This window comes from Mustela nigripes, chromosome 7 (assembly GCF_022355385.1).
Source record: "Mustela nigripes isolate SB6536 chromosome 7, MUSNIG.SB6536, whole genome shotgun sequence".
Classification (NCBI taxonomy): Eukaryota; Metazoa; Chordata; class Mammalia; order Carnivora; family Mustelidae; genus Mustela; species Mustela nigripes.
In genome coordinates this window covers 21,755,254-21,823,397 of record NC_081563.1, presented here as the reverse complement: position 1 = coordinate 21,823,397, position 68,144 = coordinate 21,755,254, and the positions used below count along the sequence as shown (strand labels likewise).

The following is a 68,144-nucleotide window of genomic DNA, read 5'->3' as shown; positions in this document are numbered from 1 at the left end:
TCCACTCCCGGTTCGGGTTCTCCAGCTGTACCCTGCAGGTTGAGCGGTACCAGCCCGAGATGGCCCAGTGCCTGCGCTGCCAGGAGCCCCCCCAAGCCTGAGCCGAGGCCCCGCCCTCGCCCCACTGCCAGGCCCTGGCTCAGGCCCGGACTCTCAGTACCTGCCTCCCTTCTCTCGCAGAAGGGACAGAGCCGGGCGTCCCCCTTCCTCTTCCTCCTTCCACCTGCCCACTCCCTAGCCCCCAGCCCCGGTGGGCAAGACCAAAGTGTGTGGGGGATGGGCAGGGGGCGGGCTGAACGGGAATCAATCCGTGGGGGTTTGTAGAAGTCCCTTGGTCCCCCCTCCCTATGGTTTGGGGAGCACAAGCGTCCTTTCCATGCAGTTCATTTGTCTGTGTGGCCGGCTGGCTGTCTGGCTGGGGGCATCTGCCTGTCTGTGTGCTGTTGGTGTGCCTATGCCTGGGGGAGGTCAGCAGGGGCCCCCTCCCCACGTGGCCCTCGCTCTGTCTATGCAGGAGCCCCAAAGCCCGCACTTTGTCTGTGTGTTCTAGCTCTGTGGTTTTGTCTCAGTGTGTGTGTGTGTGTGTGTTTCTTGGTGCTGTGGCCTGTGTGTCTCTGTGCCTATGTGGCTGTGCTATAGTCTCTCTGAGTCTGCACCATCCATGTGTCCTTTTGGGGGGGTCTATCTGTCCATCCCTCTGTTGGTGCTGTGCCCTCGGCTAGAGAGGGAGGACTCCGCCGCAGCTCCACCAATAAACTTGTGTTCACGGCAGCTTTCAGTCCCTGTACTGACTCGTCAGGAACGGGAAGGAGGGTCATGCAACCAGAGTGACCTTCCACAGCCCTCCTACCTCCTACCCAGCCCCTCCACCCTCTCTACCCTCAAATATCCATGCCCATGTGAGCCAAACTCCACCAGTCCCTTTATTACCTTCCCCTACTCCACAGCCTGGGTCTCTGGCTCAGGGAGAGCCCCCACGTGCTCTGGGCTTGGTTGCAGGAGAAAGTTGGAAGGCAAGGAGCCAAGGGATCCTGGAGAGTCATTCCTAAAGACTCCTGCAGGCCATCGTGGCCTCGGGCTTAGTCCCGTTGGGGGAGAGTGCTTGTACCACATGCTGATGTGGGCCTGGTTCCCAAGCTGTGTCAGGTGTCAGGGGGAGCCCCCCCCCACCACCCTGGCTGACAGCAGCAACCCCAAGGCCAGTTTTGGGCTGTGGACACCAAGGACCTCTTTTGCCACATTATTCCCCCCTTTGCCTTTAAGAATCATATATTTTGACAGATTTAGTCTTTATAAGCCAGACGTAAGGGATTATTGTTATTATTCAGGAATCCCTTAAACTTAAGGAATTGTAGATTTTCTCTTTCAAAAAATCAGACTCTTTTTGATTTTAGAGCTAGTACTTTGGGTCAGCCGAGTTCATGGGCCTTACCATCCTAGACGGATATAATTCCAGACCGAGCAAAGACACTGAGCATGTTCACTAGTCCGTGCATACTGCTACAGGGCTTTCCTCTGCACGACGGAAGAATCGTTACCATAAGATGATCTTTTAAAAATTATTATAAAAGCAATCTATGCTTGCTTTAAGAGTCCAACAAAAAGAAAAGTATATAAAGTAGAAAGTGAGTGTTTTCCCTATTCTACTGCTCCCAGAGGTAACTGCTATTCACAGTTTGGAATCTCTCTGCCCATATTTTTATGTATGTACACACAGTTCTGTGTAACATAAATGGGATCGCTTTATAGGTTGAGATCATGTAACCTGCTTTTAGGATTCAAGCATGCATGCTGGATGCAGCTTCCCAGGTCAATTACACATAGATTTCATGGCTCTGTGTAAGGTGAAGCTGAAAATAGGTCTCCCTACTCTGGTCTCCAGCTGGTCTTCCTCACTCTGGTCTCCCCCTCCCCCCAAGGCTGGGTGAGTCTCACTGGCTGGCTGGCTGGCTGGCCAGCCGGGCCTGAGTCAGGCGTGGGAGGCTGGGCTGAGGTGAAGGGCTGGCAGTCCATCACAGTCGGTGCCGGTGCTGCTGAGGCTGCCCCAGCTGCTCTCCACGCTTTGCTAGTTCCTGATACTTTCTCATTTTACGACTCATTGATTATAGGCCCCAAGCGAGGACCAGTTGGGGGTTGGGAAGAGGGAGGAGAGGGAGGGTGGGGAAAATGAGGATGAGATTTCTCACCCTATGACCAGCCTGAAGCTGCAGCCCCCGCTCTTTATGGCAGTGCTGGCTCCCTTTGCAGGGGAGGGGAAAACGGGGTTCAGGGGGGAATGAGACTTCACAAAGGATGCCGTCCATCTCGGCCCCACACCCTGGCAAGATGAGGAAGCGGAAGCTAAAGTTCAGAGAAGGAAAAGGACTTTCCCAAGGTCACCCAGCAAGGGACAGGGGCAGGAGCAGAGCCACAGTTCTTACTCCCACTCAGGCCTCTTGGAAGCTCCTGCCCGGTTGAATTTCTCAGTAAACCTTTGCTCGGCTTTTTCAGCAACCTCGTCACTGGCATGGCAGGACCTGGGGCTCTGGACTCAGGCTTCTTGGTTCTGCCGTGGCCTTCTATTAATACACTGGTCACTTTAACCTTTCTGCCTTCCTGTTTTCCTAATTATAAAAAGAAGAATTACATAGCACTGTGAGCGTGAATGTGCCTGCTACATAGAGGGCATGCAGGAATAGGTTCTCTTGGGCAGAATCCAGGACGCAGGGCAGAGCTTTCAGGGGAACAGGGTGACCCAGCACCCAGCAGGGACAGGGGTTCACATTTACTGAGCTTACACTGGTGCAAGGCGCCCTAGACGGTTTTACCTGCACTTTACAGATGAAGAAACTGAGGCATGCCCAAGGTCATGCAGCTAATCACCGTCAGGGTTGAGATGGAGCCTCCATTCTGGCTGCTCAAAACCCCCAGCCCGTGTACACACCAACCCCTCTTCCACCCATCTCGCGCCTTCAGGCTTTGCTCAGTCAGGGACTGGGGAGGACCGACGGATCAGGAGCATTCTCCCTCATTCACAGAGCGCTCTCCCGGGAGTTCAGGAAATCCTTATCTGCTGGAGCGGCCGCTCCGGCCCCCCCCCCCCTTATCGCCCCAACCCACCACCACTCGCTTATCCAGAAGGTCCTTTCCTCTCGGTGCCCTTCCCTGATGATAAAATATGTGTGGAAGGTGAAATGAGGAAAAAGGACTGGCGGGGAGGGGACGGAAGGGAAGGCCAGAGCTGAGAGCAAAGCAGGGGACGGGTCCATCCATCAGCCCAGTCCTGGCAGCTCTTTACACAGCTGGTTAACCAGGGGATGGGAGGGGAGAGGGCCGCCTGTGAGGCAGACAGGGACCTTTAGAGAAAGATGGGGTGGACAGGGGGGAGGAGGGGACAGGCCGGTCACGCGGAGAGGGCAGTCGTCGGAGTGTTCGAGGGAGACGCGAGACAGGGCGCAGACGGAAAAGCCAGAAGCGGGGAGTGTGGCTGCGGGGAGGGGGCGTGGGGACATCCGGGCCGACGGGCAGGCCCCGCCCCGCCTCGCTGCGGGCTCCCCTGAGGCCAGCCGGCCGGGGCGGGGCTGCACCTCCGGGTCCAGGCGCGAGACTAGAAGGTCCTGCGGACTGGGGGAACAGCCTGTCTGGGGCCGGGAGGAAGCGTGATAAATGGGTGTCTTCCTCCCTCTGGTGACCCTGCTGACTTCTCAGGAACTTCAGTGGGCTGGGAGCCGGGCCCCGCCGGCGCATCCGAGGGAGAGCAGCGCCCCCCTGAGGCCCACGCCGCGATAGCAGCATCCTCCGGAGGCTCCGGAGGATGGCTCAGGACCGAGGCGTCCGATGAGAAGAGCCCTGGCCCTGTTCCAGACAAATTCCAACAGCCCTGAGGAGAGCTGCATTTAGGGAGTTCCCTTTGTACCTGAAGGACTCTTTGTCCCCAACTTGGGCGTTCCCAGGGCCTCTCCGTCCCTGCTTTGAGCACCAGGGTCATCCATTCCCCACCTGGCCAGCACATTCCAAGGGGTGCTGGGCAGTGGGGCAGGGTCTGAGGCGCTCACAAATGGTCCTACCAAGTGGGCCCTGTTGCTAGGTCCAGGGAGAGAAAGTGGGCGGTGAGAAGGCGCAGGAAGAGGGGGCCCAGGGTGGCCAGAGCCTATGCCCCTCTCTCTCTCATCCCCCAACTCCCTGCCCTCTCTCTGCCCCAGCCCCCCTCCCTGTTCTCTGGCTGCGGCATCCTGCAGCCCCAGGAAGCAGCCCTCTCTGGGCCTGAAGAAGCTCACTCAGAGAACGGGTCTCCTCCTTGTCAGGGCTCCTTGCCACCATGGTGGCACCCCAGGAAGGGCACATCTCAGGGCCACTCATGGGCTATTCCCCTCCTCCCCTCCTGCGCCAGAACTTCCACTCCCTGTGGGAGACTTTCTAGTCAGTTCCCAAGTGGGTGCCTCCGGATGGGAGAGAAGGAAAGTGCAGCCATCAGCGCCATCTCCCACCCTAGCTTTGTATTATGCTTCTAGGGGGAGCTGAGCTGTAGGTTCCTTGTACAGGACAGTTTCCATTCTTAAAGGGAAACAAAAGTTTCCCAGACTAGAGCAGGAAAGCACTGTGTAGGGGACCTCCAGGGGCACCCCTTCTGAGTTCTGCTCTCTGGTCTGCTGCTGTGCACCTGGTCCCAGGGATTACTGTTTGACTTTCTGACCCGAACAGTCTGAACATTCAATTCCACTCCCTTGTTCTCTTTGGCTCAATCAAGACAGACTATAAATTTTAAGAGGACTGGAGCCAAATACCTAAGGAGAAACAAAATGGAACCAAACCCAGGAACGAAAAGACAGAGCTCACCAAAACAAGCAGGTTTCAGGCCCTATACTAGCAAACTTGCTTTTCCTTGGCTCAGAGATTGCCTCCCTGTTCCCTTCTGCCCTGCCCACCTGCTGCACGGGAGAAGAGTTCGGTTCAGGACTTGGTCACACAGGACTTCTGGGAAGCACAGGGATGGGGTGAGATTGCTCTGCAAATCACATGCTCCTAGAGGGAAGAAAGCACTGCTTTCCTCATGTTTGCCTGGTACTTAGTAGATGCTCAGTAATGACTATTGGTGAAGGAAAGAATGGATGAAAAGAGGGTAAAAGAATGGGAGTGAGGTCAAAGCCTATAAAGTATCATTTTTTTAAAAGATTTTATTTATTTATTTATTTGTCAGAGAGAGCGAGCACAGGCAGGGGAGGCAGCAGGCAGAGGGAGAAGCAGGCTCCCCACAGAGCAAGGAGGCTGAAATGAGACTGGATCCCAGGACCCTGGGATCATCACCTGAGCTGAATGAAGGCAGATACCCAACTGAGTGAGCCACCCAGGCTTCCCAAGTGCCATCTTTGTCTTTGCGATTTTAAGTGATCTCTACACCCAACATGGGGCTCAAACTTACAGTCCCGAGATCAAGAGTCACATGCTCTACCAACTGAGCCAGCCAGGCACCCGAGTAAGGTGTTATCTTGGTCCCCAGGCTCCCACCCGTAGGCCAAGGAGCCAGTGCTTCACAAGCTGAGTCTGCAGGGCAAATCTGCAGCAGCATTTTGTGGTAACTAACCAGGTGCTTCTCTAGGAGGAAGTAATTGATATTGCCAGAGTCCCGCCTGAAGGGTGACACGCCTATGCGCCTATCCGCCTATCCCCTGGTCCTGCCCCAGGCATTGTTTGCCCATCCCTACCACAAGATGTTGTCTAGTTCCCTGTAGAGCCCCACTCGGTGACGGTGACGCTTTTATTATTCCCCTGAGGATTCCTCGCAGCTTTCCCAGCCTTTTCAGGACTCTCTCTGGTCTTAATGCCACACCCAATTTTTTCCTTGCCTCTTGGCAAATGACCTCAGCTTCTAGGCCACCAGCCCCTCACAAAGCCCATGAAATGTGGTGTCCACCTTATAGCCACAAAGCATCAGAGTAACTCCCGTGACCAAGTCCCCGCCTCAGACTTCATTCTCTTTGACCTGCTGCAGGATCTCAGCTGCCGACACCTTGCCCCAGACCTCACACACCTACAACTCCGGGACCCCGGATGTCTTTCTTGGGAGTTCTCCTCTCCCGCCTTTCTGAGATTCTGCTCATTTCTCGTTGCTCTCATTCTCTTGGTGAACTGGTACAGAGGGACATGTTTGAAGAGTTTTGATTATTTATTTTTCATTGTTTTATTTATTATCTGTGAGAGCAAGGGAGAGAGAGCTCATGAGAGCACAAGAGCAGGGAGGAGGGGCAGAGAAGCAGACTCCCCGCTGAGCAGGATCTGGGCTCCGGACCCAAGCCAAAGGCAGACACTTAACCAACAGGACCACCCAGGCACCCCCTTCAATTACTTGATGTTAATGATTCAGTTAACAAATGTTTACTGAGCCCCAGCTATGGGCTCGCTCATGTTCTTGGTGCTTGGGATGTATTAGTGAATAATGTCCCTTACGTAATCACATATTTATCTCGCCCCATGTTACCCCAACTCCCTAGCTCCATTATCTACATGACATCTCCATATATGTCCCCCAGCAGCTAAAAAGTATCATGCCCAAACACAAGTCGTCCTTCCCTGTCCCAGACGGATTCTCCCATCTTCCTCAGCCCTCATTCTCCCAAACTCAAAGTGCCATGCCATGGAGTCTTTTTTTTTTTTTTTAGACTTTCGTATTCTTAGTATTTTCCCATTTCCCAACATCCCTTCCTGCCTCTTTCATCCATCATCTGCATTTAGTACAGCAGTGTCCTAATTGGCTTCCCTGATGGTGCGATGGCTCCCACCCCCATCTCTGCCAGAGGCTGCTGTGCCATTAGGCTTCCCCTGCCCCCTGCACTCCCGTCTCCTGGCATAGGTTGTCTGCTCCACACCACCCCCAACTAAGGGATGTCCTTACAGAGTTACAGACGCCTACCAGTGTTGCACCGGGAACTCCCAATTCCACCCTTTCAGCTAAAGCCCGAAGCTGCCAGCTCATTACTGGTAACAGGTGGGAATGAATAGGATGCAAGTAGCCGGGCGCCAAGGGGAATGCCTATTTTGAGATTTTCTTCTTCACAAGTGTAGACAGTGAAGAGTTGGGGAAAATGACTTTGCAATGGTAATAAGGGAACACATTAGGTCACACTTTTTTTCTTTTTTTTTTTTTTACAGAGGGTTTTATCTAAAAGGTTCATCCAAAAGTAAAAGTAAAAAAGAATGTTTGTATTTGTAAAGTGCTAGAACAGGGCTTGGCACATACTTAGAGCAATGTGAACTTAAAAAAAAAAAAATAGATCAAATTGCTTAAGTATCTCAGGAGGGAAGAATACCAGAAAACTTTTTTTTTTTTTAACTTTTTATAGTTAATGACATGCATATGGAGCCTATGAGATGGTTTCTCTCGATGGATGTGGAACCTTAGACAGGGACATTGGGTTTAAAGTGCTGATAGCTTCATTTATTTCCCGAGGTACTAAGATCTCATTTCTGGTTGTAGGGGAAAGAAGTTTATTCAACTTAAGGCTGTGTTATGATTAGGAGAGCCAAAGAAAGGAACACGGCAGAACACCACCCACCACTTAGCAACTGAGTAGAATTGTGTGTGCTGCTTGGCAGCAGACCCCACTTCTACTTGAGACCAGGCTCTCGGGAGTTCTGTGGGAATCTGTGTGCGACAGACTCCCAGGTACTTGGGAAAATAATCTCTCGACTTGTTTCAAAACCTTGAAAGGGTAAGTGAAGCTCTAGAAAGGGGAAGTGTTCTGTAGGTCTCTCTTATCCAACCAACAAAGTTCTCTGGGCTCCTGAGGGAGGACTTGTCAGGGGCCGGGGCCGGGAAGCCTGGAAGGGTGAACATTAGCAGGGCAGGATCCAGGAGCAGATAGAGTCGTACCTGGTCCCACCCTGCTTCCAATGGTGCCTGCGGCTGTGAATTCGTTTCTGTTGGAACGGGCGCCCAAACCTCTTGATCTGGTCTGTCCCTCTCAGCCCCAACAGTACAAGGCAGGAGTGCTCTGCTGGGTCTGGGTGTGGAGCCCCCCAGTGCTGCAGACACAGGATTCCCCACTCCTGGGTTCCAGCGGTGCTGGCAGGAAGCCTCTCCTCCCACCCGGCCGGCCTGAGCCTGCCCCTTCCTCAGGCAACAGCCCACACCCCGTTCTGGGGACAGGAGTCCAGGTCGGTGCTGTTCTCTCTTCTGAAAACTGGCTCGCCGGACACCTCAGACTTGTACTCTGCTTGTCCAGACTGGTGTGGCTTTCCTCTCATCCTTGTTCTGGATGCCCCTTAAAGCCTGAAATGACGTTTTCCTTTTTGTTTTACTACAAAGATGGGTTTGAAGTCAAACGGTCCTGTATATGAACCTTAGCTAATGTGACTTTGGGTAAGCCACCCAGTGACTTTTCCGAGCCAGTGTCTGCATCTGTAAAATGGTTAGAAAGCGGATAGAATACGTGGAAGTTTGTGCTCACATTGTTCTTCAGAAAATGAGTTTCCTTCTTTCCCATCCCCACAGCTCTGTGCACAGAGCGGCTTCTTCCCGAACGACGCTGGTGGGGTCTGGACCGTCCTGAGCCGGCATGTGGCTGTCCAATCTGTAGAAGTGACCAGACGCCTTACCAGTAAGAGGCCTCAGATGATCTTGTTCATTCTTGTGCTCCCAGTACACATGGTGCTCTGTACTGGGGGCTTGGGGGTGGTAAGGAAAGTCTGCTGATCAAGACATTTCTTTAATGCTAATAAAGTTCACGGGACGGAATGGAATAGCTCACATACTTTGTATGATCCACGGGGACCCTGACCTGCAAAGACACACGAGCCACTCCACCCGTCTCCAATCCCAGGGTTGCCAAGCCAAGTGCTCTTCTAAAGTCCAGTGTCAGCCAGAGGCTCCCAGGGACAGTAGGTGGGAGGAGCTCCTAACAGTGATGGCCGCTGAACTCCAAGGCCAGGTTTTGAGGACACAGTGGCCCCCTCAACCACTGAAGGAAGAGGGGAGAAGAGTAAAGGGCCCCTGTCCCTCACATCAGAATTTTGAGTGCAAACTGAGGAAAGGCGGCTGCACAGGGATCAGGGCAGCGCAGGACCCAGAGAGCACCCACACAACAGCACCCCCCCCACCCCGGGCCTCAAAGAGCCCCGGCTCTGAATATGCAGCCAGGGCGAGAGCCTGCCCAGCAAGCAAGGCTGCTCTTGGATATGGGAAACTGTCCTCAATTTCCAGAAGAAAGCTGTGCCCGTGACACTTAGCATCCTATGCCGAAGCCGGGGTACGTGCAAGGAAGCAGGCCCTTACAAGCAGCTCAGCTGTTTATTTAGTCAGTAGAAAAATGACTTTACAGGTGTGCGGCGCGTAAAGGGAGATGGGGCCCCACCCCCACGCTAGAGCACTCCAGTGCAGTCCAGTGCCTGGCGCCTGGTCTGCAGGGGTGCCCGTGAGCACGTGAGCTATCTGGACGCCCCAGAGCATCTCCTAAGTGTGCTGCCCCCGTGGGGGGCACCGATTTCGTGCCCAGCAGCTGGGCCTGACAAGAAGGGTCTGAGGAGCCAAGTCCTAGAAGCGGCCCAGCACGGTGGCTAAGAGAGCCATGCGTATGTACATGCCGTTCTCGGCCTGGCGGAAGTAGGCTGCTCGGGGGTCCGAGTCCACCTCCACGCTGCAAGAGAAGGAAAAGGGTTGGCACACAGCCCACGGTGGCCCATTCGGGACCAGGCGCCCTCCCCCAGCCAGCCGCCATTCTGAAGCCGCGTCACCTTATCTCATTGACTCGGGGCATGGGGTGCATCACCACCATCTTCTTCTTGGCCCGTGTCATGATGTGGGGGGTGAGGATGAACTGGCCGAAGCACTGTGAGTGAGACAGGGGCCCTGTCAGCGCCTCAGGGCTGGGCTGGCCGTGCGGCCACGAGCCTGCGATACTCCAGGTCCCCTCCACTCCAGCCCTTAGTTCTCAGGACCGAGGGGCCCCGTCAAGCTCCCGGGGCCCTGCCTTCCCCACCACCAGTCTGGACGTGGCACAGCGCCGGGCCTCGCCCGACCGTGGCACTCACAGCTTCATACTCCTGGCTGGAGTCGAAGCGTTCTTTCTGGATTCGAGTCATGTAGAGCACGTCGGTGTCGGGCAGGGCTTCCTCAATGCTCTCGAACTCCTCCTGGAGGGCGAGGCCGAGCCAGAGTGAATGCAGCGCCGGGCTCTCGCTGCCCAGCCCGCGCGCCCCACGGCCTCCCGGGGCCTCACCTGCTTGGTGCCGCGGGCCGCCACAAAGGCCCGCACATTGGCTGGCATGCGCAGGCTTGGGGGGGCCACGTAGCGCAGGCTGACGCGGTACTGGGTGAGCAGACAGGCCAGAGAGTGCACGGTGCGCCCATGCTTCAGGTCCCCCACCATCGTGATCTAGGGGGAGGGGTCTAATCACCAGGAGGGCCCCTGGACCGAGCACCAGCACCTCCGTTTTCCAGCTTTTGCTCTCAGGACCAGGACGGAGGCCTCCCTGCCGCAGCATGGCCTGGTGCAGAGAAGGTCCTTCCCACCAACAGACCCCGCTCCGGAGCTTCCCTAGGCGGGCCCCCAAGCTGTGCCACGACACTCACTGTCATGCCGTTGACAGTCCCAAGCTCCTCCCGGATGGTGAAGATGTCCAGCAGAGCCTGGGTGGGATGCTCTCCGACCCCATCTCCTGCGTTGATCACTGGCCTCCGGCAGTGCTTGGCTGCCAGCTGGGAACACGGGAACAAAGAAAGGAGAGCCTTGGCTTCTGCATCTCGGTGGCTCCCACTCCCGGCCGAGTCCCACTCCCTGTCTGGCCCAAGCAGAGCCTCACAGTCAAGTCCCTGGACCCATCCTACCCGACCCTGTCCCAGTGTGCAGAGTGCCTCACCTCCACCGCTCCGGGCTGCGGATGCCGAAGCACGACCACGTCAGCGTAGCAGCTCATGGTCTGCACAGAGTCGGCCAGGGACTCGCCCTTCTGGACCGAAGATGTGGCTTCCGAGAAGCTGAGCACAGCACCCCCCAGCCGGGCCATGGCTGCGGCAAAGGAGCTGCTGGTCCGCGTGCTCACCTCGTAGAACATGGAGGCCATCACCTTCCCCTGGCGGGAGTGCAATATTCAATGTAAACATGGCTGCTCATCATGGAGAAAGCACGGGCTGTGGCCTGCTTCCCCCACTGACACGGGAGGGGCCCTGAGAGAACCCCTCCCTGCAAACCTCCTCATGACCTGTCCTGACCTTGACATTCCCGTGAGTGTCATACTGAGCTAAAGGCTCCGCTTCCGAAAAAACCATTGCTAAGTATCTGAACGAGATACTCGTTGTCTGGGGGAGAAGGAAATACCTCAGTTCTATCCCATGAACCTGTCTGCATAGACCAAGTGACCAGATTAGTAGGCTCATACACTGGTGCTCAGGACCCTGTCAGTCAGCTAAGTACTGGTCAGAGGAGGGCAAATGTGGGGGTCTGGGGGTCTGGGGGCCTGGGGCAGCCAGAACTTCCAGAGCAGAGAAGGCTGAGTAACTCCTGGTGGAGGGTTTAGACTCACAGGAAGGGACCTATGGCAGGAGAGGGGGATCCTTCTAATCACCGCATAGCCCTGCTGACAGGGTCCTGGACCCACAGCCCTGACCCTGACCTTGAGTATGTCGAGGCTCCGCTCCTTCTGTACCATCATACGCAGCGTGTGTGCCACATTGAACAGGTGAGACATCTAAGAAAGACCCCCACGTCAGCTGGAAAGGCAGTGGTCCCCAGAGGTCCTAGCCCCAACTTCCCAGAGTCTCAAAGCTCTGGATGTCCCCATCCTCCCTCCCCCAGGCACCTGATCCTTGGTGAACTGCTGGACAGACAGGATATGTTGACCCACTAATGAGTGCAGCAGGGGTGAGGTCTGGGGGTGCAGCAGGCCAGGGGTCCCCAGGTTCTGGGGTGACGCCTGTCTAGGTACTGGTGGTGGTGGGTAGCAGGTGCCATCAAGAGTTCCCATCAGCTCTGCAGTGAGGGACGGGGCAGAAGAGGGGGGTCAGAGGGCTCCTCCTATACAGGCCACTGAGACAGGTCCCCGAGGTGAGCGTGTGTTCCGGGGGCATCTCACCTGGCTCAGCTGCCTTCCGGGAGGACTTCTCCTTTGGCTCCTCAGCTACAAACAGGGCAAGAGGACAGATGTAAGCCTGCAACTAGGGTTTGTGAAGATCCCCCATTTCCCCCGCACTCTGGACCACAGTGTCTGTGTTAAACCAACTCACACAACAGCAGCTGTAGCAGGTTAGGGGACAACAAGAAGGACCGGCAGCCCGTGGGACACACAAGTGACTCCCCACGGGGGCTGCTGTGTGTGAGCAGTGGTGCCCTCCCAGGGCCCTCCCAGGCGGCGGCGAAGGGATCCTAGGCAAGGGGCACGGCCAGGCTCACACCAACCAACAACCTGGATTTACCCCATGTTCTGCTGCCCCGTGGGATCCCAGCTCCCGGGCGGAGGAACACAGCTGCCCACAACAAGAAAGGGCCGTGAGAAGCTGCGGGGTGCCTACCTCATGCTGGGGAGACCGATTCAGGCAGGAGGGTGGGTACAGCAAGTCAGACTAGCATGAAGGGACGGCCAAAGGGACAGGGTAAGTGTCCACCAGGGACACTGTGGGGAAGAGGAGCCTGTCCCTCCACATCTCTAAGTCCAGGTGGCCCCATCCTCCACATCACAGGACCTCCCTCTTACCTGGCAGACCTGGATCGGAGGCTCGGTGGATTCGGGGTGGCAGGTGGAAGCGGCCATCGGGAAGCCCTGGGACGGCCCGGCGGGGCCTCTCAGGTGTCTGGAGAGAGACAGGCGTTTTGCAAAGTACTGACCCAACTCCTCAAGTTCATTCCTCAAGGAAAGCCAAACCACTCACTGTCCACCGCGAGAATGGAATGGATCCCATTCTCTATCACCTCCCCTCAGATCCGTCTTTCTGCTATGCTGTGCTGGCCAGAAAGAGACAGACTAGCCTTTTAGAGGCGTGTGCTAGCCCCATGACAGGCCCCCAGATAAACCTCCTGCTGGGTTAATAAGAGGCTTATCTTTCCCCTAGGTAGGTAACCTCCTAAACAGAGAGTTGATTCCATCTTCTATAGTAAACAAAGAGGTAGGTGGTGGAAACCTTAAGTGTCGAGTACAGAGCCTTCTACCCCCGAACCACCCGTCAAAACACCTGTGTTGTTCACCCTGTCCCTGGCTGCACCCCCCAACACACCCCCCAACCCCCAGATACCGTGGTTATCTCACTGGTGGCAGGGGCTGGAGGCGCGAGCTGGGGAACAGCCCCCTGAGGCCACTTGCGTACATCCTGTCCGTAGCCAGGGGGCACCAGGACCTGCGGACAGAAGGCAGCAGTGGGCGAATAAGCTGGGGGCAGAACTGGACTGAGACCCTAAAAGAATGGAAGCTGGCAAAAAGAAAAATCATCTCAGGGGACCTGTGCCCACCCCTGTCCACGGCAGCTCAGGGAGGTGGTGGCACCACAGAGAGGTGCTGGGCGGGAGGACAGTGGGACGAAGTCACTACTGAGGATGGGGCTTGGGCCATATGCGTACCTGCCCATCGATATAGGCCACCTCTCCTCGCAGGACCACACGGCGGACGGTGCCCTTCACCTTCTGCCCTTCGAAGGGCGTCCAGTGAGCCTTAGAGAAGGGCATGTGGCTGGGGATGGTCCACTCGTGCTCCAGATCCACCTGCCCAGAGTCACGGGTCAAGCGAGAGGCGCGCGCTGCAGAGCCCCCCACCCCCACCCCGCCCGCCGGGCCTGCGCGCCCGCACCTCCACGTAGGTGTCCTCCTGGGGGGGCAGGTGGAAGATGCGGCGGGGGTTGTGGTGCAGGCGCTGCAGCAGGTCGTCCAGACTGAGCCGGCCCTCGCTGACGGCCGTCAGCAGCAGGGGCAGCATGGTCTCCAGCCCCGGGAAGCCGGGGGGAGGCTGGGGCGCACACTTCTCCTCCAGTGTATGGGGGGCTGGGAGGGAAGAGAGCAGCACTGTCAGGCCCGACCACCTCCCCGTCTGGGGAGTCACACAGGCCACCGGGACGGCACTGCTGCCCTAGCCCCGACGCTTGTTTCTTCGGGTTGGTTATGTGGGAAACAAGTACACGGGCGGCTGCCACCCTGGGGGACCGCACCTTCCGCCCTCCTTCCCGTATTTACAAGTTTGCTCATTTGCTCATCTGTTCCTTCAGGGAGGATTTATGGAGCACCTGTCACAGCCCAGGTGCTCTGCTACACGGGTCAAGGCCCAGTCCTCGCGGAGCCTAGAGGCCCTGAGCTGGGGCCCGAGCCCTGCTGGGCAGCAAGTCTGCTGTGGGGCCTCTCACCATGGTCTGAGGCGAAGCAGTCGATGACAGCCATGTTCTCCCACAGGGCCTCCACGTCCTGGCGGGAGCCCAGCTCGGGCCGGACCTCCCCCTTCCCCGAGCCCAGGCGCTGCAGGTCATCGCGGCTCAGGAACAGATGGTGGGGGGCCACCTCACAGGTGACTGGCAGCCCCCGCGCCTTGGCAGCTTTAATCAGTAGGATCTGGGTGGGGGGAGAGTGGGGAGATCCAGCGGAGGCCTCCCTCATGCCCTGCCCAGCAAGGTCTCTGCTTCCAAATTCCCCTCTAGGAAAGGGACAGGGCAGACAGGCCGAGTGGTGGCTCCACGCTCCCTGCGCCCCCTGACCCCCAGCAGGAAGGGCCCCGGGACCTCCGGTGGTCTCTCACCTCCTCCTTCCGGGCCACGTGACATATGTGCACCGAGCGCTGGGTAAGCTGGGCAACCATGAGGACGGCGGCCACACTCTGCCGCTCCGCGTGGGCCACAATGGGGAGGTGGGAGGGCCACGTCTCAAAGTGCTGGGGACAGAAAGAATGTAGCAAGGAGTGTGCAGAGCCTTTCCTGGTCTGAGCTCATTAGAGCCCAGAGGCCTCCTAGAGCTCTAGACACTTTACTGCTGTTAGCTCACTCTGTGGGGTCCTCCTCCCACGGGCCCACTCCCTACCTCCATCCACTGGGCCACACTGTCCAGCCGAAGCTCAGAAAAGGTCTCGTTGAGATAGAGCTTCAGCCCAGCGGCAGACCCGGCTACAGCACCCAGGGTTCCTGCATTTTCTGACGAGGCTCCGAGAAATAAGGCAAAGTCACAGCGGGCGCCAGCCTCTGCCAGCTGGAGAGGATACACAGGAGATAAGGCCTATTGGCATCCGTGCCAGCCTGGGCTAGGCCCCTAGGCTTCTGCGAGGGGCAGAGAGAAGAGGGATCCGGGAGGCAGGCAGGGACATCCGGGACACCAGGAAACAGGAGTGCCAGGGCTCACCTTCTGGGCCAGGGCGAGGGCCGGGGCATCAATGATGGGGGGCCGGGTATTAGGCATGGCGCACACCATGGTGACACCCCCAGCCAGGGCAGCAGCGGTGCCTGAGGCAAAGTCCTCCTTGTGCGTTCCCCCCGGCTCCCGCAGGTGCACATGGATGTCAATCAATCCTGGGAGAACACGGACATGACAAGATTAGACGGCAGTTCAGAGACCCGAAGGACATCAAACATGTGAACTGGGGTGGCAGGAAAAGCAACAGCAACTGATCCGAGCGAGAGGTGGCAAGCTTCCATCAGCGGCACAGCGGGTCGTGGGAGCAAAGCGCTCAGAGAGGGCTAAGCTGGCCCCCACGCTCTGTGCCGTCCAGACAGGGTCCGTACCGGCTGCTACCAGTGTGCAGAAGCCAGGTTCTGCCAAAAGATGCACTCACCAGGAAGCCGCACAAGCTTTTGGGAAGTCATACAGTCAACGTGCACCTTCAAAGGAGGGGCGGGCCCAATCTGACCCAGGGCCTGCAGGTGAAAACCACAGTCAGCTCCGATTTCAGGGGATCCCGGGAGTTGTAGGTAGGGACTGGGTTTCCCCCATAAACCAGGTTCTACTCCCCCTCTCTACCCACCTTCTCTCTCTCTGCAGCTGCAAAGGCTGGTTATTGGCCTACTTCATACTGAGATCTCCCAACCCCTCACTTCTCCCTCCGGCCCCATTAACACTGACAGTTGCCCTCCCAGCACCCAGGCCCCAGTCACCTCCACAAACAGTTTAGTGCACTTGATATCAATGATGAGGGGCACGGAGAAGTCAGCAGCCAGGCGCCGGGTGCGGTAGCCCTTAGTGACAAAGGAAGAGAGACGCCGGCCCCCGGCCCCGCGCATTGACAGGTTAATCACGAGCTCGAAGTGATTCTCAGCCAGCTGCTCCAAGATGCTTCGCTGCGGCGGGCACTCCCCATCCACTGCCTCCTCAAAGTGCCAGTCCACAGCTGTTACCTGCAGCCCAGAGACAAGGTAAGGGCTAACCTGAGCCTGGCGGGAGTCAGAAAGGACAGCCTGAAGGGAGGGAGGCGGCCTAGGAACCCATGGGGAGACTGGGGACCCACAGGGTGGAGGCCGGGGCTGCTCTATTTGCTACTGGCAAAGTATGTTTCTTGACAGGAAAAACATCTACTCTAGGGTTACCAAGGCCCGTGTGGTATGAGCCCACACCTACAGGTACAGAAATAATATTCTGGAAGAAAATAGACCAAAACGGTTAATAGGGCCAAAGAAACTGTAAGAAGCCTTTTTCCTTGCTTTTCTGCATATTCTATTTGCTCTACGTGGAATACACAGGACTTGTACAATGACAGAAAAAGCAGGGGAAAAGAGAGAATTCTCTGGTACGTGGGGTAGGCTGCGGGAGCTCCTGTACCTTGACACCATGCTCAGTGTAGAAATCGGCGGTGCCCAGACTGGCATAGAGGCTGTAGCCCAGGCTCTCTAGTAGCCGTACTGTCGGAAGCAGCTCACTTTTGTTCTGCACCAAGCAGAAGGAGGAAGAGGTTGCGGCTTTCCCATCTTCTACTTCAAGTCAGCCCAGGCCCAGAAAGCTAAGGCCATCTGCCCCAACCTCTCTGGGCAGTGCCCCCAGCCCAGGGTCTGTACCTTATAGCTGCCAATGGTCAGCAAGATGTTCTTCTTGGGGATCTTAAAGCCAGTGCTTAGCATGGCCTTGAGGTAGGCCTCGCAGCGGCTCTCCCCAAAGCCAGCCACCTCCCCAGTGCTGGTCATCTCCACGCCCAACACCACGTCGGCACCCGCCAGGCGTGAGAACGAGAACTGAGGGACCTGAGGGAGCAGAACGCAAGATGCCAAGGCAGAAGGGGCCCAACTCTCCTCACCAGGAGCGGCAGCCACGGCCCCTTCTCCTTGGCCTCATCCAAAAGGCAAGGTTAGCCTTCCCCACTGCTGCTCTGCCTGTCAGTCCCCTGCTTCCCAAACACACTCCAGCTCTTCCCTCAGTTTCCACTCTGCTGGTCCTTTCTTTCTTTTATTTATTTATTTTTTTAAATTTTTAAATTTTTTTCTAATAAACATATAATGTATTTTTATCCCAGGGGTACAGGTCTGTGAATTGCCAGGTTTACACATTTCACAGCACTCACCATTCTGCTAGTCCTTTCTACAAGGCCTATTCCTTGGCCTGGGAACACTTCATCAATAAGCTCAGCAAATCAAACTTCCGGACTGTCCTTCAAGACCCAATTCAGATACCAACTCTCCTCCTAGGCCTTCCCAGGTCGCCCCTTTTGGAAGCGGCATCTCTTTTCTGAAAATTCCTCTGGCATCTTATTCTTATCTCTGCTATGTAGGTTATCATAGACTGTAACAGAAGCAGGTTTTCGGACCCAACTTCCCTTGCCTCCCGTCACTTGAATGTGAGCTCCTAAGGGACAGACACCACCCTATCACCCTTACGGCCCAGGGGTGCCGTGCCCACAACAGCTGCTCGGGTTTACGTGCGGACTGACCTACCATGGGTGCGGTCAATGACCACTCTCCCACTATGTGCCTCCTTGTTTCTGACTTCTGACTTCTAACCTCAAGGCTTTAATGCTCCATACCTTTACACCCACGACTCCGGTGCCGGTCATGAGCCCCACAGGTTCCACTTCTTCCCCCATGATGACCCGTGTGGCCAATGCTACTAGGTCCACACCTAGTGTCTTGGAGACGAAAGGGAAGGAGCGAGAGACACGCACGTTGCATTCGATGACTTTCAGCTGGTCGTCCTGGGGCAGAGAGGGGACGGATCAGGCCTGCTGCACGCTGGGCTTGCTGATGCTACTCCACTGACCTTGACTCTCCCCCTGACTTACCACTCTGTGGGGAACCAGTCTGGAATAACTAACTGTCACAAAGCCCTCCCTCCAGCCCCTGAGCCTACTCAGATAAAGGCAGAAGACAGTGAGCCTTGCTGGCCCTGCGGCTCCACAGAACGAGGGGGTGCTAGTCCCTTCCCTCAGTCCGCAATTACTACCTTGGCAATGAGCTGCAGATTGAAGGGTCCCGTGACCTGCAGCTCCTGGCCCACAGCATGCACAATGGCTTTAATCCGCTCTAGGGTTTTGGCAGTGATGTCCTGTGGTGGGGTCACCAGCGTGGCGTCACCCGAATGCACACCCGCATTCTCCACGTGCTCAGAGATGGCAATGGCTGCCACCACACCATCACGGGCCACAGCGTCCACGTCGATCTCCTAGTGGGGAGGCGAGGGCAAGGCAATATAGGGCAGTGGGCCATTTTCTTCTCCCACTTGCCTTAGGAGGCTCCCTTCCTTTAACAACCCTCCTTCCCGGTCCACCGTGACTACAAAGTGTTGCAGGACCAGAGACGGGAGTTTCCACCAAAGGCCGGGGAACCCACCCTTATAGACTTCTTTGTCTGTGGCCCTACCTTGGCCTCCTGGATGAACTTGGAGATGACCACAGGGTGCTCCTTGGAGACAGCTGCTGCGCTGCTCAGGAATCGTTCCAGGTCTCCGTCAGTGTAGGCCACGTTCATAGCAGCGCCGCTCAACACGTAGGAGGGGCGCACCACGCAGGGGTACCCCACTGTCTGGCAGAACTGGCGAGCAGACTAAGGGTACAGCTGGGTTGGTCACGCTCACCCCTGACCTCCTCCCGCTTCCAGCCCCCCACCACGCCCCAGCCCACCTCTAGGTCACTGAGCTCCCTCCACTGAGGCTGGCTGATACCGATGGTGTCGAGGAGCCGGGAGAACTTGAAACGGTTCTCAGCTGAGTCGATGGCTTCAGGGGATGTGCCCAGGACTCGGCACTGCTGCCGATGCAACGCCATGGCCATGTTGTTGGGCAGCTGCCCGCCCATGGAGAGGATCACGCCTTCGGGGTTCTCTAGCTCATAGATGTCCATCACCACCTTGGTGTAAGAGGAGAAGCGAGTGGAGGCAGCCGGTGGTCAGGGATCTGGGCCTCCCTGGTCACTGCTCCTCACCCTCTACCCACTTCCCCTCACACCCCACAAGTTCCAAGGAATCTTGGGTCAGCCAGCCACTTCCATGTGACCCTGGCCCCGCAGGCTAATAAGCGGTCTTCATTCCTCTCACCTCAAAAGAGATCTCATCAAAGTACAGTCGGTCACACATGTCATAGTCTGTGCTGACAGTCTCTGGGTTGTAGTTCACCATGATGGTCTTATAGCCCATCTGTGACAGAGAGGGAAATGAGATTTAGCTAGGAAGTGGGAGGAAGAACAGAGAAAAACTAGGGCAAAACCCCCTTCTTCTTTTTTCTTTTTTTAAAGATTTTATTTATTTGACACAGAGATCAAGTAGGCAGAGAGGCAGGCGCGGGTGGGGGGGGGGGGCGGGAAGCAGGCTTCCTGCTAAGTGGAGGGAGAGTCTGATGCGGGGCTCAATCCCAGGACCCTGAGATCATGACCTGAGCTGAAGACAGAGGCTTAACCCACTGAGCCACCCAGGCGCCACAAAACCCCCTACTTCTAATGGCTGTGAGGGACACCTGCCTTGGGAGGGAAGCAGGGCCAGCACTGGAGGTATCAGAGAAGTATGCACGTGTTGGAGAAAAGACACATGCCCTGCGAGGCCAAAGACGGCCTAAGGGGAGGGCTCCCTCTCATACCTAACCCCACTCCTCCCAAAGCCCTAAGACAGATGGAAGTGTAGCAGTTAACAGAAAGTGCCAGGGTCAAGTGTGGGCAGAAGGCGACTGCTGGACCTGAATGGAGCAGTAAAGGGAACAGTATGAAAGACTAGCTCTCGGACCTTTCGGAGCTGCCGAATGCAGCCCACGGCACACCAGTCAAACTCAACGCTGGAGCCGATCCGGTAGACGCCAGAGCCAAGGACCAGGACATGAGGCGTTCGGAAGGTGAGGTCATGGGTGGTGCCCCAGTAGGTCAGGTACAAATAGTTGGTCTGGGCTGGCCACTCGGCCGCAACCGTGTCGATCTGTTTCACCGCCGGGCAGATCCTCTGTTCCTGCCGCAGCTTGCGAATGGCCAGCTCTGTGCTGAAGGAGAAGAAGGGTCAGAAACAGAGCCCTGGGGGGTGCAGCAGGGTGGACTATGTAGACGAGTGAGGTCCTGGGGCAGGGAACGGAGAGGAAGACAGCCCAGGGACGAAGGTCAGAGGCCTCCAAAGCTCCGAGGGCCATGCACTAGTACAAAGGCCCCACATCCTCCGCCCCATGCCCTCACCACCACCTCTGACCTCAGAACGGCAAGGGCAATCTGCTTGTCCGAGAAGCCAAGGCGCTTGGCCTGCTGCAGCAGGTCTGGGGGCAGAGGCCGTCCACGATGCTGTTCTAGCAGCTGCGTGTGCGCCACAATCCGCTTCATCCCGTGCAGGAACCAGCGGTCAATGCGTGTGAGCTCGTACAGCCGCTCCACCGAGTAGCCGGCCCACAGAGCTGCCGCCACCACGAAGATGCGCTTGTCGGTTGGCGTCTCCAGTTCCTAACGGGGAGGCAGACAGATGGATACGGCAGGACTGCGGAGAGGGACGTGTCCAAATGTTACACCTAACAGTCCCAATCCATTTGCAGCACCTCAGAAAGCCTGAAAGCAGCAGCGCCACTGTTTTAGGAGAGGAAGCTGCAGAAAAGGAACAAGAGCCAAAGCTCTGTGATGGCAAAAACCTGTAGGCAAATCTTGGCTCTGTCTCCTTCTGGCTGAGCAGCCAGCGTTATCAGCAAACTCCGCGAGCTCTCTAGGCCTGTCTCACTGTCCCTGGAAACGAGCTTAAGAATACATCCTCATGTAACTATAGAAGGGATGAACCGTGAAATTCTCAGCCATGTGGAAACACGGCAACACAGTAGCGACTGCTGCTCTTAGCCGTAACAAGCCCATGGGCTGAGGGCAGAGGGGGTCCACTTCAGGGGTGCTGCCAGGGGAAGGGAGCCACTTACCATATCACTGACCGGTTTTACCGTGTGATCAAAGCCCACACAGTTCTCATCTACCATCCGAAGAGCTTTCTGGAAGGCCTCCTCAAAAGAACGCCCAATGCCCATGACTTCACCTGGAGGAACAGGATGTAAGGACTGAGGGCCTGGAGGCAGGAGGTGCTGCTGCCCAGAATTTCCATGATTTAGTCAGGTCTCTTGGGACAAGTCCTACGGTGGTAATATGTACGGTGTCTCATTGTTGAGGAATCTTCCACAGAAGTTCCTTTCCTTAGCATTTTCATGACCTGTGTTTCTTAGTGACCCCGGAATCAAAATGTCTAAAATGGACATAGGGATACTGGGACATATCACAGTTTATCACAGTGACCCAACCCCCGACCGTTATCCACTTAACTTGCTTTATTCCAATGGTGATGACACTGTCTGAGATCTGTCTCATCCTTTCAAACTTCTCGACAGTCTGGATAACAGGAAGATGACCCACTACTTTTTGGATCCATCCAGATAATCACGTTTACAACACTTACTTTGAAGTATTTCTTCCTGGACTTTTTTTTCAAATAGGTTTTATATATGGTTATAGAACATGTACAATTTCTAACCTGCTTTTTCTCTCATAAGCTTGTTCCCACATTGCTGTGTGATCTTATTACCAAACGTTTAATTCCTTTATAATTTACCGTAACTGAACTGCTCACTTCTGGAAGGACACCTAGCTCTGAAGTGTTTATCCTTCTAAGTGAGGCTGTGATGTTTTTAGGGCTTTGGATTATCTCCTTAGGATATATTTTCAGAAGTGCAGGGGCAATAGATAAGGCCCTTAATAAATATTACTCGCCTCACAGAAGCTTGGGTTTCCTAATACAGACTTAAGTCTAACCACCTTCTAAGAAATATGTAGAATTATTTTAAACAATCTTTGCTCATAAACGAAAATGTTACCTCATTTTAAATAAATTTGTATTTACTAATAAAAGGGAACTCCTGTCTCTACAAACCTTCCAGGTTTGCTTATTAATCTCCTCTTTCATTAAGTTTTTTAACGTCCTCTGACAATTTACCCTAGGTCTTCAAGTATTTCTTAACAATGATATTTTTCTAATTACAATCCTAATTGTTTCTTTAAAAGAATTTTAAAACACTAAAATGCTAATAGTAGTATTAGGGAAGTGGATGATAAAGTGATTTTACTCAACTGCTTTGTAATATGCTTATATTATAAAAGTGTTGATTTGGGGAAAAAGAGAAACCCTCCACATTCATACGTGCATGTCTACGAAGACTCTGGAATCACTCACATATATACATATATACACATCTATCTCCAAATTAATCTGTGTGTGACATGATTATAGACGACTAGTCTTCTGTGGTTCAACTACTTTGCTAATCTCTCAATGTTCATATATCTTACTTAAATAATAAATGTTATAAAAAGTTACCAGGATCACATTCTAAGGACACTTCAACAGACATAAAACACTTAAAAGTCTCATCTGGGAATCAATCTTTTTCCTATTTTCAATCCACTTCTCTTTACCAACAACTTAATTATGGCTTCAATCCCATGTTTATTATAATTTTCATGTAACAGAAAATTCATCTCCAGAAGGAACAACTTGGCAGTCTTGTATGATTTCTAAAAATTCCAAAATAATATCTGAGCTTTCTTCGACTTGCCTGTTTAAAGGCTACTATTGCTCTTAATGGAAATTTGGAACATAATGAAATGCTCTTATCTTTAGCTGAAGCACTGTGGTATGTGAAATGCTTGCTTTGGTTGAAATGTTTCAGAACAGTCTGGAGTGACTTAAAGGGACACCAAAGGGAAGCATGGTGACTCAATTCCAACACATTCGACCACTGCTTGGATGTTGACTATTATACCCAGTCGTTCGCTGCTACGTTTCCTCGTTTTTATGAAAAATTTCTCAGATGTCCTACTCTGATCTCAAACGTTGTGTTAAAGCAAAAACAAAAACAAAAACAACGTAGTGACCATGGCAGAAAGCACCTGGAGGAGGAGATGGGCGGACACCAGCTGCCACGGCAGTTCTCAGAACAGCAGGCCTCACTTCCCCGAAGCATCAGTACTCAAATTCGCATAGAGAACAAACTGTCACTGGTATTAAAAGCCTATGATGAGGCCGTGGGCAAAATGCAACGCAAGGCCGTGGGTAGAGTTTCACAAAGCCGCTCTCGCGGCCAACAGGAAACAAGAGTGTGACAGAGGTGCGTGTAACTAGCAACTGGATCTAGCTTTCCATTCTTGGCTCTACCCTCTCCTCAGCCACGTCACCTTCCTTCCGCGGGCACCTCAGTTTACTCATTTGTCAAGCAGGAGAGAGGAGCTAGTCTGATGGCTAACACACCCTCCCAGAGATTCTGACATGCCCGCCATCCGGGGAGCAGAGGTGGCATGTATTTTCTGGCACAGAATTCCAGATGCCTCCGAGTTCCATTCTTGACGAGGACTATCAAGTTTGAAACGTCCCTGTGAGCTCTCAGAAACCATGTTCTCAAGCTGCTGCTAACACTGGATCTGAAAGGCTATGCCAGGGAACTAACTCTATGACATTCTAAATTCTTAGGGATGCTGGGACGCCAAAGGGTGACCTGAGGAAGGGTTTCCTGGGGTATGTCTCTCTCACCAACGCTCTTCATGCAGCTCCCGATCTTTGTGCTGACGCGGAGGAACTTGCTGAGGTCCCACCGAGGGATCTTGACCACACAGTAATCCAGGCTGGGTTCAAAGGCTGCTGTTCCCCCTGTCACGGAGTTCCTGGGAGCCACCAGGTGAAGGTGCCAGGACAGAGCGGGAGATGTAAACAGTGAGCTGCCCGAAAGCTTGCTCTGTCCGCACACATTCAGACCAATGTCCTTTCCATAATCCCTGTCCCATGAATGTTTTCTTCAGCTCCCCTCCCCGTCTGATCTTTCCCCACCCTCGTACCTGAGCTCCGGCAGAGGGATGCCCAAAGCTAGTTTGGCTGCCACATAGGCCAGTGGATAGCCCGTGGCCTTACTGGCCAGGGCAGAGCTGCGAGACAGCCTGGCATTTACTTCGATGATGTAATACTGCAAAAAGAGAGAGAGAGAGAGAGTGTCACCAGATAACTGGCCCAGAAGGCCTACCTAAGAGAGCTATCAGGAAGGCCAGAAAACAAAGCCCTCTCTGAAGAGAGAGATAGCAAAACCACCACCCCCAACCCAGTCCAACCCTATCAGGCAATCCTGACTTCTACTCCAAGGTCTGCAGGGTCAAAAGTCCTCAAAATTATGGACGGGGGTCTACCAGCTAGAACATCACCTCCAGGGCCTAGAGTCTCACCTGCTCAGACTCGGGATTCAAGGCGTACTGCACATTGCATTCCCCAACAATTCCAAGGTGCTGGGTCACCTTGATGGCTGTCTGCCGTAGTAGCTGGTATTCCCGGTCATTCAGCGTCTGGCTTGGAGCCACCACAATGGACTCACCAGTATGGATGCCCAGTGGGTCCAAATTCTCCATGTTACACACCTGTAAAAGAAGGTCCCATGGAAGGTCTCAAGAGAGACAGGAGACTGTGTCCCACGGCCTGTTGCTTCTGGTGAGAGCCCACTGTGGGTCTCAGGGACACTGAATCCTCACAGATCTGAGCGGCTGGCACTGCTCCTACCAGACCTCAGACTGCCTGACAGTACCCCCACCCCACCGTTACTCACCGTGACACAGTTGCCATAGGCGTCTCTCACCACCTCGTACTCAATCTCCTTCCATCCCTTCAGGGACTTATCGACCAGCACTTGGCTTGTATGGGCAAAAGCTGGGGCCACAAGGGCAAACAGCTCCTCCCTGTTGGAGGCAAAGCCAGAGCCCAGGCCACCGAGGGCAAAGGCAGCGCGCACCAGCACGGGATACCCCAGCCGCTCGGCAGCAGCCTGGGCCTGTAAAGAGCGGAAGAGATAAACAAACAGATCAGGCCTTGACTGCTGGCTGCACAGAGGGTGCCTGGCCCCAGAGAAAATAAGAAACAAGGACAATGACATCTTCCACCGTCCTACAGCCAGCCTCGAACCTGTTCGAGAGAATTTGCCGCCTCACTGGGGGCCACGTGCTCGCCAATCTCTGCCATCCTGGAGGCAAAGGCACGCCGGTCTTCCGTCAGTTCAATGGTCTCCACGGGTGTGCCCAGGACACGGACCCCATACCGAGCTAACACTCCGGCCTTTGTCAGCTCCACGCCACAGTTCAGAGCTGTCTGGCCCCCAAAAGTCAGTAAGATGCCATCTGGGCGCTCATTACGGATCACCTGAAGGAGAGGAATAATAAGCATTAGGACCTTGGGGGTCCAGAGGAGAGGAGCAAAGGAGTTTAGGACCCAAAAAGACCACAGGATCCCCCTACCCAGACCAGCCTTACCCCAGTCATACCTGCGTTACGTAGTGAGGTGTTATGGGAAGGAAATAGACCTTGTCAGCCAGCCCCTGGGAAGTCTGCACTGTGGCGATGTTGGGGTTGATCAGCAAAGTCTGGATGTTTTCTTCCTTCAGGGCCTTAATCGCCTAAAGGGACAAAAATGGCCTATCAGCCTTGCCCGCAAAAACAAGACTATCAACGGTCTTAGACCCCCAGCGTGTCTCTTCTCTCCCTCCCTGTGCTCTCAGTCCCTAATAACCAATTCCTTTTCCTCAGCACCTCACCTTTCCACACGTTCCCCAAATCTCCTGGTTCATTCCCTCCCTACAACCAACGTTCACGCCTCAGCCCTCTCAAGACTACCTGTTCCTGAGGGTCACACACCCAGAGGGACAGGGACGGACACACTTTACCTGAGAGCCTGAGTAGTCAAACTCTCCAGCTTGGCCAATGGAGAGGCCCCCAGAGCCCAGGATCAGAACCTTCCGTGGTGGTGGAAGCCCAGAGCTTGGGCTGGGAATTCCAGGTGGACAGAGGCGCTCAACCAGCCGCTCTCGAACTGTGGAGGCCAAGAAAGTCATAGAACGTTCGAGCTGAATGAGAGCTGAGAGAGCATCTACATCAACCCCCTCACTTTACAGCAGAATTCAGAGTAAGTCATCCCTCTAATGAGTAGCAGAGGCAGGACAAGAACCTAGGACTCAAGACCCTGGAGCTCGTTTTCCCGGAAGAGGCATAAATAACCGTCGTGGCTTGGCTGCTTTCCCACCTCATCCCCTTCACCTACCAAGCACATCTCCCTTTCCTGCGGGCATGTCCATCTTATTATGCCCATCCCAGAGCCAACCCTGTTCTTCGTTCTCCACAACCTGGATCTACTCAGGTGCTTACCTGTCTGGCCCCCAGGGTTCCCGGCTGTGGCTTCTTTCACAGTTTCCAGAAAGATATCAAAAAGTAACTCCATGTCTGAAGGACCAGCTTGGTGCTCTGGGTGAAACTGAACACTGTCGAAGAGAGAACATGTGTCGAAGAGATGGGGTCATGGAACCCGCCATCATCCCTGGCTTGGAATTGGCAGTCTCGGGGGCAGGTAACAGGAGAGATGATGGGGCCCACTGCTGTGCTTTACTTTTTTCTCTTCCAGACCCTGGGGCTTCCACGCTGTAGAGAGTCAGTCACCCTGATGGAATCGCCCAGACTCACCTGAAGAACGGCAGGCTGTCGTGTACGATGCCTTCATTGGAACGATCGTTGGCGTTGGTAAAGAGAGGAAGCCAGCCTGCTGGCAGTGAGTCTGTTTCCACAGCAAAGCCGTGGTTCTGGGATGTCAGAAAGCAGCGCCCAGACCCCACCAGCAGGCATGGCTGATTATGGCCTCGGTTCCCATATCTGGAGATGGAAGCACACTGAGTCACTGGTCCCTTTCAACACCCCCCCCACCCTTCACCACTCTACCGAACCCAGCTTCTGTTGCACTCAGCACCCTCAACCGACCCCTGCTCCTGTTTCAACACTAACCAACACCAACTCTATTCCCATCCCCAGACTCCCCACCACTCACGTCAGTAGTGCGGGCCTTCCTCTCCCCACAAGTCCCACCTCATCTTGTATGTCTTGGCCCCAATGGCTAAGGCCAACAGCTGGTGTCCCAGACAGATCCCGAAGACAGGTCGGGGATTAGGCTCAGATAAGACACGGCTCAGTGTGGATACCACACTGGGATAGGAGGCGGGGTCACCAGGGCCATTACTCAGGAAGACACCCTCATACTCTGGAGGGGGCAGAAAAGATGATGTCAAAACCAGTCGTCGAACCAGAGAGACACACTCGCAGCCCTTACCATCAGAGCAAAAGCCCTGATCTCTGTCTCCTTCCCTGCAACTTAGAGCAACTAGACCAAGGGACAGATCTTCCCCCCCCATGCTGCCTGCCTGAAGCCCTGTACACACCCCAGCTACTCACCCCGGTTGTCTAAGGCATGGTCCCACGGTACCACCGTGACCTCAGCACCACGCTGACAGAGACATCGGATCTGATTATACTTGAGGCCACAATCCAAAGCAAGGATCCGAGGGGTGCCCCCTGCATTGAACACCCGTGGAGCCTGAGGAAAAAAGGGCAACAGTTGGCAGCTGCGATCAGTAAGGACACACAACACACACGAACCCCTGCCTGAGGCCTCAGCTCATCTGCCCTCAAATGATCACCCCAGTTATAATAACTGTAGTGATAATAAAACTACCCACTCTACCTCGGTACCTTAATTGAGACCTCTGGCACCAGGGGGCGGGCATTCGGGTCCAAGAAAGGCAGTGCTGAAGGCTCTGTCCCATCCTGGACCAGCTTCCCCAGCAGAGACCCTTGCTCTCGCAACTTCTTAGTCAGCTCCCGAGTATCCACTCCTGTCAAAAGAGCGCACTCTGAGAGATCACACTCCCTCAACTCAGTCATGCGTGAGGTCAGACTTTCAGAAGCACTGCATTCCAGAACCCTGAGTCACACACAGCTGCTCTAGGGGCATCAAGATCCTGGGCCATCCTGATGGAAGTACACTACCATGAAGTGTTCTTGCTAAAAATATCACATCTGAATTGAACCACAACTTCTAGATTTGTTTACAGAAAATAATACTGGGACACAACGAATAAGCTAAACAAAACTACAGGAGCGTAATCAACAAAACGCGGATTGTGGGATGCTGGAAAGGAAGATGCACTTATTTTTGTCAAATAAGTTTGTTGATCAAAGGGACATATCAACCGAATGTAATACAGAGATCTTACTGAGATCTAGATTCAAAGAAGCAGTAAAAATAATTTCAGTAAGAAATTATAAATGTTGCCTGGATTTTTGATATTAAGCAATTACTGTTACTTTTTTTAAAGACACAATAATGTTATTGTGGTTTTGTTTTAAAAAGGATTCCTGATGGCTTTTTTCACAGACACTGCATTATCTGTGGATGAGAGGATACAATGTTTGAGATCCGCTTCGAAAAAATGAGGGGGTTCTAGTTGTAGTGGTGAAATAAATTTAGTCCTGAGTTAATGACCACAGAGGCTGGGGGTTCATTTTATTATTTCCTCCTTTTGTATGTTTGAAATTTTCCATTGGAGCAAGAGCTCAGTTCCTTCTCCAACCCCCAAACTCCAATGTAAACCTTCCAAATCTGATACATTCTATCACAACCTTGGACTCAAGGCCCAAAAGTGTGTAAGACATCTCTTCTTTCCATGCAGGCACCTGGGCTCTGCCCAGAAATGATCACACTTGCGCCATACCTTGCAGGCCAGGTATCCCGTGCTGCTGCAGCCACTGGTGTAGGGTGCGGGTAGCACTCCAGTGGCTGGGCGTGGGGCAGCACTCTCCCACCACCAGTCCTGCCACATGGATCCCCGAGGATTCAAACCACTGTCAACCGAAGTAAGAGACTGTGAGGAGCCCAGGCCACATATCTTCCTATCTTCTTTTCCCATCGTACAACAGGGGCCCTACACTTCAGCCACGCTGAAAGGATTGGTCAGTCCCTTAACACACCAAGCAACTCATGCTTTTTTCTTTCCCCATATGAAACACTGAACACCAGGCCCCCATTAATAACGGAGAATGAGCTTTTCCTTTCCTTCCCTTTCTTTTATCCAAAACAGAGATTACAAATCCCACTTCTGTGCAGATACCCAGGGCAGCCTGTGCCTCCTTAGGGTTCACCTAGACTCATTTTACTTCTTGCTATTTACATTGTATATAAATGTGTTTCTGGATCTCCCTACCACAGGAACTATGAAGGCCTCAGGAACAAGGAGTCTGACACATAGCAGTCAACAAACATTTACTGAGTGCTCACGTAGTGCCAGGCATTGTAAGAGACGTTGGGGGAGGAGCAGTGAGTGTGCAAAAAGACAAGGTCCGGTCTTCACCATGTTAGTTTGCTACTTAAGGAGCCTGAAAATTGGGGCACCTGGGTGGCTCAGTCGGTTAAGCCTCTGCCTTTGGCTCAGGTCATGATCTCAGGGTCCTGGGATAGAGCCCCGCATTGGGCTCTCTGCTCAGTGGGAAGCCTGCTTTCCCCTCTCTCTCTGCCTACTGCTCTGCCTACTTGTGACTTCTTTCTCTGTCAAATAAATAAATTTAAAAAAAAAAAGAAGCCTGAAAATTAACAAAGCAACAAGCAAGTAAATAAGATTATAATTACAGAGTATGCAAAAAACAGAATGTAAGATAGATGCAAATGCTTTATTTTATTTTTTTTTTAAGATTTATTTATTTATTTGACAGAGAGAGATTACAAGTAGGCAAAGAGGCAGGCAGAGAGAGAGAGGAGGAAGCAGGCTCCCTGCTGAGCAGAGAGCCCGATGCGGGACTCCATCCCAGGACCCTGAGATCATGACCTGAGCCAAAGGCAGCGGCTTAACCCACTGAGCCACCCAGGCTCCCGATGCAAATGCTTTATTAAATAAAAAATTCGGGCGCCTGGGTGGCTCAGTGGGTTAAGCTGCTGCCTTCGGCACAGGTCATGATCTCAGGGTCCTGGGATTGAGTCCCACACAGGGCTCTCTGCTCAGCAGGGAGCCTGTTTCCCTTCCTCTCTCTGCCTGCCTCTCTGCCTACTTGTGATCTCTCTCTCTATCAAATAAATAAATAAAATCTTTAAAAATAAATAAATAAATAAATAAATAATTCAAGGTAGGACAGTAAGCATGATTATGCCCCTCCCCCCTTAGTAGGGGATTATCATTTTTTAAAAAGTTAACGCAAATTCGCTACCCAGTATATAAGCATTTAATAACTAAATAGAGAACTGGGTCAACTATTTGGGAGGGGATGGCATACTGAAGTCACATATGTTTAGTGACAGAAGGTTTAAAAGACGATGGCTGTTGAGTGTTCCTCAGGCATCTGCAGGATAGTGTGGCAGAACCCTCCACGGGTAGACTCATCTGTATACGAACGGGTGCCCTCATAGCACATGTGCCACAGAAGCATCCATGGGGGACTTTCACCCTGGTCCTGTTAGTTGTCTCGGTTTTGCAGATTTGTAAATGCTTATTTTGTCAGTGGGTCTACAGCTGACAAAGCTGAAGACGGACCATATGTTAACCACCACACTGCATTATAAACAAGAAAGTAGTCTATTTACAGATTGATGATGAGGAATGGCCCCTTCCAGGACCTAGCGTTCCTCTCCTAAGAGGGTGAATTAAAGAATTAAAGGCTCACTAAGCGGGGAAAACCAGGACAAAATGCACTTCAAGGAATACTGCACCTAGGCTGGGGTGGTTTCCACTAGTAATTTGTCAATTTTTTTCATTAGTTGAACTCTTGGTGCAACTTAGTTTCCAAATTCCAGAGAACAGGTAGAACCTCACTGTGGGAGGAGACTGTTTTCTTATCTAGAGATAAGAACTACTACTGAAAAGTGGCAAAAATGAGTCAAGGTCAGGAAAATAAGTTTAAAAAGAGTATCAGCGGGGTGCCTGGGTGGCTCAATCTGTTGGACATCTATCTTCGGCTCAGGTCATGATCCTAGGGTCCTGGGATGGAACCCCATGTCTGGTACCCTGCTCCTGGGAAATCTGCTTCTCCCTCACCCTCTGCCTGCTGCTCCCCTGGCTCGTGCTATCAAATAAATAAAATCTTAAAAAAGAAAAGAAAAGAATTATCAGCCTGACTGTGTGGTAGATGAACTGGGACCCACTCCCACTGGGAAGGGTGTGACCCTAGCTTCCAGTTCCTTTCCTTTCCCACTATGTAATCTTTTTTTTTTTTTAAAGATTTTATTTATTTATTTGAAAGGGAAAGACAGTGGAGAGGGAACACAAGCAAGGGGAGTGGGAGAGGGAGAAGCAGGCCTCCTGCTGAGCAGGTAGCCCAATGCAGGGCTAGATTCCAGGATGCCGGATCATGACCTAAGCTGAAGGCAGCTGCTTAATGCCTGGGCTACCCAGGTGCCCCTCTTACTCACTATGTAGTCTTAAAGCATTGCCCCTATCACACCACTCTGCTGCTAAAAAATCTTCACCAGTTCCTTACCAAAGCCCAGACTCTCTGGCTTGGCATCCAGCGAGCGTTCTGTGCCTCTCCAGATACTTCAAGCCCTGGGTAGGATTTGTCTTATCACTTCAAGTGTGTGTGTGTATCTTTGTTCTCTCCAGGATGCCCAACTTAATGTCAATGTCTTCACTTGACTAATAGTTAACGATCATTGGTTTGAAACGGAAAGTAGAGAAAGCATTTGGGTGTGGCTACCTTACTGAGACCGAACTCATCCACTTCATCTGCGGGGATGCCATAGTTGCCGATCAGAGGATATGTCAGCACTAAGATCTGTGCTTTGTAGGAAGGGTCAGTGAGGGCCTCGGGGTAGCCGACCATGCCGGTTTGAAACACTGCAAGAAAAAGGCAGGGCTGGGGCTCGGGCAGGGCTGGGGCTCGGGCAGGACATCCTTCACAACACTGCCCTGCGCGATGACAATGCCCCAGCGGTGGCTGCCTTGACCTTGAGGGATGAAAGGGGCTGGGATGGGGACAGGGGCACCAAATAGGGGTGGGAGGAGGGTATGCAGGCGGGAAAATGGCGGGTTTGGGCAGGGCAAGCTGGGCAGAGAGGGGCAGCAGAGAGTGGGATGAGGTCGGCAACCGGCTCGAGCTTGCTTACCCACTTCCCCGGCAGTCGACACAGTGGCCCCAAAGGGCTGGCCCCGCAGGACCGACCCATCCTCCAACATCAGGGCCGCCATGGGAACGGAGCTCAGAGGCGGGGGCGAGCACAGAGAAGCGGCAAGCGCAGCAAGCCCCAGCCGGTGCTGGAACCACGTGAGGTCGGCGCGCCAGGAGTCGGTCCACGTGGCTAACCGCGCCGGTGGCTGGAGCGCGGGCCGCGGAAGGCGCAGGAGCTCCAGGCGCGCTGGGCGGAGGCGGACTGCGGCGGCGCGAGCTGCCGGCAGCGTGAGGGGCGGGGCCCAGCACGCAAGGGGCGGGGCCAAGCTAGCAACAGCGCGTCGGGCGTCTCCTCTACTCTCCCTCCCCACCAACTCCGCCCCACTGCAAAGTCCTGGGAAAACTAGAAAAGAAAACCTGACTATCCAAAAGCGCTCTCTCCCACTTTAACCAAAGAATACCCAAAGCCAGGTCGCCTCTCTATAAAAATAAACAATAAAGAACGACAAGAAAAGGTGTTTATTATAGTCATGCACAAATGGGGCACTGGTCTCCGTCCATTCCTGGACTGCAGTGTCCACAACACCCCAAGGCTATGCCAACTTTCCATCTTCCTGCCAAAGATGGCTTCAGTCTTGAGGAGGATCTGCTAGCCAATCATCCTGTCTAAGAAGAAAATCTCCCTGGCTGGGCTCGGCTAGATCGAGAAGATTTTTAGGTCAGTAGGAAGACCTATGTGGTTCATGAAGTCTTAGCTTTCCGGCGTTGGGTCCCCCAAAGCAGAATGGAGATGGATAATGTGGTAGATCCCAGAATACCGAAGAACATAAGCAGTGAGAAGGAACCCTGTGAATGACCAAAAATAAAACAAACAAAAAAAAAACCCTCCTTATATATGATGACATCAAGAACTACATCCTAAAACCTAGTTCTTTCCTAGTATACCTATCCCCTTACCCAGGGCAATTCTCTTACAGTTTCCTTCTTTAGATAATGTGCATCAGCTCTGGTCTTAGGGCTCTTCTTTCAGAGAGGTTCTTCCTTATGCATTTCTCTTATCCCCAATTAGAAGGGCTAATTCCTCACCTGGCGCATACACTTGTAGCCATGGAAGCCATCAGCACAGACACATTCCAAGAGACCTGGACCATCAGGTACACAGGACCCATTCTCAGGACACATTTCTGTGAACCAGAGAAAAACAGGAGACATCACTGAATCTCATTATGTAGGTTTCTCAAATATCTGCTTCAACTTAGATTATCTCAATTATTTCTAGGTCAAAAAGCAGAGAAGATGTCAGACAATCAGAACACAACAAAGTCAAAGTGAGCAAGACAATTATCCTATGGTTTCACTCATATGTGGAATATAAGAAACAGTGCAGAGGATCATGGAGGAAGGGAGGGAAAACCGAATGGGAAGTCATCAGAGGGGGGAAAAAAACCATGAAAGAATTTTATTATATTCAATTTTTATATTGACCAACATATAGTACATCACTAGTTTCTGATGTAGTATTCAACGACTCATTAATTGTGTAGAAAGATTCTTAACTATAGGAAAGAAACGGAGGGCTGCTGGAGGGGAGGTGGGTGGGGGGTGGGGTAACTGGGTGAGGGCATTAAGTAAGGCACATTGATGTGATAAGCACTGGGTGTTATATACAACTGATAAATTATTGAACACTACATCTGAAACTAATCATGTACTACTATATGGTGGCTAACTGAATTTTTAAAATTTTTTAAAAAGAACATAACCACAACAATACATCTTATGACCTTTTTTTCCAAGGGATTAGAAGTTCAGAAACTTGAACAAGAGGGACTTAACCAACTTTACTGACAGATCTAAAACAGAGAATGCAAGGGAGGAAAGGCAGTTCCTGAAAGAGTGGAGATGAGACAACATACCTTGGTCCCCCGTGCTGTTGCAAAAGTTCCTTTGCCCTTGGCAGGTTTGGTTTTTTGTGTAAAAGGTGACAGTATTCCAGGCATTAATACCTCCAGGACAGCTGACATCTTGGGGCAGTATCCTGAAAACAACACAGGCAGTCATAATGCACAGCCCAAAGTTGCTGAGCTCACAGCACTGACCCTCTTTGGTCCTCTCCCCAACACTATACCCTTACTCACAGAGTCTGGAGCTGGGTAAAGCCACGGAAGGTGTTGGCCAAGTCATCTTTGAGGGGGTTTGCTTGCAGGTCTCTGCAAAGCATACACGGTTAGTGCTGTGCTCTAGGAAAACACTGTACTTCCATTCCCACATCTTCCTAGGCTGATAATCCAGTTCTTATTCTGAGTTGTCCAAGTTTGAACATTCATATTTAAACATCTTTTTAGGATCCATCCTCAAAGATTTTCCCATCAACCCTTCACCATAGTTGCCGTCGGGGAGGATAACTAACCACTTACATGATGACAGCAGTATGTGCCTGAGGAAAATTTGGACCAGGGTCCTTTAGAGAACAGTTCTGGAGATCCAGCCTGAGGAAACACAGTAATCGCTGTAATTATATGTCTCTCTCCACCTACGGTAAGCTAACATAACCCTCTTTTTGGCTAATATTAATTAAACACAGCTGTGTTCAGGGCCACACACTAGATGCTGTGGTGGGTGTTTCAATTCTGCCCTATCCAGTTCAGTCACCACTAGTTATGTGTAGCTAATTAGGTAAAAAAATTTAAAAATACAGTTTTTCATTTGCACTAGCCACATTTCAAGTATTCAGTAACCACTCACCATGTGATTAGTAGCTATTACGTTGGAGAGTACAGATATGGAACATTTCCATCATAGCAGGAAGTGCTATCAAATAATACTGTTCTAATCAATAGTATCTATGCATCTGTGCATCTATTGGAAGAAATTTGTTCCTTGTCTAAGTTAGTGAATCTCACACTGTATTGTTATGATTCTCAGATCCACAAATGGCCTTCAAATGGGAAAAAAACTCAAGTCACATAAATGACATTTTTTTCCAAGTGCATTTTCTGTCACAGACTGGAGACAAATTACTGGATATTAAGGACCAGGCCGCATTATTTTTTCTTCACTATATATTATTGTCTGTTCCTTTATTCTTCAAATATTTACTGTCTACTCTTTTTTTTAAGATTTTATTTATTTATTTGACAGAGTGAGAGAGCACAAGCAGGGGGAGTGAAAGAGGGAGAGGGAGAAGCAGACCCTCCACTGAGCAGGGAACCCAATGCAGGGCTTGATCCCACAACCCTAAGATCATGACCTAAGCCAAAGGCAGCCAGTTTACGGACTGAGCTGCCTAGGCACCCCTACTGAATGCCTATTAACCGCAAAAATTGGAAGAAAAAGAAAACCCTCAGTATCTTAGCTTTCAAGTGCCTTATAATGTAGTAGAGGAAAACCATCGCCAAATATAAAAACAACGTAAACATTAAATTATAATCTAAAAGAAATCACAGGACAGTATATGAATAATTTTGAACTGTATAGACACTAAGGATTAGAAGTTAAAAAAAAAAAGACATTATTCTAGCATTGAGTAGAGCATTCACAGAGGATGCTGGAATTAAAGGATGGCTATGTTTTAATTTGGTGGAGGAAGGAAATTTCAGGTAAGGAGAAAGGCCTGAATGAACAAAGAAACAAAAGCGGAATGCTTTCGGAAGTAGGCCAGTTTGGTTCAAGCCAGACCCTCATGAAAACTTTTAGTGGACAAATAATTGGGAAAAATTATTGAAAGTGGATTGAGACCAATCTGTCGTGGTTTATGGTTTGAACTTTATCCTGAAGGCAACAGACCATTCTAATTTTAAAACCAGATGATGGGGAAAAAATTTTTGGTTTTCAGATAGTTTCATATAGAGAAGTATTGAGGTAATCAGGGAGAGAGGAGAATGGGAGCAAGACAGATGACATTTGGGATTCTGAAGTGATTGTGCACTCAAGAGGAAATGTTTAATAGGAAGCAAAAAGTACTCACGTGTACCTGCAGGTTGGAGGGGGTCGAGGATACTAAAAGAGATCTAGTTTGGGGAACACCTGCATGGTGGTTATAGCTGAAGCCCTAAGAGTGAATCCTCAGAGTGTAAAGGGAGAAAATGCAGGGACTAACCTTCATTAAGGGGACAGAATTTACAGAAGAGGAATTTGTCTCGAGACAACCATGAATTCCTAGGAAGGGAAGAATACCCTATAAGCAAAGCACTTTGGAGGCTAAAGGAGCTGTTTCCCCAGAAACACACACTCACCAGAGTTGAAAATAAACAAAAGAACAAAACTTCTTTTAAGAGGAAGCCTATAGGGGCACCTGGGTGGCTCCGTTGGTTAAGCATTTGCCTTAGGCTCAGGTCATGACCCTGGCATCCTGAAACAGAGCCCAGCATCCCACTCCCTGCTCAGTGGGGGAGTCCGCGTCTCCCTCTCCCTCTGCCCCTGCTCCCGTACTCTCTTGCTCACTCTGCATCTCAAATAAATAAATATTTTAAAAAATAAGAGGAAGCCAGAAGGGGTTTTTTTTAAATGGGCAAAAATTATGACTTCTAGGTAGTTCCAACCAGGAAGATCACAGGATTCTTTACTTAGCTAAAAATGCTGTAACACATCTAAATGTATGAGAATCGAGAATCATGATTTAGATGCCCCCAAAACAGGCACCAGTATTTATTCCAAAAGCCAATCAGGCAAGCCTTCAAGAATCTGGGGCAGGAGTATGTGGGTGCCTGGGTGGCTCAGTGGGTTAAGTGTTGGACTCTTCATCTCAGTCCAAGTCTTTAACTCAGGGTCCTAAGTTCAAGCCCCACATTGGGCACAAAGCCTACTTTAAAAAAAAAAAAAAAATCCAGCTTGGGAACTCTTCCAGTATCCACAGTTGTGTTTTCCTCCCTCACCCCACGATGGTGCCCTCCTGATTCAGGCAGCAGCGGGAGTGCAGCATTAGCTCTGGTGTCTGCTTACAATAAAGAGCCACTTCCGACAAATCTTGCACACTCCCTGGACACAGCATGCATATCTGCAGAAAAGAGAAAGGTATTAGGATTCCAGAAAGAAATGCCAAGAACAGAACAAATAGGTAGCAAAAGTTAACTGCCAGTACACTCTTCGGAATTCCTTTAATACTGGTCTGGTAAAGTGTCCTATCTTTGTTTTAAGTTTGACTCGGGGACTCATTTCTTCGCCTCGAGTCAGAAGCCAAAAATCAGCACACTAGAGGCTTGCTGCACCAGACCTTGTCCAGGAAAGGACATCTTTTAAGATCACTGTTCGAACATACTTATTATGCTCTCTCCAGTGACTTTTCAATCTAACAGACCCGGTTTGGCCAGGTATAAAAGCACTGCAGGTACACAAAGAACTCATCAAGCTTTACACAAGGTACAGTACTGCCCGAGCACAATATACGGCATTTGCGCGTGATGAGCTTGAAGAGCCAGAGAACTCGACCGTAGCCGAAAATTTTAAAGTTACTCAGATTAAGGAACAAGGAAATCAGATTTTAAAGGTCTACGTCAGCAGGGCGAGGGCACCGGGAGACCTGAGCAGCGTGAGTACTCGGGAGCCGGGCCGGCTGGGCTACAGCTAGGGAAGCCTCGGGGACCGAACCCGAGCCACGGGCGGGTTGGGGAGAGGGGAGATCCGAGGGCGGGAGAGCGCGAAACAAGGTTGCCCAGCAGCTCTGCTTCAGCCCGACCTCTAACTTGCTTCTGTACCTCGGGTAGCGCCAGAGCCCTTTCCGCGCCCAGAGCGAGGAGCAGGGTCGCTGCCCAAGGGACCAGGAATGAAGCACAACCCTGCCCGCGAAGAGCCATTTTTCGCTCCCTCCGTCCTTTTCAGCGCCTCGCGAGACTGGCGCGTGTGGCTCCGCCCTCCCCGGGCGTGGTCTAGTCGCCCCGCACTGGTTGGGGCTTGCCGCTGCTTGAAGAGGTCAGAGCTCTTCTCTGCACTCTAATCCCCGTTACGGCGGACGGCCCAACGTCCTCTCGTTTTCCCCTGCTAGAGAAGGCCGCCCCGCCGCCGCTCTTTCAGCTGCGCACTCCTCGCTTCCGGACGCCGAGGTTGCGCCACCGCCGTGGTCCGGGGCCTTCTCCGTTCGCCCTCAGTAAACATGGCGGCGCCACGTGAGGCGGCCAGGGGGCGGGCCCCCGCTGTCACTCAGCCGGCATGTGGCAGGCCCGGCTCGGCCGCCGCGCTGCACCCAAAGGTGGAGACCCGGCAAATGGGCCGCACCCGGGCGGGCCAGCGTATGGGGACCCGTGCCAGGAGCCTCCCGAGAGTAGTGCGGTGGCGGGGAGGGGCGGGGCGAGCTGGTTCCCCGCGTGGAGGCGTGGGAAGACCTGAGCTGAGACCGCCTGGTGTAGTGGTTCAGCTACCTCACGTGTGGAGGGAAGGCGGGAAGCCAGCAAATAAAGAGGGTAAGGGTGATAGAAGAGCGAAGAGTGAAGGGCAAAGCCCGGCGGGAGGAGACGAGTCTGGGCAGGCTCTGGGCACCCTGGCACCTTCATCTCAGTCCGGAGACCGCGTGGCGGCCGGATCCTGGGTGAGGAGGGAGGAGCGGGAGAGGCGCTCGCCGGCCGCCTTATCTCCTTTTCCTTCCCAGAGAAGCGGAGCGATGCTGATCTCAAGGAAAACGACTGAACCTTCTTAGCACTGGCTGAGCCGCGGAGGTAAGGGAAAGGCGAGCGCTGCCCCCGGCTGGCCCTGGGGACCCCGCGCGCGCAGGGGACTGCGTGTTGCCTTTGATTAGCGCCAGGCAAAAGCTCATCAAAGCTGACTCATCTTGAGTGCTGGGCCGGCCCGGCTTCTCTTCCCTATACCCGCAGGTTATGTAGACTCTCCTTGAAAGGATTTACCTTCCGTCGGCTGGCGCGTCCTCTGGGGCAAGGGTGTAGTTCTTAGCATTTTAATGAGGTACCTGAGCTTTCAGATCTCGAAGAATTCGAGGCACAAGGGCAGATTTTGAAGGAATCTTTCTCGGGACAGTGGGTCCTGCAGTGGTCCCCTTTGCCTTTTGTAGGAGTCAAGGTAATTCAGAGCAGGCGGGCAGGGGGGGCGGTGGTGATGTAGAAGCTCCTCTTCCGTTTCTGTGTGTGTTGTACTTTTAGAAAGGGGTCTCACAGCTCACTACTGAGCGTTACAGTTTCCGTGAAACCACTGTGCTCTTTTGGCTCCCTCGCTGAGAGAGATGCTACTTCATGGGGTTTAGAGCCATAGAGTTTTTAGAAAGCCAGTAACTATCCTGTTCTTAGAATCAGAATCTCGTCTGAGGAACACTTTGTTACAGGGTCAGGTTTTTCCTGTCTTGCCTGGCTCTCTGTTCAGCCATCCAGGAAAGTTCTCTGCATCTCATGCAAATAGGATTCTATCTAGAAGCTCCACCAATTTACCCCAGCGGGAGAGTCCCCCGTTCTGTATGCCCGTGTTCTAGTCTACACTGAGACCATTTTTGCTTTCTAACCACCGTAGCGTTTACTGCTAACTCTTTACAGCTGCACATTCTTACGGGCACACAGCAGACACCTTCGCATATTCTCTAGTATTTACCGTCACCTCTGTCATAGTACAATTTGCCAAAGAGGAGTGAGAACTAAAAGATGTTGCAATGTACAGAAGCCCGGGGCATCTTTAGGTTAAACCAGAGTGGTCTGTTGGGAACACTATTCTGGGTACTAGCATTTTGTGACTCATAGAGCATGTGATCCAAGAGTTGCCGCCTCCAATTTCCTCTCTTTGTTGGCCCCACGAGGTTCAGAGTTCAGGTTTGTTCCGGGTAAGACCCTATCTTGACAGCCAGGCGACATCTGCCCGAGAACACAGTGTGAGTGAACCAGAAGACAGACAGGCTGATCTTTCTCCTAGTGGGCAAGAACAGAAGACACAGGTTATATTAATGTGTGTCTAGATTAGTTGGAATCTAAACTTTGTTCGGTGAATGACTGATTACAGTTAACATTCTGCTGCCGCCCAGGTTCTAGGAATAGTAAGGATGGGCCCCTTGGTAAATCACCTGTCCTAGCTGCAGATAACATTCTTTCTTTCTCCCTTGTTTTTTGTCATGCCCTGTAACCTTAAGGAAGTTCTTTAACTTTTCTGACTCTATTTTCTTGAGAACTAGACAGTGTTCACTTAAAGTTCATAAACCAGAGAGGTGGTTTGTTAAAAGTGATAGCAAAGGGTGCTTTTTTATTATCATTATTAAAGTTCATGGCACACTTCTGGGTTACAAGAAGTTAAGAGCTGAGTTGCTTCACTAAAAAAAAAGAAAGAAAGTGGGGGTATTCAGAAAGTGTTAACTGATCATTTAGGCTGTCTGAAAACCTGACATGCCTTGGTATTTTTTCCTCCATGTCAATGAGTATATCGTGGTGTAAATGAATTGTGGATGGATGGGGAATCAGGAGACCCGAGCTCTAATCTAGACTGACAATAATTGGCTCTGTAGTTCTGGAAAGATCACTTGAGTCATCTGGACCTCAGTATTTTTGTTGGTAACTGAGGGGGTCATGATAGTGATCTCTTAATGTTCCCTTAAGTTTTCAAGTAGTATAATCCTGTCCTTGTTCTGAGGATAATGCTGTATTCTTTGAGGATTAGTATTTTTTTTTTTAAAGATTTTATTTATTTATTTGAGAGAGAGAAATCACAAGTAGATGGAGAGGCAGGCAGAGAGAGAGGGGGGAAGCAGGCTCCCTGCTGAGCAGAGAGCCCGATGCGGGACTCGATCCCAGGACCCTGAGATCATGACCTGAGCCGAAGGCAGCAGCTCAACCCACTGAGCCACCCAGGCGCCCGAGGATTAGTATTTTTGGTGGAAGAGTCAGAAAAGCAACTTTCCCATTTCCCATGGCTCCTACTTTCTAATTCCCTCTAGCACACAGTGCCAAGGGTGACTTAGAGTGAAAAGCCTAATCCAGCTAAGAATGCTGTTGAATGTGAGCTCCCTGTTCCCCACTCTGGAGCCTCTAGGACTGAGCTGGAGTTTGGGGGCCATAGGGTGATAGGGCCATTTGGATCACATTGATTGGTTCCCTGAAGGGGCCAGAGCAAATAGCTGCTGAGCTTCGCTCCGCCCCTAATTGCCCATTTCACCCCAGCTACTTATAGAGCCAGACCCTCAGCTTCAGCCCAGCTCCAGACACTGCTTCTCCAGGCAGCGCTGCCTCCCAACAGAGATTACTTCTCTAGGTAGGTTCCTGCTACAGGAGGAGAGGAGCTCTTTCCCTGGCCGTTCCCTTGCCCCAGCTCCCTGGCTGGCTGGCTTCTCTGTAATCTAACTGGGAACTCCTGGCTCCCGCACATTGCCCTCTCACTTTTGCATCCCGGCACTGTTCCCAGGTCTGCTGTTGACTGTAGTGTTACGGGCAGAGGACCTGAGAAGTGGGTGGCAGGGCTTCTCTAGTAGTGTTGGGGAGAATGAAGTGGTTGGCCTGGGGATATGTGGAATGGACTTTGGGGCTGCTATGTGGGTCAGTTCACTGGGGATCAGTGTTGAGAAGGGGTCCTATTAAGAAGGTGACACTGGGAATATGGGAAGTGGGGGCTGAGGCTAGGGGAAAGAGAGGAAGCCAAGCTGTGATTAGTCTCTCGTTCTTCTCCCCTGCAAGGCTGTGGTGTCAGGCTGGGGTCTGCTGGCTTAGTGCACTGGAGTGACTCAGTCTGTGCCTACAGGTGGGGGCGGGAAGTCTTTGAAAAGAAATGTGGGCCAGAGTTGATTTTTCTTTTGTGATTGGGGTGGAGACCTAAGAAGGTTTGTTTTTTGTTTTGTTTTGTTTTGTTTTTTAAGATTTAATTTATTTTAGTGAGGAGGGTGAGGGGCGGAGGGAGAGAGTATCCCAAGCAGACTCCAGACCCAGCGGTGTAGGGGTGTACTTGAGTGCACACTGAGTGCAGACCCTGACACAGGGTTCAATCTCACGATCTGATTGCACCACCCCCTCCAGGCGCCCCAAGAAGGTTCTTTTTATTTTTCAAGATTTTATTTATTTATTTGACAGAAAAAGATCACAAGTAGGCAGAGAGGCAGGCAGAGCGAGAGGAGGAAGCAGGCTCCCTGCTGAGCAGAGAGCCTGATGTGGGGCTCGATCCCAGGATCCCGGGATCATGACCTGAGCCGAAGGCAGGGGCTTTAACCCACTGAGCCACCCAGGCGCCCCCCCAAGAAGGTTCTTATATTTCACTGCTATGTATACCCAAAATGATCTTGGACAGGCAGTTGTCTCCTGCCTGTCTTACTCTGCTGCTTCCTTTCTCCCCTATCAAATCCATACTAGGACCTCCAGACCTACAGGGTTGTGCAGAGCTGGCTGGTCCAGGTTTGATGGGTGTGGAATACACAGGTCTTGGGATGGGTGCCCTTGAAGGCAGGGTAAGCCTGACGAGGAGCTGATTTCCTTTGCAGCTCACCTTGGACAATGTCACTTGGTGGAGAAGGACTGTGAGATCGTGGCTGGAAACCAGGCTGTAGCCACCTGCGTGCCACTGCCCAGCTGAGTGGCAGCCCAGAGAGCACAGGAGCAGCAAGTGGCTGTAGGCCACAGACACAATCAAGATATGAGTGTGGGGGTGAGCACCTCGGCTCCCCTGCTCCCAACCTCAGACGCAGACACAGTCACATCTACTTTCTCCCTCACGGACTATGTAGTGTTTGTGCTGCTGCTGGTTTTCTCCCTTGTTATCGGGCTCTACCATGCCTTTCGTGGCTGGGGCCGGCATACTGTTGGCCAGCTGCTCATGGCAGACCGAGAAATGAGCTGTCTTCCTGTGGCTCTGTCTCTGCTGGCCACCTTCCAATCAGCTGTGGCCATCTTGGGTGTTCCATCCGAGATCTACCGATTTGGGACCCAGTATTGGTTCCTGGGCTGCTGCTATTTTCTGGGCCTGCTGATCCCAGCACACGTCTTCATCCCTGTCTTCTACCGCCTACATCTCACCAGTGCCTATGAGGTGAGCAGGGGAGGAAGAAGAACACACAGGACCATCAGGGTCGGGGATAGAGAGAAGGAAGAGAGCATGTATGAAGGATCTGGGTCCCTGGACCTCCTCTGCCTAATTAGATTGATGGGACACGTTGTGTATTTCCAGGTTCTTTCTGGGTGAGGTCAAGTGGGAAGAGAAGGAAGGTGCTGTGCTGAGAGGCCCAGAGCAGATAGGAGTTGAATATTCCTTCATGTTCCTGGGTTTCTTGAGGGAGGTTGAATTGTGGGGTTAGAGTGGGGAGGAACACCTTTATTTTTTCTTTTTTTTCTTTATGTGTATACGTGTGTATATATATATTCCTATTTAGTACCTGGAGCTCCGATTCAATAAAGCTGTGCGGGTTTGTGGGACCGTGACCTTCATCTTTCAGATGGTAAGTAGAAGTGAGGGTAGAATTTGAGCCTGAGATATGATAGAGGGACCCAAACTCCGTTACACTGAAGCATCGTGAGCTTCTCCTGCTTTCAAACTGGCAGGATTGAGGGTCCCACTAGGGGTCAATGTCCCTGAAGCCACCAGAGGCATCCTGCTTCCTATTCCCTCGGTTGCAGCACCGTCATTATGGTGGCAGCAAGCCAAGATCTGGAGAAAGGGGAAGGGAAGTGAGCCTAGATGAAGGGAGGCCGTTACGATATTGGAGCTGAGGTCCAGCTTTTCTCTCTGCTCACCCTTATTTCCCCTCCCGTTCACATTCTCTTTTCCATATCCAACAGGTGATCTACATGGGAGTTGTGCTCTATGCACCATCACTGGCCCTCAATGCAGGTGAGGAGTCACAGCCCTTGGCTCTCAGCCACAGCAGACTGGGAAAATACCTCTGGGAGGGGCGGGTAGAGGAGACTGTGCAGAAAAGAATCTGACCTTGGCCAAGGAGTTACTTCACTGCATGGGCCCTTGGCTGGTCTCTGCTGGAGGTGGAAGTACCTTGGTTCAGCTCACCCGAAGCTAATCACACATCACTCTGTCTTGTCTCAGCTGGTTAATCAACACCTTTTGGTGGGATTCACACATTTTTTTCCCATTGTGGTGAATGATTTATTTCATCCTTGATGGCCAAATACTTCATGTCTTCCTGGGGTTATTCTGGTTTCTCTGTTGGGAAACCCTCTTCCAGAGACAGGAATGTGGTTTTTATCTGTTTGCAGTGACTGGCTTTGATCTGTGGCTGTCGGTGCTGACCCTAGGCATTGTTTGTACCGTCTATACTGCTCTGGTAAGTGTAGTAAGTCTTAGGAGAGGGAGGGGAGATGGGAGGAGAAAGAAAGGGATGAGGTAAAACTGTAGGTGAGGTGGGATGGAGTCCTGGAGTGGGGTGACACAGGATGTAGGAGATGGGATGGGCAGGATGTCAACAGAGTCGCCACAGTTATGCCCCTGGGGACAGTATAGTCCTTTGCTGCTGGGAGGCATGGTGTCTTCACTTGTGGGTGGTTTTAAAGACATCTGTGGCAGGCCTGCTTTCTTTGCCCTGCAGGGTGGGCTGAAGGCAGTCATCTGGACAGACGTGTTCCAGACGCTGGTCATGTTCATAGGGCAGCTGGTGGTTATCATTGTGGGGTCTGCCAAGGTGGGCGGCTTGGGGCATGTGTGGGAAGTGGCTTCCCAGCATGGCCTCATCTCTGGGATCGTGTAAGTACACCCCTTCCCCTGGCTGGGGTCTGTAGGGCCTGGGGGCTGAGCCCATCCTAGAGCCTGAACTCAGGGCTGCAGTAAACAGAGGGCAAGCTGTGGAAGCCTTAGGGGCAGCACTGAGACGGGTGGGAAGCTAGCCCTGCAGAGATGGAGGGTGATCACGGGGGTCTGGTGGGTAAGGAGGGTCAAGATAGTTTCAGTACCTGGCATGCAGCTGTGGGTTGAAGGGGTGGAACCCTCTCCGTCGTGCTGCAGTGCTTCTTGAGTCACCCGGTTCTTGCCTTCAGTAGCTCCTTCGCCCTGCAGCAGTGTCTCTGCTCAGCCCCCCGTTGTAGGAGTGCGAGGAAGGCTGCGTCCGTCTGGGGCTATGCCGCAGTGTCCAGTTGGTGTCTGTTGTAGGCTGGATCCAGATCCTTTTGTACGGCACACTTTCTGGACATTGGCTTTTGGGGGTGTCTTCATGATGCTGTCCTTGTATGGGGTGAACCAGGCTCAAGTGCAGCGCTACCTCAGTTCCCGCACGGAGAAGGCTGCTGTGCTGTGAGTACAGGGACAGGAAGACCAGGGAGGAGCAGAGGAGCGTGGGCCCCATTTTAGGGTTGGGGCACGATGCCAGAGCACACATGCACCACCCATCGGGGCCAGGATCTGGCTCTGCTCTCCGGAGCTTGGGGACGTGCCTGAGGGTGTGTGGTCAGAGCCTTGGCGCTGGTCTCTCTGCAGCTCCTGCTATGCCGTCTTCCCTTGCCAGCAGTTGGTCCTCTGCATGAGCTGCCTCATTGGCTTGGTCATGTTTGTCTACTACCAGGAGTATGCTATGAGCGCCCAGCAGGCTCAGGCAGCCCCTGACCAGGTGAGAAGTCCTCCCTGGCACCCTTCTCTGCCCATGAGGGCCAGCCTGGCCCCCCAACAGGAGTGTCTGGTTGGCTGCAGAAAGGACTCTCACCTTGGGTAGGAAATGGATGTAAGTCGTTTTCCACTGTGGGATTCTACAGGCTAGCACAGGAGGGGCCCAGTCCTTGGCCGGCATCACCGCATCCTGGTGCTCACCCTGCTGGTGGGGGGAGGAACCTGCCTTTATTACGGGCTCATCACCGTGCACCGTGCCATAGGCCCTGCTGGGAGCTATCCCCGACCTGGTGCCTTCCGTTCGTTACAACAGCCTCATTGGACAGAAAAGAAAAAAGCCTCATGGAGGTGGTCAGAATCCTCGCCACACTGCTAGTCAGGGGCAGGGTTGGGGCGTGAACTGCGTTATTCTCTGGAGCCTGTTTTCCCTCTATTAACTGGGTCACCCTCAGTGCTGAGCCCCCTTCGCAATCACTCACTCTCCATAGACGGGTAGGGGTGCGTGCAGGGGACTTCTTGCACGCCACACCCCAGGGCAGGGCTCCTCTCTCAGCGGGGCTGTGCACTTCTGCTCTGCCTGCAGTTCGTTCTCTACTTTGTGATGGACCTCCTGAAAGACCTGCCAGGCCTGCCTGGCCTCTTTGTCGCCTGCCTCTTCAGTGGCTCCCTCAGGTACCCTCCTTGACCGTTTCCCTTGGGCTTGTGCCACTGATCCCCATGTGACCCCAGGCGACGGGTGGAGGAGGGGTCTCTGAGTTTCTCAATGCGCGCATGACGAGGGACAGCTTGTCTGTGTAGAAGGGAGCATATCCTCTCCCAGGAGATGCCCCCTTGCTGGGGAGGGAGTCTTTTACAACACCAGGAATTGATTCCACTTGATCAAAACCCGTATCCCATTCAGCAAAGGGCAAGTGTCCTTGCCTTCTGAGCCTCTTTCTCAGCTGCCAGCCGTGAAGATGGCTTCTGGCTGCACATGTCCTCTCCTGCCTTTAGGGCGCTCTCCCCTCAGCAGGCCCCCTATTGGTTTTGCCTTTCAGCCCCCAGACTCCGCATGGCTCATCTTTGTCTTCCCCCTTTCAGCACCATATCTTCTGCTTTTAACTCATTGGCAACTGTTACGATGGAAGATCTGATCCGACCCTGGTTCCCTCCGTTCTCTGAAGTCCAGGCCATCATGCTTTCCAGAATCCTTGGTGCGATTATGCTTCATCATCTTTTCAGTCGTATTCTTTCTAAGACACATCCTAAGCGCCACATCAGTCTGCTTCACAGCACCAGCTAGCCTGGGCTCAGTGTTTGCCGAACGAAGCACACAACCTTGTTGACATCTCAGGGCATTTCCCCGGGAAGACCTCTGAGTCACATTGGTGGGAAAACCAGGTGGGAGGGACCTGGAGCTGGGGCAGGAGGGAATACGCCATTTCCAGGGACACAGAGGTAATGGTTTGGCTGAGGAAGGAGCTTTGCTCTACTTTTCCCCCTTTTAAATGTGTTAACTTATCTTGGCCTGTTTCTTCCCTTCTTTTTTCCCCAGCCTTTGGCTATGGGCTACTTTGTCTGGGAATGGCGTATGTTTCTTCCCAGATGGGACCTGTGCTACAGGTAAGGGTTATGCAGAGAAGAAAGCAGTTTTTAGGGGAGAAAGGAGCTGATCGAAACAGGAAGTTGAGGGAGACAGCTAATGTGAAGGGAATGGTATGGGAATGGGTATCAAAACGTGGCCTTTGATGGACCACCTTTAGCTGTGAGTAGCCTTCCCTAGGGTCATTCCTAGGATGTTGTCGGCTCAGAGCCATCTAGGTAACAGCCTCAGAGGACAACCCAAAGTACATTCCTGTAACATTCCCAGGATTCGCCCCCTGGAATGCTGCATTATGATATTTCCAGGTAGAAGATACTGACAGATCTGATAGGTGGGGTGCTGAGGCATTGGCAGGTGGCTGTGCTCTGCTCTGCACTGGTGAGGCTGGGGGTCTCTGAGCCTGAATGTTCTCCCCCCCCCCCCAACCCTGTCCTCCACAGGCAGCACTCAGCATCTTTGGCATGGTTGGGGGGCCGCTGCTCGGAGTCTTCTGTCTTGGGATGTTCTTTCCTTGTGCCAACCCTCCCGTGAGTGATCCATCTGGTTCCACAGTCATGTACAGGGGTGGACCTAAGAAATGGCTTGGCAGGTCTCTCCCCATGAGTTCCGGGAACTGGTGTGAAGATTTATTGGGGCTGGCATAGTGACAGGAGAATGTATTGTGTCTCTGGGCAGGGTGCCATTGTGGGCCTGTTGGCTGGACTCATCATGGCCTTCTGGATCGGCATCGGAAGCATTGTGTCCAACATGGCCTCTGGCATGGCACCTTCTCCCCATAATATATCCAGCTTTTCCCTGCCTAGTAACCTGACCACTGTCACCATGACCACACTGATGCCCTCAACCACCCTCTCCAAGTGAGTTGGGGCTCACTCTCTCCTTGGGGAAAATAACTCATTTTTGAGGAGTTTCCCAGGGGTCTTGGTAAGGGATGAGCCACGAGATTCCTCAGGGAGATATTGGGTCCCAAGATCCTAGGACTGTGTCTCTGAGGAATGCACTGTCAGTGAATTGCTAACTGTCCTTACTCCGGTTCTCCCCAGGCCAACGGGGCTGCAGCATTTCTACTCCTTGTCGTATTTATGGTACAGCGCTCACAACTCAACCACAGTCGTCGTGGTGGGCCTGATTGTCAGTCTGCTCACTGGTGAGGGCGTGCGGAATGGGGTCCCAGAGAAGCGAGGGAGGCCACTCTGGGAATCTGGACTCCGGGAGAACTGACCCTGCCCTCCGAGGTCCTTGGGCTTCTTGGCTAAGCTCTGGGAGGTGGGCAGGGGCTGGGGACTCCGAGCCCTGAGAGCAGATGGCTTGCTGGGTGTGCACCGGTTACACAGTAGGAGACTCAGAAGTGCCTTTGCCTTCAGGGGGAATGCGGGGCCGGACCCTGAATCCTCGGACCATTTACCCAGTGTTGCCAAAGCTCCTCGCCCTCCTGCCCCTGTCCTGTCAGAAGCGATTTCACTGCACCAGCTACAGCCAGGTAGCAGCTGTGTTGTCCAGATCATACCCTCCCTTCCCTCTCTTAATACCAGACCTTCCAAATACCCTTCTGCCCCTTTCCTTTCTCCTCCCCAGCAACTCAGATTATTTGTCTGAACCTGGACCGTCCCGTAGTAACTGCCCCAGCTTCTACCCTCAGAGGAGTGCTGGCTTGGTTGCTCAGCCCAGAGAGGTGCCTGGTGTGCTGGCCTTTCCTCTGCCTCCCGTGCCCCCTGCCTACCACCTTGTGCTTAACCTTAATCTTAACCTTGTGCTTTGCTCCTCCTTTTCTTCTGACTGCCCTTTGCTGATCTCTCTTCCAGCAGGGATCAAAGCCGTGTCTTCCAGCTTTTCTGCCTGAGTTCCTTCACTCCTTTGTCTCGTCCTATCTCTCTGCTCTGTGTTCTCCAGGACCTCTCCGTGGACACTGCTACATTTCCAGAAAAGATGAGTAATGGGATGTTGAAGAACGGCAGAGACAAGGAGGCCATGGCAGTGCCTGAGGAAGGCTCAGCCCACCAAGGGAACAGCCCCACCTTCATCCTCCAGGAGACCTCACTGTGATCTGGGCTTGGGTCCCAGTGCCAGAGGCCATCTTCTAGTATAGCAATCAGTTAGGTGATACCCAACAGGGACAGTTGAAGACTGGATTATCTAGCCCACCAAAGGACCTTGTTTCTAGGTGTTTGGGCTGCCGTAGAAGCTGTTGTGTCATGAGAAGTGTGAGGGTAGGACAGGGTTTTTTCCTGTCCCTTGACAGTCTGTTCTCTAGAGGACCAGGCTTGCAGGGGAAAGGATTTTGCTAGAAAGGGGGATCAAAGCAAATCCTCTGGGAAACGGAAAATAGCTCCTGATAACCACCACCAGGCTCCTTTGAAGTGAACAGAAACAGTAATGTTAGTTATCACTGCTCTGAGGCCCGACCTGACAAGGTTGGCTGTGTTTACCGTGAAACACAAAGTTGTCTTAGCCAGCTGTTGCTTCTCTTGTGGTACTGTTTTAAACATAGATTTCTGTCAGCCACAAAGGGTCCGTGACTACTTTCTAATTATCTGTGACGCCTAGGCCCCTCTCATTCTTACCTGTCTACCTCCGTTCTTGAGGGGGAGGGTTTGGTGTCCCTGAAAGACCTCAGAAGAGACCGGTACATTCGTCTCCCTTGCAGAGAGCAGCGAAGCTTTCCTCCTCACTGCCCCCACCCTCATCTATGTCATGGGCACCTGGGGACGGGGCACATGTTGATCCGAGAAACCAGGGCAAGACCAGGTCCACTGTGGAGTGTGCCATCCACCTGGCACGGCACCCTCGTGTCATTTTGTTGTTCGTGTTCATGTTTCCTTTTTGGAGTTTCTTTCCCACAGATCTTTGTTCCAAGGGAATAAAAACTGTTATTGGACCTAGCATCTGGGCTCCTGTACTGTTCACAACTGTCTGGTCCACCCCTGTCCCATCCGTGGCAGGGGTAGAGCGCTCCCTGCTGCCCTGCGCACGTCTTCCCCTGCTGAGGAGAGGGGGAGGGGAACCAGCACTGGCTGGTGGAGGTGTGGGGACCAGCTGGCATGTCTTCAGGGGGCAGCACTGTGCTCCTCTCCCTCTGCTGCTTTTCATCCCCGGTGGCTCATTCTATCTCGTGATCCACCTCCACCTTGTCCTTGACCAGAGCAATCATTGCTGCTCCAATTTTCACTTTGGGGGCTGGAGGAAGAATGCTGTTACTTGGCTTTAAAAATAGAACATTTGAGCGGGACTCTGGTGATGGTGAAGAGCGCCGTGCTCAAACCCACCCAGCCCTGGGCCCCGCCCTGCCCTGGCGTGCTCCAGCTGCTCAGGAGGAGCTCTATGCAAGCTCTCTGGGCCCCTCCGCAGAGACCTGATCCCAGGCAGATCTGTGGAGTTTCAGAAAATGTCAAGTGGACTCTGCCTTGAGGTCCGCCCTCTTGACAGCCCTTCAACCTGGGGGCTGAGGGGTATTGCTCTTGGCTAACTATCCCACCCTGCCATGCTGCCAGAGTTCCAGAACTAACCAGGTTCCCATTTGTTCATTCTTTGACCTATTTATCCACCTACATGTAAGGGCCTTAAACTTGGCCACCATTTTGCATCTAGGAAATGACTGCCTCCCCAGGACCCTGTACAAGTACCACCATCATTCCAGAATGGCCTCATTTAGTCTCACATCCCTGCCTGGTACCTATATTTGCATTAAAAAAGTGAAAATGGAGCGCCTGGGTGGCTCAGTGGGTTAAAGCCTCTGCCTTCCGCTCAGGTCATGATCTTAGGGTCCTGAGATGGAGCCCCACATCGGGCTTTCTGCTCAGCAGAGAACCTGCTTTCCCCTTTCTCTGCCTACTTGTGATCTCTCTCTCTGTCAAATAAAATCTTAGAAAAGGTGAAAGTCCACAGGATTCAAAGCTTTCAAGAATTCTGGTGTTTAAGGGAAAATGGTAAATATATTCAGTTTTCCATTTTTGTATAAAAACTAAACAAAGACTCTGGTTGTAACAAAGTAAACTTACATATGATGAAAGAACCACTTAATAGGCACCTGGCTGGCTCAGCCAGAAGAGCAGGCGACTTGATCTTGGGGTTGTGAGTTTGAGCCCTTGGGTGTAGAGATTACTTAAAAATAACATCTTTAAAAGTAGCACTTAATCACTCTGGCTCAGGTCACTTGGGATCAAACCCCTGCTGCTTTTGCTTGCTGCCCCCCTCCCCCTGCCCACCGCCGCTTGTGTGCTCACTCGTGCTCTCTCTCTTTCTCTCTGCCCCGCCCCCCCAAAAATCCCCAATGATTAGGAGGGTGAAGTTGAATGCACAGACCCGGATTCAAATACTGTTTTATCCATTCTATCTCCTTAAGCTTTAGTTTCCTCATCTGTTAAATGTCAATTTCACAGAGTTCTTCAAAGATTCAGTTACATCACATGTAAAGGACTTAAACATTCATTAAATGTCAGTTATTGTGATCATATTTATGTAGTTTTCAAAGCACTTTTCACGTACTACCTGATTTTATGCCTTGGGAGGGAGGTATGTCACGCACCTGCATTTTTAATGTATAAGATAACTAGGTTGCTTGGCTAGCAAGAAGTTGAGGGGCAGAACTAGAGCCCGGGTCTGTGACTTCCAGTAGCCTACCAGAGTTGTATCTCTTGCCAGGGAAGAGAGTCAGTTTGGATGGGGTGTCACACCTTTGGCAGGGAATCTTGAGACAGTAGTCCAGAAAACTAGAACGCACCAAATGGGGTACTAGTATACCATCACTCCAAAACCTTTCTAGGTCAGTGGCTTTCAAACCTCTGGCAGACCCACAGTTAAGAATATGATCATGTGGGGGGCGCCTGGGTGGCTCAGTGGGTTGAAGCCTCTGCCTTCGGCTCAGGTCATGATCTCAGGGTCCTGGGATCGAGCCCCGCATCGGGCTGTCTGCTCCGCGGAGAGCCTTCTTCCTCCTCTCTCTATCTCTGCCTGCCTCTCTGCCTACTTGTGATCTCTGTCTGTCAAATAAATAAATAAAATCTTTAAAAAAAAAAAAAAAGAATATGATCATGTGGGGCGCCTGGGTGGCTCAGTGGGTTAAAGGTCGTGGTCCTGGGGTCCTGGAACTGAACCCCGCATTGAGCCTGGAATCGGGCTCTCTGCTTGGTGGGGGGCCTGCTTCCCCCCCACCCCCGCCTACCTGTGATCTCTCTCTGTCAAATAAATAAATAAAATCTTTAAATATATATATATATGATCATGTTGGGGCACCTGGGTGGCTCAGATGGTTGGCCATCTGCCTTTTGCTCAGGTCATGATCTCCAGGTCCTGGGATCAGGCCCTCTGTAGGGCTCCCAGCTCAGCAGGGAGCTGGCTTCTCCCTCTCCCTCAGCCTCTCCCTGGCTCATGCTCTCTCTCTCTCTGTCTCAAATAAATAAAATCTAAAAAAAAAAAAAAAAAAAAAAAGAGTGTAGGAGGTTGGGTGAGCCTGGTGGTGGGTATTTATGGAGGGCACATATTACATGGAACACTGGGTATGGTACATAAACAAGGAATTCTGATACTCTGAAAAGAAATTAAAAAAAAATAAAAAGAATATGTTCATGTTATGATCCAGTACACTCATATATTGCATCATGTTACTAAAACATTTCCTGAAAAAATACCTCTGGGATAGTTCATATTTTCCGAGCTCTTCTCTTCCCTTCTCTTCCTGCTTAATTCAGTCCTAAAGCCACAGTCGGAGCAGGGCAAGGTAGCATTGGTGCTGGGGGCTGTCTGGTGCGCATATCAGAGCTCAAATGAAATGAGGGAGACCATACATGGGAGTAGCCCAGCTTGGACGTTATAGCCTGAGCACAGGGAGGGGGGCCACCACATGGAAGGTGGCCTGATGGGAGTTGTCAGAGCCAGTATGTACGTGTGTGAGTCCGTACATGTCCCACCTGGAGGATCAGAACTCAAACAATGAACGGGGCATTCGCATATGGGAGCAGCCCAGCCTGGGCTGTTGGGACCTGAGGGCACCTATGTGGAAGAAAGACCTGTGATCAGATGAGAGCCCACGTAGGGTGAGGCAGTCTGGGGTATGGTGTCAGCCTAAGCAGGGTGATGGACACCCGCATAGGGGCCAGCCCAGTGCAAGGAGAGTTGAATTAGAGCCCAGCAGAGCAGTGAATAAATCTCGGGAAAATCACAAATCAGCTCCCCTGTGGATTTGCGGTCCAATTTCACATTGCTCAACAAGTCACAATGGGGGACTTTGAAAGAATAATAAAACCAACTGGCAAAAATTATCAAGAGAAAAGAGAAGACACAAATAATTCCAGAAATAACAAGGGTATCTACAGATATCTAGATATTAACAGATAATCAGATTATGAACTACTTTAGGCCAAAAAATTTGAAACTTTAGATAAAACTGGACAAATTACTAGAAAAATATCACTAAAACAGACTCCAGAAACAATAGGATATCTGAATAGTCCTATTCCCGTTAAAGATGTAGAAACAGTATTAAATAAAACTATCTAATCATGAAGAAAACCCCAGGCCCACATGGCTTCACTGTTGAGTTCTAATCTTTGAAGGAATAAATAATTCTAAATTTACGTAAATGATTCTAGAGTATAAGTGAAGAGGGAAACTTCCTTTTAAAAAAGAAAAGATTTGGGGTGCCTGGGTGGCTCAGTGGGTTAAAGCCTCTGCCTTCGGCTCAGGTCATGATCCCAGGGTCCTGGGATCGAGCCCCACATCAGGCTCTCTGCTCGGCAGGGACCCTGCTGTCTCCCCTCTCTCTCTCTGCCTACTTGTAATCTCTGTCTGTTAAATAAATAAAAATCTTAAAAATAAATAAATAAATAAAATAAAAAAGAAAAGATTTATTTATTTGAGAGAGAGAGAGAGAACAAGTGGGCAAGGGGCAAAAGGAGAGGGAGAGAAGCAGACTCCCTGCCAAGCAGGCAAACCAGTGTGGGGCTGGAGGACCCAAACCAAAGGCAGATGCTTACCCAACTGAGCCACGCAGGCATTTCAAGAGGGAACCTTCCTGAATGTTTTTTCTATTTTCCAGCAACACTTAAAGCATGAATTTTTTAATGTCTTTTTTTTTTTTAAAGATTTTATTTATTTATTTGACAAAGAGAGAGAGATCACAAGTAGGCAGAGAGGCAGGCAGAGAGAGGGGAAAGCAGGCTCCCTGCTGAGCAGAAAGAGCCCGATATGGGGGTCGATCCCAGAACCCTGAGACCATGACCTGAGCTGAAGGCAGAGGCTTACCCCACTGAGCTACCCAGGTGTCCCTAAATGTCTTATCATAGCATCAATCCAGTACCAAAACCAGACAGAGACAGCATTAGAAGAAAGGAAAAGTACAGGTCAATATTATGAACATAGCTGCAAGATCACAGAATATTAGTGAACTGGATTCAGCAATATATATAAAAAAGATATCATCATCGAGTTTATTTCAGAAATGAGAAGTTGTTTTAACAATAGAAACTCAAATAATATGATTCTTAACATTAACAGATTAGAGCAAAAATCTCACCATCATCTCAATAAGATGCAGAAACAGAGTTTCATGAAGTTCAACATTCATTTAGGAGAAAAGCTACCACTAGAAGGACTTCCCTAACCTGATTAAGGGTATCTGTGAAAACAATCTACAACAAAGCTTTTAAAACTAGCCAAAATTAAAGGTAAAAAATTTTAATTCTTTTAATTCTAATCAAAGTTGTTCTTAAAAAGGGAAACGGTCGTTGGGGGGTGGGGTTGGGATTAATGATGAGGTGTTGTGAGTTTTCTCTTAAAAATCAGGAACAATTGGACACCTGGGTGGCTCAGTGGGTTAAGCCTCTGCCTCAGGCTCAGGCCATGATCCCAGGGTTTTGGGATGGAGCCCTGCATCAGGCTCTCCGCTCAGCAGGGAGCCTGCTTTCCCCTCTCTCCCTGCCTGTCTCTCTGCCTACTTGTGATCTCTGTCTGTCAAATGAATAAATAAAATCTTAAAGAAAAAAGAAAATAGGGGCGCCTGGGTGGCTCAGTGGGTTAAGCCGCTGCCTTCGGCTCAGGTCATGATCTCAGGGTCCTGGGATCGAGTCCCGCATCTCTGCTCTCTGATGGGATGGAGCCCCGCATCAGGCTCTCTGCTCAGCAGGGAGCCTGCTTCCTCCCCTCTCTCTCTCTGCCTGCCTCTCTGCCTACTTGTGATCTCTCTCTGTCAAATAAATAATTAAAATCTTTAAAAAAGAAAATAGTTTTAACGCCAGTGACTCCTTGGTAAGGTCCCAGAGATCCCTAGGGTTTCTGGACCACACTAGGAATTTTTACCCTAAGCAAGGAGATGTACAAGAACTTTCTTAGCAACATAATAGCCGCCAAACTGGAGACAACCCCAAGGTCCATAAAAATAAGTATTACATTCTTACAGGAATGCTATGTAGCAGTGACCAAAAAAAACCTCAACCACACACATCAACTAGGAGAGTTGATCAAAAGAAACCAAGTCATGAAAGAAAACACTGTGTTTCCATTTGTTCAAGTTCAAAACACAAAAAAAAACTATGCTTTATTGTTTATGGACCCATACAAAGATGTCAAAACCATTTTTTTTTTTTTTTAAAGCAAGGGATTGGGCGCCTGGGTGGCTCAGTGGGTTAAGCCGCTGCCTTCGGCTCGGGTCATGATCTCGGGGTCCTGGGATCGAGTCCCGCATCGGGCTCTCTGCTCAGCAGGGAGCCTGCTTCCTTCTCTCTCTCTCTGCCTGCCTCTCAGTGTACTTGTAATTTCTCTCTGTCAAATAAATAAATAAAATCTTTAAAAAAAAATAAAATAAAATAAAATAAAGCAAGGGATTGATGAACCTAAAGCCAGCAGAGTGGTGACCTCAAGTGAAGAGGGTAGGTAATGTGACCCAGAAGGGGTTTCACAGGTGCCCGCAATATTCTAGTTCTTCACTGAATGGGAATATCATCAAGGTTCACTTTAAATACTGCAAGTACGTCTTACAGGCTACATGTACATTTTTCAGTAGAAAAATTTAATCTACTAATATCGTTCACTTACATAGCTGTCTCTCCTAACATTATTAAGAATAACATATGTCACTGCAGTAAAAATGAAAAGGCCACATGAATATTTGTTTGTACCTGTGCAAAGCGTCTCTAGAAGGATACAGAAGAAACTTACAATGATGAAGAGGGGAGTCGCTGGGATCACAGGAAGACAGAGGTGGCAGAGGAACACCTTGGCTCTCATCTCTCTACACTTATACAATTTTTAAAAAGATTTTATTTATTTATTTGACAGAGAGAGAGAGCTAGCAAGAGAGGAAACACAAGCAGGGGGAACCAGAGAGAGGGAAGCAGGCTCCCCACTGAGCAGGGAGCCCAGAACCCTGGGATCATGACCTGAGCTGAAGGTCCAGGGCTGAGCCACCCAGCTGCCGCACATTCAGACATTTTTTATGTTGAACAATTCATGTATTGCCGGTACTAAAATACTTTTAAAGCTCTATAATCTGGAAGTTTACAAAATACTTCTAAGTCAACCTGTACCAAAGATAAAACTGGAAATTTTAAACCATCAAAACTGGAAATTATAGAGGCACCTCGGTGGCTCAGTGGGTTAAGCCTCTGCCTTTGGCTCAGGTCATGGTCTCAGGGTCCTGGGATGGAGCCCCACATGGGGCTCCCTGCTCAGCAGGAAGCCTGCTTCTCCCTCTCCCACTCCCCCTGCTTGTGTTCCCTCTATCACTGTGTCTTTCTCTGTCAAATAAATAAATAAAATCTTAAAAAAAAAAAAACACCTGGGGCGCCTGGGTGGCTCAGTGGGTTAAGCCTCTGCCTTCAGCTCAGGTCATGATCTCAGGATCCTGGGATCGAGTCCCACATCGGGCTCTCTGCTCAGCAGGGAGCCTGCTTCCTCCTCTCTCTCTCTCTCTGCCTGCCTCTCTACCTACTTGTGATCTCTGTGAAATAAATAAATAAAAATCTTAAAAAAAAAACACCTGGAAATTATAAATTAATTCAGAATTATATTGCTACTAGAGCATTACAGAGCAATTAGACATGCAGTCTTTTTAAATGTGGAACAATCTGATGGGCAAAAATAAATGTATCTCATTTAATTTACTTTTCTTGATTACTATTGAATTTTTTTTTTTTTTTTTTAAAGATTTTATTTATTTTATTTGACAGACAGAGATTACAAGTAGGCAGAGAGGCAGGCAGAGAGTGAGAGGAGGAAGCAGGCTCCCCGCTGAGCAGAGAGCCCGATGCGGGGCTCGATCCCAGGACCCTGAGATCATGACCTGAGCCGAAGACAGTGGCTTAACCCACTGAGCCACCCAGGCACACCTTGATTACTATTGAATTTGAGCACCTTTTCTTTTTCTCTTTTTTTCTCTTCTTCCTTCTCCTCCTCCCCTAGGTCCCCCTCTTCTCCACCTCCTTTTTTTCCTCCTCTACCTCCTCCTTTTTTGGTTTGGATTTTTCTGTTTCCTGATCCTGTCACCTGTTGATTTAAATAATTGTTTTCAGAATTCTGTATATTCTAGATATTAATTCCATGCAATAATTTGCCCCCATGCTTTCCATTTTCTTTCTTTTCTTTTTTTTTCACTTTCCCTTTTCTTAGAACATCTGTTAGAGGGGTGCCTGGGGGGCTCAGTGCGTTAAAGCCTCTGCCTTCGGCTCAGGTCATGATCCCAGGGCTCTCTGCTCAGCTGGGAGCCTGCTTCCTCCTCTCTCTCTGCCTGCCTCTCTGCCTACTTGTGATTTCTGTCTGTCAAATAAATAAATAAAATCTTAAAAAAAAAAAAAAAGAACATCTGTTATAGTATTTCTTTTAACAGAAGTCTTGAATTTTGAGAACAAATCAGTTTTTCATGGCTTCTGGGTTTTGTGTCTTGTTTAGGCAGGCATTCTCCACCTCAATATTATTTAAAATATAGTTTAAAAACCTTTGAAATAGGGGTGCCTGGGTGGCTCAGTGGCTTAAAGCCTCTGCCTTCCGCTCAGGTCATGATTCCAGGGTCATGGGATGGAGCCCCATATCGGGTTCTCTGCTCAGCAGGGAACCTGCTTCCCCCTCTCTCTCTGCCTGCCTCTCTGCCTACCAGTGATCTCTCTCTCTCTCTCTGTCAAATAAATAAATAAAATCTAAAAAATAATAAATAAAATAATATAAATGTGTAAAGCAGCTTTACAAAACAGAATGGCATTTTATCTTTTTTTTTTAACTGTTGCATAAGGTAGAACTTGCACTGTCATAAAAACAGAATGCTGTGTATATGTTCCAGATTACCACCAAAATATTTCTGGGTTTCTAACTGACATGACTAATCAAATTGGTGTTTTAAATTATCTCTTTCCTTCAGTGATCAGTTAAAACTCCTAAACTGGAGGAAAATTATCAAAGGTCAAATGTCAAAAAGTCTTTTATTCAGACTTCTCTTCTTCATTACAATATTAACCTTATTTTTGTCAATTCTGGTGTCTCCCTGCCTACTTTCAGGACTCCTTCACTGCCATAACTTCCAGCTGACCACCCTTCTGCTCAAGGAGGTTCATATATGTTGCCACATTGGATTCATCTGTCTCCCCTTTCATAACTCCCCTATATGTTTCCCAACTGCTATGTTGACCCCTCGGTAGGGCCATCTCTATGCCCCCATTCAGCAGGAAGACATTAGATGATGAGACCTTCCACCTTCAACAACCTTAAAGACTTAAGGGTCAAAATTGTTCAGGGGGGGAGATGATGAGGGAATAGAAAGCAAGTTTAGGACAAAGCATAAACTGAAACCCTGCAACCTTCCCCCATGCCCCCTCCGGGTGGGACATGTGTGACTTTTTCCAGAGACCGCCCAACTAAATGTTAATATCTTGCTAGAGGGGGAATCAACCTTAACTTGACAACTACAAGACCTCCGGTATCTTGTAGGTATCTCCCAGGTCGGTCCTCTTTAACATATGAAAGTTCCTTTGAAACCTCCCTTTTTCTTACATCCCCCAACTCCCAATTATATACTCGCCACTCCTTGAGACCCTGGTGCTGGGGTTCTTTCTGGCCGTGGGTTCTGTCTCTGGGCTTTAAGAAACCACCATTTTGTACCAAAAACATAAACATTTAAAAATATATATATAATAAAAACCTGAAAATATTTTAACTTTTTCCCCTCTAAATGTTTATTTACTTGTACCAGCTGGGTTTGATGGGACAGGAGTTTCCATCTAATTGATGTGGGAAACAAAGGCAGAAGAAAAATTACTAAATTTCCTTATTACCTACAGCCTGTTGACAAGTCCTTGAGACAGGCAGAGCGACATTCCTCTAGGGACTCAACGGCCTCAATGTTAATACTTTGCCCTTAGGGACTCAACGGCCTCAATGTTAATACTTTGTTTAGGGCAAATGGCAATCCTAGCCTGAGCCTCCCCTCCCCCAGAATCCCCTAAGTCTATTTTAATGTATAAAAATCCCTTTGGAAACTTCTTTGTCTCTAAACCCCCTACCCATATGGCCCACTGATATACACCAGAAGGGTTCTCATAACTAAGGTTTTATTAGACTATAATAAATGACATTTTCCCAACAACAGCTAGCCCCCTCGAGGTCCTGGAAACCTTGCTTCCAACAGTCCTGAGAGCCCTAACGCTGTCCTTAACCCTCCCAACTTGAAAGTATGTGATGGGCCACTCCTCTTGACCCCACTGTAGCTCTTTCTGCCCATGGGTCCTGTCCTTGTTCTTTAATAAAATCACCTTTTGCACCAAAGACATCTCAAGAATCCTTTCTTGGCTGTCAGCTTCAAACCGTAAAATACTCTTTCCTACATCACTGATGTTATTTTTCCTTCAGTAGATAGCCAATTATCTCACATGATCTATTGAAAAAGCCACCCTTCCTTCATAGATTTTAAATGTTGCTGCTAATGAAATTAACTAACTAAATAAGCATTGCTTCTAACTGTAAACATTTGCACAGATACATGGATGTTTTGCACTTTACTCTATCCCACTGATCTATTTTTATCCCTTTATTGTAGGTTGCTAAATCTGTTATGTTTACATGCCCTTATATATTTTTATATTTTCATATATACTGTACGGTAAATTCCCACTCAATATTCTTTTTCAGATTTGGGGGGCTATTATTTTTTTTTAAATTTTATTTTTTTATAAACATATATTTTTTATCCCCAGGGGTACAGGTCTGTGAATCACCAGGTTTACACACTTCACGGCACTCACCAAAGCACATACCCTCCCCAATGTCCATAACCCCACCCCCTTCTCCCAACCCCCCTCCCCCCAGCAACCCTCAGTTTGTTTTGTGAGATTAAGAGTCACTTATGGTTTGTCTCCCTCCCAATCCCATCTTGTTTCATTGATTCTTCTTCTTTGGGGGGCTATTATTGAACATTTTCACTTTCAGAAAAGAATCACAATTTTATTTAAAAAAATGTTTTTTCTCCGCTGTTTTAATTTGCATTTCCTTGACTACAGACATTGTAGGTCATCTTTCCATATGCTTACTTACCATCTATGTATCTTCTTTGATGAGACGTCTAGTAAGATCTTTTGCCCATTTTTTAACCGGATTGTTGTCTTGCTGTTGAGATTTTTTTTTTTTTTTTTTTAATTTATTTGACAGACAGGGAGAGATCACAAGTAGGCAGAGAGGCAGGCAGAGAGAGGGGGGGAAGCAGGCTCCCTGCTGAGCAGAGAGCCCGATATGGGGCTCGATCCCAGGACCCTGAGACCATGACCCGCTGAGGGCAGAGGCCTAACCCACTGAGCCACCCAGGCGCCCCTTGCTGTTGAGTTTTAAGAGTTCTTTGTATATTTTGGATGCTACTCCTTTATCACATGTGTCTTGCAAATGTCCTTTCAGAGCATTTCCATTTTTAGGACTTTATGCCACAGATTCACTTGCAACCAGGTACAAAGATGTATATGCAAGGATAATATAAATAACAAATTAGGTGATAAAATTACAAATCAGATGGTAGCAAAACATTTGTCTCAGACTGGGCTCTTGGTTGCAAGCAGAAGTGATTGGCTGATGAGCAGAAAGTCATTTGTTATAAAGAACAATGTTGGGAGGACTACCGAATGGGCTTGATGATAATCCTCAAGAATTAAAGCCACAAACCACATACATAAACAGCCTGATGTGTAAAAGATCCAGAAGAATTCTGCCACCAAAAACCAGACGTTGAATTTGTACCGCCACCAAGAACCTGACGGCAGTTGCAACTATCACTCACATCAGCACCATGAATATTTCTTCTGCATCAGGAACTTGTTTTGCAATTCATGCTGCCCACAAGGTCATAAGGCTCTGGGGCGCTCTCGCCAGGATATGATCAGTGACCTACTCAAAGCCCATTTCTTCCTGGGGTCCACCTCTGATTTGGAGATTGGCACGGGTGCAGCTGGTTGGTGGAGTCTCAAAGAGGACAGGGGAGCAAATATTTCCACGAACATGAAAAATGTTCCAGGGGCACCTGGGTGGCTCAGTGGGTTAAAGCCTCTGCCTTCGGCTCAGGTCATGATCCCAAGGTCCTCGGATAAAGTCCTGCATCCGGCTCTCTGCTCAGCGGGGAGCCTGCTTCCCCATCTCTCTCTGCTTGCCTCTCTGCCTACTAGTGATGTCTCTCTGTCAAATAAATAAATAAAATCTTTAAAAAAGAAAAAAAGAAAAATGTTTCAAAGGAGTTGGCCAGTCAGAAACATGACAAATGTCCATTGAAGTTGTCTATTAATTGGAGATAGCTAGTACATTATGGCACAACCATGCATTAGAACACAATACGGCTTTTTTTTTTTTTTTTAAGATTTTATTTATTTTTTTGACAGAGATCACAAGGAGGCAAGAGGCAGGCAGAGAGAGAGAGGAGGAAGCAGGCTCCCTGCCAAGCAGAGGGCCCAATGTGGGGGCCCGATTCCAGGACCCTGAGACCATGACCTGAGCCGAAAGCAGAGGCTTAACCCACTGAGCCACCCAGGCGCCCCTACAATACAGCTCTTGAACACGGTAAGGATGTGGGACACTCTCCAAGATATAATTAATGTGTATCATATTCTATCATTCGTATCTTAAAAAGAGCTACACATTTGTATATTTGTCCAAAAGTCTGGAAGGATACACAAGACACTGGTAACAATGGCTCCTTCTAGAGAAGGGAAAAAGGTTGGGGGACCCACTGGTCTGATTCTATATATGTCATATGTATGCATAATCTGTTAAAATTGTAAGAAGAAAAAATGTTTACCACATATACAAATTATCTGATGAATTTAATTCATTTCAGAATGTTTGGAAATAAAACCAATGGGTATTGGGTATTATCTGTGCTGGGATTAAAAGTGACAGCACAGGGGCGCATGGGTGGCTCAGTGGGTTAAAGCCTCTGTCTTCAGCTCAGGTCATGATCCCAGAGTCCTGGGATCGAGCCCCGTTTCAGGCTCTCTGCTCAGCCAGGAGCCTGCTTCCTCTTCTCTCTCTGCCTGCCTCTGTGCCTACTTGTGATCTCCGTCTGTCAAATAAATTTAAAAAACTTAAAAAAAAAAAAAAGTGACAGCACACAGTGGGTTAAAGCCTCTGCCTTCAGCTCAGGTCAGGATCTCAGGGTCCTGGGATCTAGCCTCACATTGGGCTCTCTGCTCAGCGGGGAGCCTGCTTCCCCCTTCTCTCTCTGCCTGCCTCTCTCCCTACTTGTGATCTCTGTCAAATAAATAAAATCTTAAAAAAAAAAAAAGTGACAGCACGGATGCTGCTGATGCTAATGGTATCTCAGATCAACAACCTCAACTACCTCTGAGCTAAAGGTTGCCCATCTCAAACCCAGAATTGTGCAACAGCATCCACCTGTCCCACGAAATTGCCCTGCCTGGCTAGCACTCCCCAAGCACCCAGTTCAGATGTCCGAAACCGTCGGTGACATGGAGGACACAGAGAACTGTTAATAATTATTCCACCCTAGGAAGCAAGAAATGGTCTCCCACCCACCCCAGAGTCTGTGGGAGGGTTTCTGTGATTCTTTTGTGAGAAGCTGAGAAAGATCCATGAGACATTACTACGAGGCCAGGAGATGTTCTAACAAAATAGTTTTGTTTATCTGGGTAGGAGGTTGGGTCTATGAACCACAGCCACTTCACACCCACTGACTGAGATTCAAGATACTTTCAGCTGAATCACTGAAGGTGCTTCCAACAGCATAAACAGAGCGCCCAACTAAAAGGCTCCAACAGTGAGGATATTCATTATTTCACATAACAAGAAGGCTGATGAAGAGAATTCCAGAGCTGCTTCATTCAGAAGTTCAACAATGGCAGAGTTCTGGCTCAGTCTCTCTTGACTTCCTGATGACTTTTCTTTCATGGTGGCAAAATGACTGTTGCTGTTCCCACCACACATCTTCATGAGAGATAAGGACTTCCACACTGCTTGCTCTTGTGCTTTCTCTCACTTGCTTGAGTTTTTAATCAGAGAGGAAAATCTTGCCCAGAAAGTTCCAGAAGATTTCTCCACCTCTCCCAGTTGGTTGGAGGTATATGATAGGCCCACCTTTGAACCAGTCTTTAGCAAGGGATAATGAGATGGCCACGCTTATCTTGAGCAATCACAGTTCATCCCTGGAGGAGGGTCGGGGTGGGGATGGGGAGGAACTTGTTTGTCTGAAATTCAGTTTTCACTGGATGTCCTACATTTTTATTTGAGACTGTGGCAACGCTGCTGGGTGACACCCTTGTCTTTCCTGAGTCTGTTGCCAGACCGTACTTAACAAAATCACTGTTGCATTGGCAAGAATAAGACAGTAGTGCCTAAAAGTAGCAATCAACCATCTGCCTCTTTGCTTTAGAAGATTACCCTCAACTTCTGTTCAAGAAAATCCTGGCTCCCTTTGGCTCTCTGCCCCCTCCCTATTTGACAACAGCTGTATCCCTGAGACATGATGGCAAAGGCCCAAAGAAATGGCTTTGGCTATGTTGGGTGCCTGCCTGGTCACCAAGGCTACTTTTAATTAACTCTGGCAAAGTGAATACTGTCTCCATCAATAACACCTTCACTGACCTCAATATACAGTCTACATGGCCCAGTATGAGTCCACCCATGACAAGTTCAAGAGCACAGTCCAGGTAGAGAACGGGAATTTTGTCATTAATGGAAAGCCCATCTCCAACTTCCTGGAGGGAGATCTCACTAACATCAACTGGGGTGTGGTTGGTGCTGAATTTATTGAGAAATCCACTGGTATCTTCACTATCCTGAAGAAGGTTGGTGCTTGCTTGAAGGATAGAGCCAAAAGGGTCATCATCTTTGCCTCTTCTGCTTGTGTTGGGTATGAACCATGAAAAAGAAGGATGACAGCTTTCTCAAGATTGTCAGCAATGCCTTTTGGACCACCAACTGCTTGGCCCCCTGGCCAAGGTTGTCCATAACAATTTTGGCATCATAGAGGGACTCATGACCACAGTCCACATTCCATCACTGCCTCTCAGAGAACTGTAGAAGGGCCTTTTGAGAAGGTAAGTGGTGATGGCTGAGGATCTGTCCAGAACATTGTCCCTGCTTCTACCAGTATGGTCAAGGTTGTGGGCAAGTCATCCCTGAGCTCAAATGGGAAGCTCACTGGCATGGCCTTCCATGTCCTCACCCACAATGTGTTGGTCATGGACTTGACCTGCCATTTAGAGAAAGCTGCCAAAAGGACAACATCAAGAAGGTGGTGAAGTGGGCATCACAGGGCCCCTCAGGGGCATCCTGGGCTCTGCAATTTATATTTGTGTGAGCCAACGTTTTTAAAGCCACTACCTAGTGCTCTTTAGCTTTGCTGTGCGGCCTCTGAACAAGAGGGAAACAACCGCCCAGCTGCTTCCTGAGACCTCGGATTTTTCCTGATGTGGAAGATTTTGAGTAATCCTGCCTGTTCAAAGATCACTTGGGATTGAAGATCACAGTGCCACAGAAATGATGAGAGAGAACAGGAATGTTTCCTATGGGAGTCAGTGCTATTTCAACACTATTTTTATGCATTTATGTAAGGAGATAATTATGATGTAAGTGATGAGGAGGCATTTCTGGGTCCTGATTATAAGTGGGACGGCCGGGGCGTTACTCATAGACATACACAGACCTATCAATCCTTTGCTGAGTCACCAGCTTACCACTGTTAGGGGCCACCCCGGTTCCCAGCCCCCAGGAAAACCATCGGTTTGTCAGACTCTCATGAACTCTGGCCCGTTGCCTAGGCAGCTGCTGGAAATTCTCGCTCTCAGACTAGGCAACTCTTTTAAGTGTGTCCCCTTTGGGAGACAAAAATCAGAAGGCTTGTGGGGATATACTTACTGGGATCATGTCGGACAAATACCTATATTTTCCAAGTCTGGCCAGCGATAAACTTTCTATATATTCATGAGAAAATAGTATCCATTTCCTAAACTATATTAATGTTGTAGACTTGATTAAAGAAGAGCTGTGTCAGTTTACGTGAAAGATTGAACAGATATTTATCTCTTCCCTCCCAAATCCCCACTATAATAACAGTAAATAAATAAATAAGTAAATAAGATGATAAACCCATAGGGTTAAAGAGAAGAGAGAAGATGATGACAGGAGTTAAATGTCAACACAGGGCGCCTGGGTGGCTCAGTTGGTTAAGCGTCTGCTTCTGCTGAGGTCATGATCCCAGGGTTGACTCAGCTTCTCCCTCTCTCTCTGGCTGCCACTCCTCCAGCTTGTGATCTCTCTCTCTCTCCCTCTGTCAAATAAATAAACAAAATCTTAAAAAAAAAAAAAAAGGTCAACACAATTCTGGAAAATGACAGCAATGGGAGGAGTAATAAAACTGAATCAGCAGAATGGAGAAGCTTAAGCCTAAGGGTGCTTGTGGTAGGGGTGCGGCAGGTAGAGGTGGGGAGTGGAGGGCATGCCAATAAAGAAAAAGTTGATCGGCCCAGCAGAACACAGCAAAGGGTCAGGAGCAGAAGGCACAGTGTAGCTCTGGCAACCACTGATTGGTTCTTTGTCCCCGCACTTTTGCCTTTCTGGGATGTTACATAAATGCAATCGTGGGTCTGTAAGTCTTTACATTCTGGCTTCTTTCATTGGCGTAATGCATTTGAGTCGTCCGTGCCTTTGTAGTAGCAATACTTTTTTTTTCCCTTTAAATGGCCAACTAGCCATCGGTTTTATAGGTGTGCAACAGTTTTTTGGATTGTTTCCAGGTTTTGGTGATTACAAACAATGCTAATGTAAACATTTGTGTAGTGGTGTCTCGGTTATTCTGTAAACAGGATTTTGTTGCACTTGGGCAAATGACATGGGGTGAGGTTCCTGGCTGGTGCAGCATGTGTATGTTTAAGTTTGTTCAAACTGTTTTCCAGAGTGGCTGCTCTGTTTTGCACCCTCAACTGCAACACACGAGACTTCTGGTTACTCCACATTCTTGGCAGAACTTCATAGGGCATTTGTGTGTGTGTTTTTTTGGTTTTGTTTTTTTTTTAGCCATTCTAACAGATGTGTGGTGGTGTCTTGCTGTATGTGTGTATGTGTTTTAGGTATACAATTCAGTCATGTTTTTTTTTTTTTTTTAATACTGTTTATTTGACGGAGAGAAAGAGAGACCAGAAGTAGCAGAGCTGCAGGCTCCCTGCTGAGCTGGGAGCCCATCTTGGGCCTCGATAACAGGACCCCGGGATCGTGAGCTGAGCTGAAGGTAGACACTTAACTGACTAAGCCACCCAGGTGCCCCTAATTCAGTGGTTTTCTGTATATTCACAAAGTTGTACAACCACGACCACTATCTCATTCCAGAACGTTTCCATCAGTCTCCACTTGCAGTGAATTGCCCCCCACCAATTCATGTTGAAGTCCTACCCCCCAATTTGAAGGTGTTTGGAGATGGGGTCTTTGGGAGGCAATTTGAGATAGATGACGTGGTGAGAGTGGGGATTAGTGATGGATTTAGTGCACTTATTAGAAGAGGAGGAGGGGTGCCTGGGTGGCTCAGTGGGTTAAATAAAGCCTCTGCCTTCAGCTCAGGTCAAGATCTCAGGATCCTGGGATCCAGCCCCGCATCAGGCTCTCTGCTCAGTGGGGCGCCTGCTTCCCCTACTCTCTCTGCCTACTTGTGATCTCTGTGAAATAAATAAATAAGATCTTAAAAAAAAAAAAAAAGAGGAGGAGAGATCTCTCTCTCTGCACACACACACCAAGAAAAGGTCATGTGAGCACACGCCACGAGAAAAGCCTCAAAATAAAACCTACTTTGCCAGCACCTTGACCTCAGACTCCTCAGCCTCCAGAAGTGTGAAAAATACATTTCTGTTGTTTATTTTATTTTTTTAAAAGATTTTATTGATTTATTTGTCAGCGAGAGAGATCATAAGCAGGAGGAAGAACAGGCCGAGGGAGAAGCAGGCTCCCTGCTGAGCAGGAAGCCCCACATGGGACTCAGTCCCAGGATCCCAGGATTCTGACCTGAGCTGAAGGCAGATGCTTAACGGACTGAGCCACCCAGGCGTACCACATCTTCTTAATCCATTCATCTACGGAGGGATACTTGGGCTGCTTCCATAATATGCTGTTATAAATAATGCAGTAAACATAGGGGTGCATGTATTCTTTCAAATTAATGTTTTTGTATTCTACAAGTAAATACTCTGTCGTAGAATTACTGGATCATATATAATTCTATTTTTAATTTTTTGAGGAACCTCCATACTGTTTTCGGCAGTGGCTGCACCAGTTCTCATTACCACCAACAGTGCACAAGGGTTCCTTTTTCTCCACATCTTCACTAACGCTTGTTTCCTGTGGTTTTTATGTTAGTCATTCTGATCAGTGTGAGGTGATATCATTGCGGTTTTGATTTGCATTTCCCTGATGATAGGCGATG

General features: G+C 50.3%; 4 protein-coding genes across 10 annotated transcripts in view; 2 read left to right on the top strand and 2 right to left on the bottom strand.

Moving 5' to 3' along the window:
* Window positions 1–764, top strand: part of SLC30A3 (solute carrier family 30 member 3) — an 8,185-nt gene extending 7,421 nt beyond the window's left edge. The window contains 1 exon segment of the mRNA XM_059407574.1: window positions 1–764. This exon segment is cut by the window's left edge and continues 48 nt beyond it. Within this exon segment, the coding sequence (XP_059263557.1) occupies window positions 1–101 (101 nt within the window). The 3' untranslated portion in view covers window positions 102–764.
* An 8,479-nt stretch (window positions 765–9,243) lies between these two features.
* On the bottom strand, window positions 9,244–32,631 carry CAD (carbamoyl-phosphate synthetase 2, aspartate transcarbamylase, and dihydroorotase). Of its 3 annotated transcripts, XM_059405318.1 has the most exons (45): window positions 32,255–32,624; window positions 31,846–31,985; window positions 28,881–29,010; window positions 27,859–28,001; window positions 27,562–27,703; window positions 27,199–27,370; window positions 26,803–26,988; window positions 26,491–26,603; window positions 26,013–26,158; window positions 25,614–25,745; window positions 25,259–25,492; window positions 24,906–25,127; window positions 24,532–24,720; window positions 24,154–24,278; window positions 23,852–23,982; window positions 21,201–21,313; window positions 20,501–20,745; window positions 20,054–20,300; window positions 19,376–19,474; window positions 18,964–19,188; window positions 18,704–18,886; window positions 18,288–18,506; window positions 17,872–18,039; window positions 16,913–17,095; window positions 16,680–16,784; window positions 16,019–16,258; window positions 15,700–15,781; window positions 15,270–15,436; window positions 14,955–15,119; window positions 14,677–14,808; window positions 14,291–14,492; window positions 13,744–13,934; window positions 13,518–13,658; window positions 13,196–13,297; window positions 12,661–12,757; window positions 12,383–12,433; window positions 12,043–12,087; window positions 11,770–11,939; window positions 11,584–11,658; window positions 10,831–11,043; window positions 10,544–10,669; window positions 10,191–10,346; window positions 10,003–10,104; window positions 9,706–9,800; window positions 9,244–9,608 (listed from the first exon to the last, which is right to left on the bottom strand). In XM_059405318.1, exons 1-45 carry the CDS (start codon window positions 32,334–32,336, stop codon window positions 9,506–9,508), a joined length of 6,729 nt encoding a protein of 2,242 aa, XP_059261301.1. In that variant the 5' UTR covers window positions 32,337–32,624; the 3' UTR covers window positions 9,244–9,505. The 3 variants fall into 3 exon arrangements, with proteins under 3 accessions (XP_059261301.1, XP_059261302.1, XP_059261303.1); XM_059405319.1 differs by lacking the exon at window positions 12,383–12,433 and having other exon boundaries at window positions 32,255–32,623; XM_059405320.1 differs by lacking the exons at window positions 9,244–9,608; window positions 9,706–9,800; window positions 10,003–10,104; ... (4 more) ...; window positions 11,770–11,939; window positions 12,383–12,433 and adding an exon at window positions 12,479–12,529 and having other exon boundaries at window positions 12,060–12,087; window positions 32,255–32,631.
* A 126-nt stretch (window positions 32,632–32,757) lies between these two features.
* ATRAID (all-trans retinoic acid induced differentiation factor) lies at window positions 32,758–38,257 on the bottom strand. The gene is made up of 7 exons (XM_059405326.1): window positions 37,950–38,257; window positions 37,131–37,252; window positions 34,674–34,745; window positions 34,395–34,466; window positions 34,173–34,294; window positions 33,343–33,440; window positions 32,758–33,102 (listed from the first exon to the last, which is right to left on the bottom strand). The coding sequence occupies exons 1-7, from the start codon at window positions 38,046–38,048 to the stop codon at window positions 32,998–33,000; spliced, it is 690 nt and encodes a 229-aa protein (XP_059261309.1). The 5' UTR covers window positions 38,049–38,257; the 3' UTR covers window positions 32,758–32,997.
* SLC5A6 (solute carrier family 5 member 6) lies at window positions 37,680–50,155 on the top strand. Of its 5 annotated transcripts, none has more exons than XM_059405323.1 (17): window positions 37,680–37,783; window positions 38,837–38,903; window positions 42,635–43,179; window positions 43,520–43,585; window positions 43,926–43,977; window positions 44,358–44,425; window positions 44,687–44,841; window positions 45,244–45,384; window positions 45,568–45,697; window positions 46,277–46,365; window positions 46,774–46,886; window positions 47,228–47,295; window positions 47,716–47,802; window positions 47,951–48,132; window positions 48,319–48,422; window positions 48,640–48,758; window positions 49,166–50,155. In XM_059405323.1, the coding sequence occupies exons 3-17, from the start codon at window positions 42,787–42,789 to the stop codon at window positions 49,316–49,318; spliced, it is 1,920 nt and encodes a 639-aa protein (XP_059261306.1). In that variant the 5' UTR covers window positions 37,680–37,783; window positions 38,837–38,903; window positions 42,635–42,786; the 3' UTR covers window positions 49,319–50,155. The 5 variants fall into 5 exon arrangements, with proteins under 5 accessions (XP_059261306.1, XP_059261305.1, XP_059261308.1 ...); XM_059405322.1 differs by lacking the exon at window positions 37,680–37,783 and adding an exon at window positions 38,352–38,440; XM_059405325.1 differs by lacking the exon at window positions 37,680–37,783 and adding an exon at window positions 38,447–38,651 and having other exon boundaries at window positions 48,640–48,755.
* The last annotated feature ends 17,989 nt before the right edge of the window (window positions 50,156–68,144 follow it).

What these genes read in the sequence shown, in the direction of transcription:
- ATRAID (XM_059405326.1), bottom strand. Translation starts at nt 38,048, where the DNA reads ATGGCTCTTCGCGGGCAGGGTTGTGCTTCATTCCTGGTCCCTTGGGCA. An exon ending in CAGGAGGGCACCATCGTGGG is followed by an intron (nt 34,746 to 37,130) that starts GTGAGGGAGGAA and finishes GTGTTTCCTCAG; the next exon opens with GCTGGATCTCCAGAACTGTT. An exon ending in TTTACCCAGCTCCAGACTCT is followed by an intron (nt 34,295 to 34,394) that starts GTGAGTAAGGGT and finishes TGTTGTTTTCAG; the next exon opens with GATACTGCCCCAAGATGTCA.
- CAD (XM_059405318.1), bottom strand. Translation starts at nt 32,336, where the DNA reads ATGGCGGCCCTGATGTTGGAGGATGGGTCGGTCCTGCGGGGCCAGCCC. An exon ending in TGGCCTATATCGATGGGCAG is followed by an intron (nt 13,298 to 13,517) that starts GTACGCATATGG and finishes TTCTGTCCGCAG; the next exon opens with GTCCTGGTGCCCCCTGGCTA. An exon ending in GGACTGTCAACGGCATGACA is followed by an intron (nt 10,347 to 10,543) that starts GTGAGTGTCGTG and finishes CCCTCCCCCTAG; the next exon opens with ATCACGATGGTGGGGGACCT.
- SLC5A6 (XM_059405323.1), top strand. Translation starts at nt 42,787, where the DNA reads ATGAGTGTGGGGGTGAGCACCTCGGCTCCCCTGCTCCCAACCTCAGAC. An exon ending in GGCCTCATCTCTGGGATCGT is followed by an intron (nt 44,842 to 45,243) that starts GTAAGTACACCC and finishes TGTCTGTTGTAG; the next exon opens with GCTGGATCCAGATCCTTTTG. An exon ending in TTCCTTGTGCCAACCCTCCC is followed by an intron (nt 47,803 to 47,950) that starts GTGAGTGATCCA and finishes GTCTCTGGGCAG; the next exon opens with GGTGCCATTGTGGGCCTGTT.